The sequence below is a fragment of the Pituophis catenifer genome, unplaced genomic scaffold, assembly GCF_029215685.1.
Source record: "Pituophis catenifer annectens isolate HBS135680 unplaced genomic scaffold, rPitCat1.0.hap2 SCAF_13, whole genome shotgun sequence".
In the NCBI taxonomy this organism is placed as follows: domain Eukaryota; kingdom Metazoa; phylum Chordata; class Lepidosauria; order Squamata; family Colubridae; genus Pituophis; species Pituophis catenifer.
The window spans coordinates 23,412,836-23,484,090 of record NW_027256893.1 but is presented as its reverse complement, the minus strand read 5'-3'; the positions used below and the strand labels follow the sequence as shown (position 1 = coordinate 23,484,090).

At 41.6% G+C, this 71,255-nt stretch overlaps 3 protein-coding genes across 7 annotated transcripts in view; all 3 read right to left on the bottom strand.

Annotated features, from left to right (window-relative positions):
• Positions 1-24,956, bottom strand: part of CRISPLD2 (cysteine rich secretory protein LCCL domain containing 2) — a 32,718-nt gene extending 7,762 nt beyond the window's left edge. The window contains exons 1-11 of the mRNA XM_070952779.1: positions 24,921-24,956; positions 15,155-15,477; positions 11,321-11,439; positions 10,317-10,449; positions 10,035-10,150; positions 7,932-8,032; positions 6,358-6,486; positions 5,606-5,666; positions 4,347-4,413; positions 3,450-3,580; positions 2,732-2,775 (exon numbers count right to left, since the gene is read on the bottom strand). Coding sequence (XP_070808880.1) covers positions 2,732-2,775; positions 3,450-3,580; positions 4,347-4,413; positions 5,606-5,666; positions 6,358-6,486; positions 7,932-8,032; positions 10,035-10,150; positions 10,317-10,449; positions 11,321-11,439; positions 15,155-15,403 — 1,150 coding nt within the window. The 5' untranslated portion in view covers positions 15,404-15,477; positions 24,921-24,956. The remainder of the gene's footprint in view (positions 1-2,731; positions 2,776-3,449; positions 3,581-4,346; positions 4,414-5,605; positions 5,667-6,357; positions 6,487-7,931; positions 8,033-10,034; positions 10,151-10,316; positions 10,450-11,320; positions 11,440-15,154; positions 15,478-24,920) is intronic.
• Positions 24,957-31,891: 6,935 nt separating this feature from the next.
• USP10 (ubiquitin specific peptidase 10) lies at positions 31,892-59,905 on the bottom strand. 5 transcript variants are annotated; one of them, XM_070952825.1, is made up of 14 exons: positions 59,738-59,905; positions 50,371-50,439; positions 49,824-49,947; positions 47,043-48,047; positions 44,305-44,396; positions 43,959-44,068; positions 43,405-43,460; positions 42,596-42,714; positions 40,781-40,880; positions 39,843-40,014; positions 36,922-37,087; positions 34,852-34,996; positions 33,841-33,906; positions 31,892-33,070 (listed from the first exon to the last, which is right to left on the bottom strand). In XM_070952825.1, exons 1-14 carry the CDS (start codon positions 59,756-59,758, stop codon positions 32,883-32,885), a joined length of 2,433 nt encoding a protein of 810 aa, XP_070808926.1. In that variant the 5' UTR covers positions 59,759-59,905; the 3' UTR covers positions 31,892-32,882. The 5 variants fall into 5 exon arrangements, with proteins under 5 accessions (XP_070808926.1, XP_070808927.1, XP_070808930.1 ...); XM_070952826.1 differs by having other exon boundaries at positions 42,611-42,714; XM_070952829.1 differs by having other exon boundaries at positions 47,625-48,047.
• A 1,304-nt stretch (positions 59,906-61,209) lies between these two features.
• On the bottom strand, positions 61,210-71,035 carry KLHL36 (kelch like family member 36). The gene is made up of 4 exons (XM_070952756.1): positions 70,973-71,035; positions 67,436-68,509; positions 66,183-66,340; positions 61,210-63,545 (listed from the first exon to the last, which is right to left on the bottom strand). Exons 1-4 carry the CDS (start codon positions 71,030-71,032, stop codon positions 62,990-62,992), a joined length of 1,848 nt encoding a protein of 615 aa, XP_070808857.1. The 5' UTR covers positions 71,033-71,035; the 3' UTR covers positions 61,210-62,989.
• Positions 71,036-71,255: the final 220 nt, after the last annotated feature.

The following is a 71,255-nucleotide window of genomic DNA, read 5'->3' as shown; positions in this document are numbered from 1 at the left end:
AGAGGACTCGCAAAATAAACTAAAAACAAAACAAAAGAAGAAATGTTTCTCTATTTGAGCATGCAAGAAAGGACAGGAAAGGAGAAAGGGGAAGACAAAGAAAAAGAAAGAAAGATGGGAAGGAAGGAAGAAGAAAGGAGAAGGAAGAGGGAGGGAGGGAGGGAGGGAGGGAGGGAGGGAGGGAAGGAAGGAAGGAAGGAAGGAAGGAAGGAAGGAAGGAAGGAAGGAAGGAAGGAAGGAAGGAAGGAAGGAAGGAAGGAAGGAAGATTATAATGAGAGTGAGGGAGAGTCTGAGGCAGTGGTGAAATCCAATTTTTTTTTTTACTACCGGTTCTGTGGGCATAGCTTGGTGGGTGTGGTGTGGCTTGGTGGCCGTGGCTTGGTGGGCATGGCAGGGGAAGGATACTGCAAAATCTCCATTCCCACCCCACTTCTGGGAGAAGGATACTGCAAAATCCCCATTCCCTCCCCACTCCAGGGGAAGGATACTGCAAAATCTCCATTCCCTCCCCACTCCTGGGGGAAGGATACTGCAAAATCTCCATTCCCACCCCACTCTGGGGCCAGCCAGAGGTGGCATTTGCCAGTTCTCTGAACTAGTCAAAATTTCTGCTACTGGTTCTCCTGAACCTGTCAGAACCTGCTGGATTTCACCCCTGGTCTGAGGGAAGTTCTGCCTTAGCACTTGGCCACCACAGGTACCCCCAACACGAGTGATGTTGAGCTGGCCACATCCACCCTGGCCCCACACACACACACACACACACACACACACACACACACACACACACACCCAAGGTCAAACACAACCCTGATGTGGTCCTCAATGAAATCGAGTTGGAGCTTAGAAGGCAGGGAAAGAGTTAAGGAATTTTCAGGGAAGGCATCAACCAGTGGATCCTATAAAAATATTGAGTGCGGAGACATTTCTTTTGCTTTTTCTTTAATCCTGGAGACCTGCCAAAATTACAGGAAAGTGGGAGGGTGTGTGAGTTTAAATCAACAGCTGTTTGAAGTAGCCTCATTTGTCATGTAAAGCTGCAGGGTCCTGGCTGAATTTAAGTCAACTCCAAACTTGATGGCACTGCTTCTGAAATGTCTTGGGTTTTTTTATTATTATTATTCTAATGCCTTTGTTCGGACAAACAGAAGCCTGCTGGCCCCAAAACAAATCGAAGTTGGGCTGTGTTTTGCCTGGATCATAACCATAACTGGGTGGAAAATTATTGCATTTGGGGAATAAGATATATTTATTCCTGGGAGATTTCTTGCTTGATATTTCTTGCTGTTCTTAGGACTTTCCTGTGTTTGTCCAAACAAACATCTCGACGATGGAAGAGAAGGAAGACAAACGCAAGAGGAAGAGATCGCTTGACTTCAAAGCAAATTGTTCATTAGGCTGCCTGGTGTGTTGCATTTATGACTACTCTCCTTTTCTTAACACGTCATTTTTTAGCGGATCATTTGAACGTACAAAACCCTGCAGGAATGTCAGGGAGGGATTCGCTTCGGCAAAGGTTCACATCATGAAGCTTTCTCTTCAAGCAACTTTGCAAAAATACTTTTCCATCTAGGGTTGCAGAGAACCTCTTTGGATTACAGAAACTTCTCCAACACCCCCACCCCCCCTTTCCTTCCTTTCTTTTCCCTTTGGTTTTTTTTTTTCCCTGAAGAGGTGTGCAAAACACCTTGAGATGAAGCTATCACGAGCTCTTCCCAAAGGTCCTTTTTCAAGAGGCAACTGGACTCACTTGGTTTTTCTTGAAGACGTTTCGCTTCTCGACTGAAGAGGCTTCTAAGTAGGATGAGAAGCAAAACGTCTTCAGGAAAAATAAGGAAAGTCCAGTTGCCTCCTGAAAAAGCACCTTTGGAACAAACATAATGTGGATGACTGAGAATCTCCAGGGATTGTTGCAGTGGTTACAGTGGTGAAATTCTTCACGGGTTGCCTGCGCATGTGAAGTACACACCAAACATGTGCTTTGCATGGAAAAAAGAGCTGTTTTAAGGTAAGTAGTAAGCTGTGCTATGCGATTTAGATTCACTTGAAAGCAGGAGGTGAAGAAGGCAAAGAAGAGGCTGTACTTCCTGAGAATGCTCAGGAAGATAAATCTATCTCAGCATCTACTTCTGTCCTACTATCGTAGCACCATCGAGAGTGTCCTGACATACGGCATTCTTGCATGGTATGGGAGCAGCTTTGTAGCGGACAAAAAAGCTCTACAGAGAATCATTAAAACTGCCCAGAATATCATCGGGCTCCAGCTACCAGCCCTGGATGACATCTTCGAATCTCGCTGTTTGAGGAAATTGCATAACTTTCTCAGAGACTCTTCCCATCCTGCTTACAATCTTTTTGAGTTGTTGCCTTCTGGCAGAAGATACAGAACAATTCAAACTCGGGCTGCACGTTTTCTGAATAGTTTTTATCCCAGAGCTATAATTGCACTCAACCATGAACTAAAGGGCCACCATCAGTGAGCTGTTGGACAGCATTACTTGGGTCTTATTGTTCTATATATCCCTTCCTCTCATTATCTTAACCCTTTTATTTTCTCCCTTGTTTTCTTTTTCTCTGCCTTTCTCTCTTTCTTTCATGACGATATCTCCCCATTTATCTTCTTACTTCCGTCTCCTCATTTAATAGACTAACTACTAGAACAGGATTTAATCCATGGGGATTCTGGAGGAATTGACACCAATTCTTTCTTCTCCATGAAGAAAAGCTTACCTGTGACTTTCGACACAGCAAAACCGTTGGAAGGTTTGTATTTGCTGGCAAAGGGGGAAAAAAAAAACTGGCATGAATTCAATGTTTAAGAGGTCATTCCAAAATTAAGTTTCTAGATAACATTACAAGAGATAGAGAGTAACAGTGTCTGCCACTTAAGCAAGACTTCAACTCTTATTCATTGGCAAGCAGAACCAAAGACGCAGCAAAGTTGCAAAAAAGTGCGGAGAAGAGCAACAAAGGGGACTGGAGGCTAAAACATATGAAGAATGGTTGCTGGAATTGGGTATGTCTACTTTAATGAAAAGAAGGACATGGGGGTGACATGATAGAAGTGTTCCTATATCTCTGGGGCTGCCACAAAGAAGAAGGAGTCAAGCTATTCTCCAGAGCACCTGAGGGTAGGACAAGAAGCAATGGGTGGAAACTAACCAAGGAGAGAAGCTGCTTAGAACTAAGGAGGAATTTCCTGACAGTCAGAACAATTAATCAGTGGAACGACTTTCCTCCAGAAGTTGTGAATGCTCCAACACTGGAAGTTTTTAAGAAGAGATTGGACAACCATTTGTCTGAAGTGGTGTAGGGTTTCCTGCCTAAGAAGGGGGTTGGACTAGAAGACCTCCAAGGACCCTGTTTATTCTATTTCTATTTCTATTTCAAATCACGGCTAGAGACTTGATGTAACTAGATTATTTTTGCACATAGAAAATGGGATTACCTGAGTGTCTGAACTCCGTTTCTTACAGACATTACGAAGAAGTCTGATCTTCCTTTCCTAGTAATATCTACTAGGCCTCCTCTGTTATCTAATACTCCAGAATGAATAGCTGCTCGACATATGCTGGATGCCTGGAAGAAAGGAAGAAACCACTTATGAAATTGCACAAGGCTGATATTTTTTTTAAAGCAAAGATAGTGAAACATTTCTGGACATTTTAGGTGTGATGTGTTTTTTAGCTATTGTGTCAAAAGCCTGCAATGTCACCCAAGGAGAAAGCTTGGCACAACAATTAATTAAATGTAGAGAACATAAAGCTATGGATGATTTATCCAATGATATTCCTCAATTTTTGAGATACCTATACAGTTCATACCATGTTTCCCCCAAAATAAGACCCTGTCTTATATTTTTTTTAACCCCGAAATAAGTGCTTGGCCTTATTTTCAGGGAGGTCTTATTATTTTGGGGTGCATGGAGCAAGATGGGGCTCCTCTTGCCGTCTTACCTGATTTCCAGCTCTGTCTCCCTAACTGTAACCAGAGGAAATGGCGAGGACTGGCTGTGCATGCATTTAAATATTTTGGGGGAGGGATTATTTTCATTGGGGATTATTTTAGCACATGCGCTCAAAAACCCAATTGGGCTTATTATCAGGGAATGTCTTATTTTCGGGAAAACAGGGTAGTAGTGTACTGATGTTATAGCTTTGTGTCGCTAATAATAATTTCCAGTTATTTTTCCATAGTTTATAGGCTGGACTGGAAGGATTGTAAATGTTATAGTTCTAAATGTTTATTTTTTAAAAATCTGTCAATCACCAAAGTAAAGATTTCGACTTTGAAAACCATAACTCTGAAATATGTGGGGTTTTTTTTCTTTTTTAAAAAAACTTACACTTTCATATTTGGGGAATCCAAATACTTTAGCCTTACTGTTCAAGCAACCAGCTGGGCACAGATACCTAGCCAAAGGAATAAAAATAAAAAGGGAACCATTAAGGAATTTTGGAATCTGCCTTCTGTCCAGTGCAAACATTCTCCACCTGGTGCTCACCAAATGTTATGGACCTCAGCATCATTTTAAAGGCCAGACTGAGGAGGATATATCATTCCTGGTGTAGATTTTACCAGCTCTTCCCTTAAGCATTCTCAGCTAATATTTGAATTGGATTCGGTTCATTCAACTGTACTGTAATTAAAAGCATTACGCAGAGGAAGGATGGATGATCCATCTGAGAGAGACAAACATTTGTCAGAGGAGAATGGTGAAAGACTGAAGCTAATATAAGGATGGGTATCCCAAAGGTTTTTTTTTTTCCCCAAAGGCAACTGGACTTTCTTTGTTTTCCTTGAAGACATTTCGCTTCTCACCCAAGAAGCTTCTTCAGTTCTGACTGAATGGTGGAGAATGGAAGGATTTATATTCCTTGCAGTCATCTTCCTTCCATTCTCGGCCATTCAGTCAGAAATGAAGAATCTTCTTCTATGACACGGGTGTCAAACTCAAGGCCCAGGGCCCAGATCCGCTCCACGGAGTGCTTAGATCCAGCCTGTGGTGCCTTTGCCAGCAAAAACGGAGCTTGGGAAAGCCGCATGCTGCCCTCGCGAGCTCCGTTTTCACTGGCAGAGGGTTGCAGAAGGCCGTTGCAGCTGAAAACGGAGCTCAGGAGCCCGTTTTCGCTGGCAGAGCGTTCGGGCCATCACAGCCCCCCCCTCTCCCCAACACGAGTGACATCGAGCTGGCCATGCCAATCCTGACCACACATCCCCCAGCGCCCCCCCCAAGTCAAACACAATCCTGATATGGCCCTCAATGAAATCGAGTTTGACGCCCCTGTTCTATGAGAAGCGAAACATCTTCAAGAAAAACAACGGAAAGTCCAGTTTCCTTTGGGATAACCATGACTTGGATGACTGAGAATCTCCATAGACATAAGGATGGGTAGCTAGAACGGGCAAGGAATCATTTCTAGGTCCTTGTTGGAGACAGTCTGAAGCTCCTCTTTTTCTTCAAGAGTTGGAGCTTACGTGAAAAGACTCGAATGGACTGGTTTCTACATGATTTTTGGATTTATAGGCCATCAGAAGGGAACGTTGTGTTTGAACATCGCCACAGGTCAAAGGGTAAAAAGAAAGAAAATAAATGTGGAGCACCTGTTACATGTGGATCCTCGACACGTGTCCCTCATTTTGGTGTCACACTTGATCACTTGAGCTAGAATAATGAGAAGATACACAGCTATGAGAGAAACACTATAACCAACAGGATCAGCCCTTAAGTAACATTGAGTACAAGCCTGTAATGTCACCCAAGGAGAAAGCGTGGTACAACGAATAATTAAATGTAGAGAACATAAAGCTATGGATGATTTATCCAAAGATATTCCCCAATTTTTGAGATACCTATAAAGCTCATAGTAATATAGTGACATTATAGCTTTGTGACGGTAATTATAACTTCCAGTTATTTTTCTGTTTAGAAAATTCAGATCTTGGAATATAGGGTGAGATCTTCCTTCCTTCCTTAGAAGTTTCCAGATTGATATCAAATCCATCCAGATGAATTTCTGGCATTTTCTACAACGTGTGTTTACACTAGTAAACTGAGTTGGCCTATCAATTTATCTAACCCATGTTTATCTCCTCAGCAACTTTAAGATGGGTGGACTTCCACTCCCAGAATTGGCTGGGGAATTCTGGGAATTGAAGTCCACCCGTCTTAAAAGTTGCCAAACTTAAAACACACTTGATCTAAGGCATGCATTTAACCACGGAAATCCCCAACCCAATTTTTACCAAATAGTCCAATGCTTGCTGCATTTTCTCCTACTTAGCCAAGCAGCGAGGTATCCCCGAATTATCATCTGCAAACTCCCAAATGCTGGAAAATAGAAATACTTTCTTACTCATGTAGGTCAGCTCCGTCGGTTTCTTTTCCTTTGTAGGTTTTACAGTTTTGGGCTGTATTCTGTCAGGAACCTTTTGTAACTCCACTTCATTTGCCCCATCCGTCTCAGGTTTTTCGACTACTTTCTCTTTGGTTAGCGAGGGAAAAAGAGCTGTGTGTTACTACTATTCAACGCCATTAGCAAAGAAGACAGGTACTAGGAGTTAAGAATCATTCTTGGGATTTTTGTTTAAACCAGGGGTCTCCAAACTTGGCAACTTTAAGACTTGTGGACTTCAGCTCCCAGAATTCCTCAGCCATCAAAGCAAAGCTGGCTGAGGAATTCTGGGAGTTGAAGTCCACAAGTCTTAAAGTTGCCAAGGTTGGAGACTCCTGGTTTAAGGAGATTCAGTGATTTTGTCCCCTAATTTCATTTATAGTTGAAACCTGCTCATCCCAAATAAATAAGTGTGAAACAAAGGCATCCATGTGGGCAGAGAAGGGAGGAAGATGTGTCAAAAAAAAAGTCAAGATGGCACCCTACTCATAAGGTTGCAACTGCTATCTTGAGTTTTTAGTCACCTATCGACGCCTTAGACAAATCAGGAAACGTTCAATTTGGGTTTTCAGGAAGAAGGACTCTAAAAACTGAACGTATTGTGGAGAATTAGCATGGTAGATCTATCTTGATCAGCATTTGAGCAGGAGGTTTACATTAAGCTAACATGAATCTTAACTAGGAAGAGATGAAATGGCTTTCTAATAGAATATGCCACCCAAATTTATACTGGGGCAAATTGTTCCTTTCCTATCTTAACAACTTTCTTCTTTTCTTCTGCAAAAGAGGCTCCAGACCCTACTTTCTACCCTACTTTCAGCCTGCTGTATAATTTCTTGGGAATTTCAGGAATTCGCATTGGGCTGCCTTGATTGCTGGAAGAAGCAGAAAATGCTACTCCTGGTGTTTGCTGTGAGATCTATATTTCTATTAATTTGCAATCAACTAAAATGCCCATATCTTAGTCTGGAAAGCTCCAGAGAAGGAGTTTCCTCTTCTGTCCTCCTGTGATGCAAACCTTCTTCAGGTGGTCCATCTATACAGCTAGGGATGTCCACCGAATCCAACCATTTACTCAGAATGACTCAACAAGCATTGCATCATCACAACACAAGATGCACCCATGCAAGGTTGCAACCCAACTCAAAACAAGCAGAACAAAGGTAAAGGTTCCCCTCGCACATATGTGCTAATCGTTCCTGACTCTCGGGGGCAGTGCTCATCTCCGTTTCAAAGCCAAAGAGCCAACACTGTCCAAAAACATCTCCGTGGTCATGTGGCCAGCATGGCTAAATGCCAAAGGCGCACAGAACGCTGTTACCTTCCCATCAAAGTGGTCCCTATTTTTCTACTGGCATTTTTATGTGCTTTCGGACTGCTAGGTTGGCAGAAGCTGGGACAAATAATGGGAGCTCACTCCGTTACACGGCACTAGAGATTTGAACTGCCGAACTGCCAACCTTTCTGATCAACAAGCTCAGCATCTTAGCCACTGAGCACCAGGGTCAATGTTTGCCCACTACTAGATCACATACCTTTATGACAGAGGTTAGCCTGACACCCTCCTCCATAGCTAGGTGGGCATTCAGAACAGGATCTGCCATTTTTATAGGGGGCTTCTCCAATCCAGTTGCCTCTGAAAAATTAACACAGAACATTCCTTGTTATCTTCTTTCATCCTGTGTTAGGCTCGCAGCCTACAAAATCATCTCTGGGGACTGTTTTAGGCCTGGTGCCTGACTTGTTATGTTCTCAAGACCTCTGATCCATGAAAAAAAATATAACGTTCGCACTGTGGCTATGCTTTGATAGATTACTGTTAATATGGGAACATTCTGCCTCAAAAGTATAGGTCAGGGGCATTCTGATGAGAACTTTGGCAGATGAAAGCACCAAAGTTATGCCTCAAAACCAACCAGGCATTAGCCTTCACACCAGTTCCCCAAAACCATTATTCAAGGCCGCTCCGATTTCTTTCTCCCAAATCCCTTTGGGTGGGTAGGACACCCATCTGAATGCTCAAAGTTCTTTTTTGGTCAATGACTTCTTCCAGCTGAGAGTGACTCCCAGGTGTCTTCCAAGAGATGAATAAATATTAGCTCTTGTGTATGACTGAGAAACTTTGGCAGCATCTGGGAACATTAGCTTCACGTAGTGCTTGCCACATGCTAAGCTCTCATCTTTAACAGGCAGAAGTCACTCGACACTTCATCTGTCTTTTCAAGATTGAAAGGAACTTTGTCCCTGACCCATCAGGGACCCGTCTGTTGTCCAAACATCTCAACCAGGAAAAGCAACCATTTTGATACAAGCATTCAAAATACCAGTGGTTAAGCAAAACTGGCTAAAATTTTAAATCCAAAGAACCTAGAAATATGCTTTGTCGTGTTGGAATTTCTCCAACCAGTCTTGATATTCTAATATTTTGGGCACATCCCATGATCTAAACTTTAAGGTTGTGGTCATCCAACACGTGAAGCTAGGATAAAAAGGGTTTGTGGTGCAATGTGTCGTGGGAACCTAACTAATGTCTTAACAAGACATTATTGCTTAGTGCATTGTAAGCTGCCCTGAGTCTCCGGAGAAGGGCGGCATATAAATCAAATTAAAAAAAAAACAAAACAAGTCATGTGAATATCTTAAACTACCATGTTAAACCACACCATGGAATCTTGGCTTGGGTTTGCATATTATGGTACGCAACAGTTGTGCTGGGTGCATCAAGAAGAGGTCTTGGGAAATGTTGACTCACCAGACATCTTCTTCATGACCAGTTTTTCTTGTTACCTTCTGGAAGGAGGCTTTGTGGTATCCAAAGCACAACATCCAGATTTAGTCACAGTTTTGTTCCATATAGCCAAGGTGGTGCAGTGGTTAGAGTGCTGTACTGTATGGGTAGATATATACCTTCTTTTGAAGGTATTTCTTTTGAAAGAAATTAGAACTGCAGAAAAAACAATGGCTACCAACCTGCCTTCCATTGATGACCTCTTTACTCCATGAGTCAAAAAGAGGGCTGTGAAAATATCTACAGACCCCTCGCATCCTGGACATAAATTTGTTTCAACTTCTACCCTCAAAACGACGCTATAGAGCACTGCACATCAGAACAACTAGACACAAGGACAGTTTCTTCCCAAACGCTATCACTCTGCTAAACAAATAATTCCCTCAACACTGTCAAATAATTTACTAAGACCGTATTACTATTATTCTTCTCTTCCTTACTAGTATCTATCTATCTCTTCCCACTTATTACTATAACCATGCTGCTTGTATCTTTCAATTTATATTGTTTTTATTTGTTTTCTAGTACGACTTGATAGTTTATTAGTAGCCTTGACTATCACTAAGTGTTGTATCTTTTTATTCTTGATGAATGTATTTTATTCTCCTTATGTACACTGAGAATATATGCACCAAAGACAAATTCCTCTGTGTGTCTGATCACACTTGGCCAATAAAGAATTCTATTCTATTGAGAGCAGGCAACAGAATTTCACTTGTAATGGGTGCCAGTGTGCTCCCAGCAAAAGAAAATGACAATAAAGGTTATCTTATCTATCTCATTATTTGGCTACACTTTTAACACAAAGCCACAGAGACTGTTCTCCTGTCTCCCCACCCTGTAGCCTTACTTGGGGGAATAGTTGCAGACCAAATACACCGCATTTTCCCACACTTCTCCCCACACGTCCATCCTCTTGCAGACATTAATGGCGCAGCCGATTTTGTTGGTTGTAGCCCAGACCAGCTGGAAAGAAACACAAGAAGCAAATCGGTTGAAAGAAATTACCCGGGCTCAATTCGTCTTGCGCTTCAACATATTTTCATAGCTCTGCCCGCCTGAGTGGCAAGCTTGAGGTGGGAGAGGAAAGCCATCAGTTCTAAGACTCCATTTCAGCCGCTGGAGGCCTTACCTGTGTGTAATGTGTACACATGGGTCCTGTACATCTGTCGGGACACCAAGGGTTGCATTCGTGGGGATATGGGTAGGTGTAATCTTTTACTTCGTCGTACCAAGACTGGACGTGGAAACTCGGAGAACGATACCTAAGGAAAAAAAATGGGAAGAGGTTCTAGTGTAACAAAGAAGACCATCAACCAGCTCTTTGCCCAGGGTGCCTAGCCAGCTATAAACCAGGGGTGGGCTGCTCGGGGTTCGTAGGGGTTTGGGAGAACCTCTAGTTAGATTCTGTGCAGTTCGGAGAGCCCCCAAATCCCACTCCTGGCTGGCCCTGCCCACCCCTCCCCTCCCCTCCCAGGAGTCCCCATGTGGCCCATTTTGGATGCAGGTAAGTGCAGGGTGCACACAGAGGCTTGGGGAGGGTGAAAAACAGGCCTACCAGAAGTTTGGGAAATGGACCTGTTTCTGGCCTCCAGAGAGCTTCTGGAGCCTGAAGAGGCTGTTTTTGCTCTCCTGGTGGCTCAAGGAAAGCCTTCAGAGCCCAGGGAGGGCAAAAACACCTCCCCCATCATGGTGCAGGAGGCCGACTAAGCCACACCCACCATGACCAGGCTCACTCAGAAACTGGGCAGAGAACCCCTTACTAAAATTTTTGAAGCCCACCCCTGCTACAAACACATAAGCTTCTGTATAAATGAGTATGTGTGTATGTGTGAAGGTGCATACCCAGATGCATTGTTTGTGTTTCAACATCAAGATGAATGTGGAAGTCATAAAAATGGACTGAAAACAGGTACTGAAACCAAGCCAAACATTCAGCTAAGACCAGGTTGCCAGCCAGTTCTTCCCATTAGGAACTAGCAAAAACACACGACTGCATAAAAGAAAGCATACATTCTTATGATTACAGCAGGGCAGGCTGAAATGTTCAACCAGGATTATGTCAAGTACATTCCACTGGTCAAACATACACATACCATCTCAAGATTTGTAGCTTGCTGGAGCCTGCAGGCTTACCTTCCCCAGTGAACAGCCAAATTCTGGCCGATGGATGGGAGGAGGCTGGCAGGTCCATGATCCCAGATGCATTGGTGAGCCCAAGATTCAGCTGATCTCTCCAGTTCTTCGTCCCATCTCTAAAGAAGACAACAGTAGGAAAAACACTAGTAGGTCAACATATCTAACGTCAACATATCTAACGTCAAAGTATGAAGGCTATTGCTTAACGCATTGTAAGCCGCCCTGAGTCTCCGGAGAAGGGCGGCATATAAATCAAATTAAAAAAAAAAAAAAACATCTCAGATGTGTGGACTTCAACTCCCAGAATTCTCCAACCAGCCTATGCAGACTGAGGGATTTGGGGAGTTGAAGTTTCCACATCTTAGAGTTCCCTGGGGAATTCTGGGAGTTGAAGCCTGCACATTTTAAAGTTGCCAAGGTTGAGAAACATTGCTCCCACATGTACATAAAATTAGTAATAAAACGTGCAACTCCGTGTTTAGCAGGGTGTTAAATTTAAAACAGGCCTTGCTGGATCAAAGTTGTTGACTTGTTTCTTGGCAGACTTTGAACTCAACATGGCTTTTCTTATCCAGAGCATGACAGTGAAAGATTTTTCTCGCACATTCTTTAAATTAGCTGAAATTCAGACTGGAAATATGGGGGCTATAATTAGCCAATTTTCTGCAAAGAGCAGTTCTTGGGGCTTACAGCCTTCAAAGGAGTGGCGAATCCCCCCAACACTTTGAAACAGAAAAGACTTAAAACTTTCTGCAGGCTGGGATTGCTAAACTCTGCTAGATAGATATGAACGCACTTATTTTATTTATTTGTGAGTTGATTAGGCTCATATGCTGTTCCAATTGCTGACAACTTTTATGAAGGGGGGATTATGAACCAGCCGCAGGACAGTCTACGTACAGCTGGTTTTTCAGCTAAATCTTTAGGAGTTCTTTTTATATTCTGTAGGATCTCCAGCAGAAGGAAAGAAAAACCACACACATGAGGTCAGGCTACCGAGCAAAGCCAAACACGAAGAACTAACTAGGCGGGACAAGTAAATAGACACTAACCTGAAGAGTCCTTGGCTGTAGAGCAGAGCTGGAGGGGTCACAAATGCCAAGAAAAATACATTTATTTGGCCTCCACACTCATGTTGACTTTCCTAAAAGCAGCGAGATTGTTCCTGGTCTTACAAAAGATGGAACAAGCGCTGCTCAGGAGGGAAATGGGTGCCGTCGGCCTACACAGGGGTTGTAAGAAGGGGTAGTTTTGGAATTCTTGTCTCAGGAGATGGAGGCACCAAGCGGACTTTCAAAACACAAGGACATACATTTTTGCTCACTTCTTTTCCTAGTATCAGAAGGTTGAGTGGGGAAGCTGGGTCTTCCTGGACAATAATCCTAGCTCATCAAGGATTATGTCGTAACTCATTAAAAAAAACAATCGAGGAATCCCCAACGATTAAGAACCATCAACCCAATGTTAAGACATATTAGACTGCAATAAAGAACGGCATCACTCTGAATTGGCTTTGCACTACTGTAAGTATTGTATTGTAAAGCCAATTCAGAGTGAGGTCATTCTTTTTTCTGGAGTCCTTGTGAATAAGTAAACTTGTTCCTTCTGTAAAAAAAAAAATCCCTCCCCGATCAACTTCTGAAAGTACTTTTGCTACTACAGTGAAAGCTTCTACATATGCTAGGTGAGGAATTCTGGGAGTTGAAGTCCATGCAACTTCAAGTTACCAAGGTTGAGAATACTGGCCTAAATTCATTTAAGGTCCTACATCCCAAAGATAGACTATCAACTTCACTTCTTTGGTTCAGCCCTTGGATAGCTATAAAGTTCCTTGCTTAAGATTTTGAATTACTAGAATAATTGGATCCAATCGTTTGACTCATAGCAAGCCATATATCAATGCAGGCGGGTATAATCAATCTTAGCTCTGTGGGATCCTGCCTTTATATTTAGAATGGATCTGGTATCTTGTACAGGCAGAGAAAACATTCTGTTCTTTCCTTATACACACATACACACCCGCTCAATCTCACATTTAATGGACAGTTGGCTTTGCATGAAATCATCTTTAATTCATATTTATTGGCGTCTGGAGAAGTGGGCCTACGTCAGAAGAATGTTCCATCAAAAGCCTTTGCATGGTCACATAAACATGTGAAAATCTTTGTTTTTCTTTTAAAAAAAAAGTCACTAGGAACAACACACACACAAACTTCTGAGAAAGGGTTCCTGCATTCTTCTCTTGCTGACAAACCTAGAATGATAAATAGCAAATGACTGGGAATACTTTGAAGCTAGAAATGTGTGATTTATTTATTTATTTTCTCTCTCCCTCTGTCTCTCTCTCTCTCTTTCTCTCTCTCTCTCTCTCTCTCAGCCTCTAGATTTTTAAGTTGCTATTTGTAAAGAAAGGAGCTCTTTTTATAGTAAAATGTTCTCCGTACGTTTGCCATTTTTCCATTCCCAATTCTCACAAGAGAAGCCTGAGAAAGAGGGGTCAGCATCATCTCACAGGGTTGGTTAACTGGACGAGGATGAAGAAATGAAAAATAGAAACGTATAATACTGCAGAAGCCATGTTTCTCAACTTTAGCAACTTTTAAGATGGGTGGACTTCAACTCCCAGAATGCAACTGTGAACAAAATATAGACATTAGGGTTCTTTTCCTAAGGAGCAACGTTGAGCGTTTAAGCCTAGAAAGGGCTGTTTTTGGATTGACCCTTCCAACAGATGATTCCTTTCTCATTGAAACGACTCAAGAAACTACCATCTGAGTTTAGGATTTTAGGCAAGGCTTAGAGGAAAGATTTCTTGCTCTGGAATTTGGGATGAGTAAGTGTCCTCAAAGGAGGGTGGAACAAGGTTAAAGTCTAGGCTACGTTGATAGATGGAATGGCATGGCATGATTCACAAGTGCCTCTTCTTGAGAATTCTCTTCTTCTCACAGATGGAAGGACCCAGAATGCTATATGGGGCTGTCCTAAAAGAGTTACTCACCAGAAACTAACTAACTGTCTGTCTGTCTGTCTGTCTGTCTGTCTGTCTGTCTGTCTGTCTGTCATCCATCCATCCATCCATATCTATCTATCTATCTATCTATCTATCTATCTATCTATCTATCTATCTATCTATCTATCTATCTATCTATCTATCTATCCAGTGGTGGGATTTAACAACCGGTTCTCTGCCCTAATGATTTCTTCCAACAACCAGTTTGCCAAACTGCTCAGAAACTTAACAACCGGTTCTCCCGAAGTGGTGCGAACTGGCTGAATCCCACCACTGTATCTATCTATCTATCTATCTATCTATCTATCTATCTATCTATCTATCTATCTATCATCTACAGTATCTATCATCTATCTATCATCTATCTCTCTACCTTCCTTTCACACTCTCTCTCTTTCTCACACACACACACACCTATTTATTTATCATCTACTTCTCTACCTTCCTCTCTCTCTACCTAATCTATCTAGTCTGTCTGTCTATCATCTATCAATCTATATTTATCTATCTGCTCTCCATCTGTGTGCTGTCTTGCTGTCTATTTTCCACCTAATTTATTATACTGTTAGCTGTTGAGGTGTTCTGTTAGTTTACAATAAAATTAAACAAAAAACAGAGATATTGAAACCAAATAGATAGAATGATTAGAAAAGAATAAAAATCTATGATTAAAGCTTGGGTGCTCTCATCCCCAATACAGCATGCTAACTTCATCTGCATTTCTCTTTCTTGTTCCATCCAATTTTACCAAAATGCTGCACAGAATCAGTATATCACCGATTGGCTATGGATTGATGCACATTCTTCAATTTTGAACTCACCATGTATTCCATGTTGGATGCTGAAGGATAGACTTCCCCTCTCAATTTATTATGAAGCATCAGGATTTCGTTTTGGTCATTTTTGGAAATTGATCTCTTGGCCCTTGAGTGCGGTTGCCCATCTTGGTATCGATTAAGGAGGTTTTCCAAGTGGGTGGCATTGGGCAAGAAGAAACAGTGGATGCCATGAGTTAGGAAGAGGAGGAGGGATGGCGTGATGAGCCAAGGAACGGTAGGACTCTTAGCCATTTTCTGCTTGGTGGGAATGAGAGGTGTGCAAACAATACTCTTCCAAGGGAACACTTCAGCAGTATTCTATAGACCTATAATACAAAAATGGGGGGAAATATTATTTTGAGTCCAACAATGAGCAAGCTTTCCAACTTATGAATCAGGGGTGAAATTCAGCAGGTTCTGACAGATTCTGGAGAACCAGTAGCGGAAATTTTGAGCAGTTCGGAGAACTGGTAGCAGATATTTTGAGTAGTTAGGAGAACCAGCAAATACCACCTCTGGCTGGCCCCAAAGTGGGGTGGGAATGGAGATTTTGCAATATACTTCCCCCAGGAGTGGGGAGGGAATGGGGATTTTGCAGTATCCTTTCCCTGGAATGGGGTGGAAATGGGGATTTTGCAGTATGCTTCCCCTGCCATGCCCACCAAGCCACGCCCACAGAACCAATAGTAAAAAAAAAATTGGATTTCACCACTGCTATGAATGGTGTTCCTTCAAGTTGTTTGTTTCCTGTTCTCTACTCATTCAAACAAAAAGCTTAGGACAGGGACAGGGACTTACCTTTACTACCAGTTCGCAATGGGGCCGTGCACATGCTCTTCTGTACATGCGCAGAAGTGTCTGGTCCGAACTGGGGGCAACCCACCACTGAACAGGGGGGTCTAATTTTAAGACTTGTGGACTTCAACTCCTAGAATTCCTCAGCTAGGAATTCTGGAGGCTGAAGTCCACAAGTCTTAAAGTTGCCAAGTTTGAAGAACCTTCTCTTAGAATACTGTATTTCAGGAAGATGAACCTGTTGCTCTATGTCTCTGGGCCAGTAAGACAAGAGATAGGTAGAAGATTCCTTCTTGAACAAAAATGAAACGTTTACCTGCATAATACATTTCACAGGTGAGTGGGGAAGAAAGAACAGAATGGTCTAATACAGAGCTTCCTAAACTAAGGTAAATTATACCCCAAACTGGATAAAAAGTAGTTAGCAACAACCCAACCCAATTTCAACAGGGGCATTTAAATTGATACAAAAGGGATTTACCTACATTGGGTAAAAAGGACTTTCTGATAAGCGATTTGAGGTAATGTTTGGGAAGCACCCGAAAGGAGGAGGACAAGTTAGGTCTATATACTCAGTTTAAGATCTTGAATAATCTTAATCTCAAGATTGTTGGTTTGCAAGCAGCCACCCACTGGAGGACGAGCTTGCTAAATACTACCGTGTCCCCAGAATCTAATTAATGGCACCTTGGACCTTTCCAAATAGAAGTTAGAAGAGGTCAACTATGAGCTGTGAGCTGTGTCTTTTTGGCAGCAAAGGAGAACAGAAGTTTTGCCAGTTCCCGGGGATCTCCGGCTGCATAAGCAAGATGTCACCAGAAATTTCAAAATTGGTGAGAGTCCCATCCGAAGAGGGTGCGTCACAGCTCTCTGCACAAGTTTATTTATAGGCTCCTTTGTCTAAGAAAAGGAAAGGAAAGGAAAAGAGAAAAGAAAAGAAAAGAAAAGAAAAGAAAAGAAAAGAAAAGAAAAGAAAAGAAAAGAAAAGAAAAGAAAAGAAAAGAAAAGAAAAGAAAAGAAAAGAAGAAAACTCTGCCTTCTGGGCTAAAGTGATGTTGCAGCCCATTTTCCCCTATCTTGTCCCTCTAGGAAGAGCAGAATGGTCTCTAGCCATTCATGGCCATCCAGATGTTTGGCATTTGATTGAAGATGATGGGAGATGAGGTTCCATTTGTCCCCAGTGCAATGGGTGGAACTCATGGAAAATCAGTGGAGATAACACAGAAGTTCTAGCTCAAACATCTTCAAAGCATTCATCCTAGCTCCATTCTTGATGAGGGCTCTACAGTTTTCAGTCCCAAGTCATTCAGCATCCAAAACTATCTCTGATTTCTCCAAAGATTTTCTTCCTCTTCTGCAGAGTGTTCCAGATGTTAGAGATTTCGGGGGTGGCATCTCTGAGCTAATAATTTTTTTTTTTTTTTGAGATATGGTCTAGATTTCTGGTTGGGTTTGGGTTTTCAGACTCATTGCTCTTCAAGAATCAAGCACTAAGGACTCCAAAATTCAACCCTGAGTGACCAGTATCCGCTTCTCTTGGTACCTTGATCTTCATCACTCTACAGCAGATACAGTGGACGCAAAGGGGTGGGGCTCCATTCACATAGACGTGGCCCTCATCTCAGTTTCTTTCTTTCTTTTTTTATAAAGACTCCTTGCCTGCTATCATTCCCCCACCCCCACCCCCTCCAGCCATCAATGCCTCTGCAGCCTTTTCACGTCCTACTTGGAAAAGATGTCTTGGGAATAATTTCATCCTCTTTTAATGAAAGCATGGTTAGTCACTTGGAATGTGGGTGTAAAGGAATATTTTCTAAATCAAGACATGATCAGTCAAGAAAGATGCAGGAGAATGCCAGGAGAATGTGGTCTGGAAGACCAGACTTTCATATTCTCCTCTCAGTGGCCATTTTCCAATGAACATCAGAAACTAACTCCCATCTAGCATTTATGTGCAGTTCATTGAACGTTCTTGGGAAGAGGGGGAAATAAATCGTATTTTCCATCAAGTTGAGTGAGGTGAGTAGAAAACAGCTGTGAAACACTTTGCAGCAGGGTGTTAGTCTCTGTGTTGGGTCCAAGCCAGGAGAAAGATCTACCAAGGATTATAGAAACCAAGTTTAACGGAGAAGATCAACCAATGAATGATCTCATGGAAGGGACTTCCTTTAGAACCATGAATCTCAACCTTGGCCACTTTTAAGACTTGTGGACCTCAAGTCCCAGAATTCCTCAGCCAGTAATGCTTTAGAAGAGGAATGTCCAAGCTTGGCCACTTTTAAGACTTGTGGACTTCAAGACTTCAAGTCCCAGAATTCCCCAACCAGCCAAGACCAAGGATAGACACCCCTACTTTAGAGAAAGATGGCACTTCCCAACCCCTGTTCATGTTCGTAAGAAAACTTCTTAGATTTTGGCTAAGACTCATAAATGTTGTGGTAAACACCCCATCCTTTTGTTGAATCTTCTTTCCTGAACAGAGAATTCAACTTACTTCTACTGTGCAGCAATGAAATGGTGTTTCCTTTCCCTCTCTGCTGGCTGAGAATATTTTGAATATGAAGATAGTTTTGTTTTAAATCTGAGCCTTTCCCAGCTGGCTGGCTATGATCAAGGCTGGCATTTTTGTACATTCAAAGCAAACATTAGCAAGAAACATTTCGTACTAAGCGACGCATTTAAAACAGCAGGAGTTTTTTTTAAAAAAAGAGAGAGAGAGAGAAAAGAAGGTGGAATATTACTCCCGCCCCCCTCCAAGCCCCATTGAGTAAACCTCTTTAAAACTGGTTCCCTTCAAGGGCCTCCTAGCTTCTACACGCTGTGTGGCGACTTTCAGCGTGATTTCCATGGATTGTCTCCAAAATCCAAAAAGTACAGATAAATCGAGGCAGCTGACATTTGATCTTCCCCCAAATTATCCAGCCTGGTTTCTCAAATGATGAATCTTGGGGGCAACTACTGTCTTAATTTTGTTTTTAAAAAGAAAATCTCTCTCTCTCTCTCCCTCTCTCTCTTTTTCCTCCCTCCCTCCCTCCTCCCTCCCCCTCTCCCTCTCTTTTGTTCTTGTAAACTCTCCTCCTCTTGATCTCTTCAGCCCTTCCCACCCACTCAGCTCCTGCCCAGCAAGAGGCAAATTTGCTGCGGCTAACCTCAAGCCGCTCCATTGGTAGACAGTCTGACCCACTTTGGGGAACAATTCTGACTTTCAGAGTTAGGGGGCTTATAAATAGATGCTCTTCTGCCAGGCACCCACAAGGCTGCCCTGTAGTCTAATCTGCTCACAAGCGTCCTGCTTTTACAGCGTTTACACATACACACACACAATATATATATATATATGTCTATGCACAAGCACGTACGTATGCACACACTATATATGTGTATGTGTGTATGTAAATGTATATGTATGATTCAGTGGTGGGTTTCACTTATCTTTGCTACCGGTTCGCACGCGAGTGCACACACCACTTCTGCACATGTGCAGAGCGTATTTGATGACATCCGGGCAGGGGGGCAGAGCCTCCCGCTACCGCTGCTACTGTTTCGCCCAAACCGGGGCAAACTGATAGCAACCCACCTCTGGTATGTATGTACACACACTATACATATACTCTACACACAGACACACACATACATACATACATACATACATACATACATACATACACTATATATGCAATGTATAAAATCATACATATCATACACAAACACTATATGCATATATACACAAAACATATATTAGCTCTTTCTGTCTTTCTCCTTCTTGTGCTTTCTCTCTCTTTTCTCCCCCTCTCTCTGTTTCTCTCTCTCTAAGGTACACGTGCCTTTGGAAATCAAGTCCTTCATGATTTCTGAGAAGCCCAGAGGGTCCAGAGCCCCCGATATATCAGGGGCAGGTCAGCTGTGTATCTAATGGAGCAAATCCCCAGCAGAGAATTATTTTCCTCTCTCTTTCCCAGTTCAGAGATATTTCCCATCAATGATCCTATCCACTCTGGTGAACGAATGCAAGGACGGAAGAGATCGTCTTAATTTCCCACAATGCTTCAGTGTGATGATAGTGCTATCCTGACAAGGCAGCCCACTGAAACTGCTGGCTAAACCTGTTGGAGATCTGCTAAGGAAGAAACAGTTGAAACTCTTTGGAAAAGAAAACCTTTGGAAAATTGGAAGCCAAATTTTAATTCTTTTCCCTTCCCAGAGGCAGGATCAGTCCCTTTTTGGCATCAAACTCAGGAGAAGGAAAGGTCTCTGACTGAGTGGAAATGCGCTTCCTTCCACCTGCGGATGCCTGCCAGGTGGCCCAATTTCAAGCAACCTTGAAATGGAAACCATTCCAAGTCAAAGCAGAAGACAACCTGCTCTCCACAAATGAGCACTCAGTGGCTAATTTACACAATGCACCAGATGCCGTGTTGAGCAAGGGAGCCATTTGGGCTCCACTAATAAAAATCAGTAGAAGAGGAGTTGTAAACACTGGGGTCAGCCAGGATGACTGCAAGCTTTGTTCTCATCCAGGACCCTGTCACTGTCAGTGGTCAGAACCAGATGTTTTGACCACAAGATGATTTAAATGAAAGGGTGAGATTACTTGCCAAGCAAAGGGTGCTTCGTCAGCCAGGCCCACATTCCTTGGCATAGCCAAGAGTCCAAAGGATCAGAGGATCAAACTGAGGTCACTCTGTGGACTTTTTCATTGTTAGAACCGAAGTATGGGATTCGTTTTGCCTTCGGTCCAGGCAAATTCCTCCCCTGTTGACCTATAGCTCCACTCCTTTCTTATGGTTTGCCCAATCTCCTAGATCAGTGTTCCTCAACCTTGGCAACTTGAAGATATGTAGACTTCAACTCCCAGAATTCTCCAACCACCAAAGTCGAAGTTGAAGAATCTCGAAAACCTGAAGATATGTGGACTTCAACTCCCAGAACTCTCCAGCCAGCCAGAGTTGAAGTCCACACATCTTCAAGTTGCTGAGACTGGGATACACTGCCCTATGTCTTAACAGATTGGCCAACACTTATATTCATCCTCATGTCCAGTTGCTGAATTGGTAATGATGGATGGAATAGTCTTATAAACCATGGCACCTCCAAAGAGGAAGACGACTACCATAGGGTTTGAAGAACTGCAAAAGGTCTTATCTAGCAAAATTTCTCCTGAGCCACACTCCTTAGTTCTCTCTGTCAAGAAAGACTTTGATTTATTGAAACTAAATCTCCTGCCACTGAACTTCATAAGTGAGGCCTTAAGAAGCACGCAGACATATCTGCCTGCCAACTTATTTCAACCTGGCATGGAAGGAACCACTTGCTCTCTTGGCAGCTTATGATAACACCACTAACTAGCTTCAAACTGGGATTTGGAGCACCGCCTTGTATCTCATGATAAAAGAGAGCAGGCACTGAGTGCTGTTGGCTCTCAGATTTGCAGGAATGTCTGTTGTAGAGAAGCTGGAGATTCCAAAGATGCTCTTAGTTTCTGGGTCACTGAGCCCCAGCAGGGTTTCTGTTTTGCCAAATATGTAGCACAATACGGGGTCAGACACCCAATGTATCCAAATGGAGTCCCTATTTGCTGCATCATGTCAAATGCCCTGAATCATAGACAGGGTTGGCTCTAGCATTACAGACATAGTGGGAAGGACGATCTCAAAATCCAGTCATCAGGAGAATGACGTCCCCAGCTTGGCTGTGCTGCTTTCTTTCTTGCCAAGACAGTTCATGACCGTCCAGAAATTCAGGAGATTTGATTGTACCAAATCAGACTGTTGACCCATCGCCCTCAACTCAATCTACTCCAGTCTGTTGGCAGTCCTTCAGATGCATAGGACTGTCGGTTTTATCCCCTTAGATGACATTCTTCTACTCCCATGTGGGACGATTTAGATGGTTCAGTGCACACTAATCTTGAGTCCCAGACAAGGCCAATATTGGTGAATGGAATTGTTGGGTCTTCTGACAAAATCCCTGTTTTGTTTTAGTGAGGGCCCTTGCTGGTAATTCTGCCCCCTGCCAGATTTTTTTCCCCCATTTTCTTCTGCAAGGAAGAACATTCAGAAATGAAGAGAAAGTCCTTACTTTCCTCCATTAGGCCCAGAAAAAAGAGGTCAAATGGACAGTGACCATAACCAAAGACAAGGTAGGAATCTCATGTTCAATAGTACTGGAAAACCTACGGCCAGAAAGTTCTCTTGATTTTGCACAGATTGTTTGCAGATTTAAAGATCTCTTTAAAAAAAAAAAAAACTCCAATGAAAGTTTGTTTGATTTGGAATTGGGAAAGATGGACCTTAAGTTCCTTCTGAAGGAACATGCTGCCATCTAGTCCAGCTGCATAAACTTTGTATTTGTTTTGAAGCAGGAGAACGCATTTGCCTCCATCCGGCTCCTGCTACAGATGCTCTCTTAACATCTGGGATTGATCAGCAATCCATGAATTGACAAGGGGGGGGAGCCAAACATGGAGCTCAAGTGGAAAACTAATCAAGAAGGTCAGGACAAAGGGGAAATCCTTGCAGTGGCCAATCAGCGTTGAAGCTCTTTTCCATTCGGAAATCAAAGGAAATCTTGCTTGGAAATGTCATGGTTTGGCCTTCTCTATTTCTCCCGCTCCTCCCCCATGGCAGTAAGTAGGTAACAAGCCTCAAACAACATTTGGGGGTTGGATGGGAGGGATAGAAAATATTTCAGAGAGATTTATTAGCAGATGTGATCATCATTCTTGGTTAGGACAGGCAGAGGAGACAGAACATGCTAAGAAACATAGGATGGGCTCCTTACTCGTGACTCACCAGCAGAGGAAGGGAAAGTGCTCAAGGACACGGCCTGAAGTTGGCCTTCCAAAGGATTCCCACTGAGTTGGCAAAGCCAAAAGGAGATTTTTCTGAAGATTTGTCCACAGTGACTGCAGACAGCAGCAAGTTTGGATGGACAAGAACCTGTCCATCCAAATTTCATTTGTAAGGCTTTCTCCTGACTCTAATCTCATCTAAGCAGGTCAATCTGTTGTCATTAAAGCAATGTACATTTTGGGTCTACGTTGTCCTGAAAATGTTGTGTTTGTGTGTGTGACAGAGATAGAGAAATATTAATTTTGGGAGTTCTAAACTTCTACGTAAAGAGATTGTTAGTTTCCACAGGCTGATAAATATGAAACACTAACGCCGATTTGTCTTCAGTGGTTGTATAACATTGACCCCTTTTTCTAACGTTGGGCTAAATTGTTGGATAAATTGCTCTCAATTTTGAAATTGGTACACAAAGCAAACAACATAGATCCAAAATGTACATTCCTTTAATGACCAACTGATTGACCCTAACCCTAGCCCTTAGATGATCAGGGAGAGAAGAAGATTTTACAAAGGAAATCAGGTTCTTTACCCATCCAAACTCAAGGAGGAATCTACTTGGGGTTGTAGCTTCAGTTTTCCATTAAAATATTTAAATTCTTGGGCAACCTTCTTCTACTTTTCCTTCGCTTCAGATTCTCTCCAACCATAAAATACTTACAAAGGAAAATATTTGTGGCTCACTGTTGATGTTACCTACATCTGCAAGAAAGCAATCAAGCTCAGAGAGCACCAAGGACCTCTCATAAAGTACTCCAACCACTATTTGATGTAAATTGCAATTACTGAGCATATTTGAATCCTATTGAATGGAATAGGCTTTCTATAATAAGTACCTTAGTCTAGGATTAGGCCGATGCAATGAAGAGACAAAGCAAGCAGTGTTTTCCCTAGTTAAAGGAGGAAGATTGGAGAAATTAAAATGATCACGAAGACTGGCAATTCTATATTATGCTCTACAGTCCACTGGGTAAAAATGGCTCCATTCAAAGCAGGCAAAGATCTGGTTCTTGTTCTGTTCTAACTTGATACTTGTGAATAAAACCACCACACTCTTTCTGACTGGCTCAAGATAGATCCACAAAAGATGCTTCACCCGTTGACTCAATTCACCTATTTTCTGGGTGTGCCCTGCTAATCAGAAAGTAAGCAAACACATCGGCTTTGCACCCGCCAAGCCCAATGAAAACAACCTGAAGCAAAGCTGAAATAAACTGGAAGTTGTGTGGATGCAGAGCCTGGCTTTGTACTGGACCTCATTAAGCAAGCTGCAGTTCAGCTATAGAGCTGCTGCCCCGGGGAAAGAGAAGTTCTGCATCCTGTCGACATCCTCCTTTAAAGCAAGTAGTATGCTCCTGAATCTTTGGTATGATTTTAAAATGTGAAATTTGGTCAGGTGGCTTCTATCCACAAACCTTGCCTTGTCTGCTTTGTCTCCTAAGAGAAAGAGAAAGAAAGGAAGGAAGGAAGGAAGGAAGGAAGGAAGGAAGGAAGAAAGAAAGAAAGAAAGAAAGAAAGAAAGAAAGAAAGAAAGAAAGAAAGAAAGAAAGAAAGAAAGAAAGAAAGAAAGAAAGAGTAAGGGAGGGAGGGAGGGAGGGAGGGAAGGAAGGAAGGAAGGAAAAGAAAGGATATGAGGAGGGAGGGAGAGAAGGAAAAGGAGTAGGCAAGTAAATAAGGAAAAGGAAAGGAGGGAGGGAGGAGAGAGAAAAAGAAAGGAAGGAAAGATAGAAAGAGAGAGAGAGAGAGAGAGAGAGAAAGGGGAGAGAGTGAAGGAAGGAAGGAAAAGAAAGGATAGGGAGAGAGAGAAGGAAAAGAAATTTGTAAGTAAATAAGGAAAAGGAAAGGAGTGGAGAGAGAGAGAGAGAAGGAAGGAAGGAAGGAAGAAAGAAAGAAAGAAAGAAAGAAAGAAAGAAAGAAAGAAAGAAAGAAAGAAAGAAAGAAAGAAAGAAAGAAAGAAAGAAAGAAAGAAAGAAAGAAAGAAAGAAAGAAAGAAAGAATCTAAAAGCATTCCCCCCAAAGGTTCATCTTTTGCATGTTTATAGGTTAGGAAAAGGCAAATCTTGTTCCAGATAAGTAGCTCCACTGAACTACTACATCCGGCCAGAGGAATCAAACGGTGCGCTCACCTCTGCAAAGAAAGGAAAAACTTGCTTTGATCGGATCCTCGGAATTCTGCTCAGGGCGAAAGAAATGCGCGTCTGCTACTCTGGTCAGCCGGAGAGAAGAGATGGGCGACGGGCGAAAAACCTCCCGGCCGAAGACTGCAGGAGATCGCCGACTCTTCCGCCTTTATATAATCCTCTTTCTTCCCACCCCTTTTTTCATCAGATATCCCTCGAGGCAAGCCAAAGGGGTCGAGGATGCCGAGATGGCCTGGAGAGAAGTTTCTTTAACCCTTCCGCTCCCTTCCCCTCCCAAAAGTCTGCCAGGATAAAGAAAAGAGAGAGGGAGGGAGGAAGGGAGAAGAGAGAGAAAGAGAGTGAGAGAAAGAGAGAGAGAAGGGGAGAGAGGAAAAAGAAAGAGGAGGGAGAGAGAGGGAGGGAGAAAGGGGGAAAGAGAGAGAGAAAGAGAGAGATTAAACAAAGAGACCAAGCAGATGAGACAAATCCAATCTTTATTTCTTAATTTATTTACTTCTGCCACCATAGCTTTTCTTTTCTTCTCCTCCCAAGTTGCAAGCCAAGACAGCAAATGTCTTGTAATTGACAAACCTGGCAGGGAATTGGCAGGAGTGCTGTTGAGCAAGCAGGAAAAAAGAAGTGGGGGTGGAGGTGGGGAGATTTTCTGGAGTGTGGGGTTGTCCTGCATTCAAGGATTTCTTCAGTGGCTTCCATTGTTGGCAGTTCCAGAGTGTCAGTGTCAGCCCTTTGAGGTAGACCAGACTTGAACACCAAAGTCATGAATATTAAAACTGTTTTTACGATGGAGGTATAGTAACAAGGGTCAATTCTGAGATGCTTTCTCATATTATATTCCTGTTTTGGACTCTGATTTCTCTTATCCAACCATTGCCTAGGCTGTGGCTATTCCTCCTGTCCCTCAAGGTTATTTTCAGTCCACTACACACTAAATTTCTCTCTGCCCCCCCCCCCTCCCCAAATCCAGATTTAAGGATGGGACTTTCTTCCACACGAGGTGAAATCCTTTTTCTTCTGTCTGCGGATGCATCCTGAAGAATAATTGTGGAGAAAAATCGTAAGAGCTCAATTCAACTGAAGTCCATTAAATGGTTCAAAAAGAGGGAGCTGAAGATTCAAGGAAGGACATTATGGGAAGTTCTTCAATTACCCGGAAGAGGTAATAATGAAACAATTCCTACGTTCGTTTTCCTGAATTGAGAAAGTGACTCTGGATCAACTATCTTTTGCCTTTTAAGAGTTATGGTCCAAGGCTCAGAAGCGGTCGGAGTAAAGCCAGCTCTTTTGAACTACTCTAAACTCAAACTCATGGAGGTCATCCAAGTCAGACGTCCAGTATTCCATTCTTTAGTTCTCACATCAAAAACATTTCGTAAAATAAATGGGAAAATTTAAGTCTGGTTAAACTCTCGTCCACAAGAGCTTCCCAGCCAATCTAGTTAAAGTTCTAACACTATTAGGAAAAAAAGGCCTTCCTGTAAGTGATGGGTTTGAATTACAGTCCATAAAGCTAAGAAAGATTTTAGAAGGAGTGCCAGTTTAGTAGCCCTAAGGACATGTGAGTGATTAAGATTCCTTCAATTGGATGGCAACCTTGAGTTGAGTATGTGGAGGAAAGGATCCCGCTGCTTCATAGGAGTTGCTTCACTTATAGAGTGAGCATCTTTGCTTGGATAAGGTCAGAGTTTTAATTTTGGCCTCTGCTGATAGATCAGAAAACATACTGCTTGAGATTTACATCAATTGCTGATAGTCAGTGCCAGTTATACAAAATTGAGTAGGTCAACAGTTGGACCTCTTTCTATGCTTCTTGGCATCTGAAGGTTTTGGGTTCAGTTCTTAGCATTTCAAAATGAGCTTGGAAAGCTTCCTGATTTTCCAATTGCTTGTGCTGTCCAAAGTAGGGCTAATTAGTAAGTGTGTGGATGGATTACAGGGGTAAAAGAAAAAAAGAGAAAGACATCTGAAGGATGACTGTGTTGTAGAGACTGACTCCACTTAGTCCAGCATCTTTTCACAAAGGGGTCAGGTTTTAGGAGACACATACAAGCAGAGCCTTGAAGTCAATTTCCTATGCCAAATTTTTTTAATGCCATTCGACACGCTTGCTTTGAAGGTTCCATAAATCTTTCATGTTTCTAAGTAGCCAGAGATACAACCATTTTGGAAGGAACCCAAGCCAGATCCCATGGAGTTTAACTACAATGATGCTTCATAAATTTTTAAACTAGATTGCTTTACCTAAAGATGCTAAGTCTGAAGTTGGTTGTCCCTGAAAGGAACATTTTACCTGACAATTTTAAAATGAAGACGAGAGTAAAATTTGAGATTAAAATTGAAATTGAATGAGGAGGGAAGGAAGTCTTCATTTTAAATGCATATTCAAATGCTTGTATGTAAGGATCAATTAAGCTAGAGATTTTCAAGTGAAACTCAGTTCAAGAATATTTGTTAATATCAAGTTATCCACAGATAGTTACCGAGATGTACTTTTTGGACAACACTGTTTGTTCCATGACAAAGAATGCAGAACCACGAAGCCCCATGTGCAAAAACCAACGTTGTGGTTAGGTGATAACAGTGTGAATTGCTCAACAGTATTAACCAATTCTGAATTTTTTTTAGTTGGCATTATTGTTGGCATCATTGCATGATTCTTGGGGCAAGGTTTTTAAAACAAGTTCCCCCCCATCCCCCCCCCCCCCAAATCCCTCCAGTTCTGATAGTTTCAACAAATCAGGATTAAATGAGAGCAGCCCATTATGCCCTTTTCAAAGAGTATCTTTCTCCTGTACTAGCAGTCTCCTGTTATAGGACACGTGGCCGTGGTACATTTGAAAAAGACTAAGTTTCCTTTAATTAGCAAGCATCAATGCAGGAAAAAAAATGTTGTCCAGCTTTCACTTCAGGCAGGATGTTTCATTTGTAAATGCGTAAGTCTGTCCTCTTTCGCAATTTCCTTCCAGTCTAACACATCATAAAAGAATCTCCTTCGAATAAAGTTCTTTTTTGCAGCCTGCTTCAGAGATGCTTATTAAAAACAAAGATAGCAAATGAACTTGCAAAGAGGTAATTGAGAACATACTTTTCTATTAGCAGATATTGCAAAATGAAACACGTCGGACTTGTTTCCTAATGTGCATGTTTCTCTGGAGAATAAAAAAAAAAAAAAAAATTGGAAACATAAAAACTTCAGGACAATGGTTAACCTGGGCTTTGCCGGTATCTCAATCTTTTAAAAAGCAATTTTAGCAAGAGCACAAAAAACGGGGAAAAAATGCTAGAAGTTTGCTTTGATGGGATCTGAGTTAAGGTGAAGGGGCTATGGTGGACACACCATAAAAAGGACTGCCTTGGGTGGAAAAAATTTGAAGAGTCTAAAAACAAATGTGCGATTCCTTTCTACAAAATGAAACCATGGATGCAGCTTAATATACAATAGTTCTCATCTTACCATGACGTCCACACGAAGATTAATACCGAGGTTTGTTTTAGAACAATAAAACCAGTTTAAAACCATGTTGTGCGATTGTCTGCCACTGAGGTTAGAGTGACTTGCAACTGGAGACATGCAGCCAGTGGTTTTCTGGCTTATGCTTGGTTTCATTTTTATTTCCTTTTCCTTCTTTGCAACATATCATTCCAGATATAGAGGTTTTTTTTTTCTGGAAGTCTTTCCAAAGTGGTTGGAAAGACCACTTACCTCTTTATTTTCCCTGTCCAAGACTTTCTAGACAACTCCCAGAAATTCAAGGGAAGAGGGGACATTTATCACGTCAACCATGGAATTGTTTCTGGAATAGCCCATAATTGGCTGGATTTAGAGCACACTAAGCCATGCTTGACATTGGATTTATGGTTATCACACAGGATTCCAAACTTTGGTAGAGTTGGTGAACGTGACATGGCACTTGGCCTTCTTCTGGCACAAGGAAGGACACCAGCATTGCCACATCAGTTTGGGAACCCAGTTTTAAGACACTAAACAGCCAGTGGCAGGAGTCCAAACAAGATGTTCTGTTTTCACACAAATCTGCCTTCATCTGGCAAGATCATCAGATTATCTTCAACAGTCTGGCACCTGTTCTTTTGCAGATCCTCCATCCGGATGCTTTTAAGCATCGATTCCTACAACAGGGCACGTATCTCACCAGATCCTGGGTTAAACCTGGGAATTTCTCCTTGGACATTCTTGAACGCAAATCAGAATACATACTCAGGATACGGAAAATTCTGAAGGGATGCTGTCTTGCCAAAGGATTGCAAGATGTCCCCCAACCAAAACAGACAGGTCTCTTTAGTTACTCCCGGTCTACAGCCCACTCAAACACTTTTAATAGCAAAAAGAGGCTTTCTCTACAAGATTTATTGATGTATGGAAGTCTCTTCTGATGTCCGCAGTGCAACTCATGGGAAGGGCCACTTGAGGTGGTGAGATGCCACCTTGATAAGCCGAGCTGAGTGTTCTCCATGCCAATGGAAGATGACTGGTGCTCACACTCTTCCCCAACATAGTACATAACACAACATACAATACTTAGTAGTGTCACTGCCCCAAAGCTTCTTTCTGGAAACAGGTTCAAGATGGAAGGACTTCCTCTTCTCCTAATGAACATGACCACTAGGTAAGACCAGTTATGGAAGATCTCCTTGGATATCCACCAACTCCAATGGGCCTTTGAAACAAGGAAGCTTCTCCTTTCCCACATATGCTTTTTGTCTGCTTTTTCGGCACTAGGCAAAAATTCTATTTGTCCAAGCTTTTTCAGGGGGGAAAGTCTGGTTTATATTACATTTTATGGCTCTGTGATTCTTGTTTATTGCAAGTGTTATGACCAAATCTTTTAAAAGGGCACTTATTTTATTCTAAACTGCTCAAAAGCCATTAAAGTCTTAAAGAAACAGATCCCATTGCCAAGGCATCCTGCAGCCAGCTCTCCAGCTGCAGTATCTGTCCATCGACTGTACAATATCTTTCAACACAGGCCATGGAGCAAGGGAAACTTCTCTCTGACGTGATGCCCATTGAAACCCCAACCTTTTTATATGGCCAAATTAGCTGAAGTCAGGACAATTAGGTGCCAACTGTCTCCAGTATAGGCATATCTACTGATCTTTATGGCCCACCAAAAGGGTCTTACATTTGGTGAACTTGAAAGCCAAAAGACACATTTCAGACAGGGGGAACCTCTCGTTCATGTCCAACCAAGATTCAGTAGTACAGGCAAGTCAGCTTTCTCATCCATGGTTAAACTGTGGATGAGATAAGCTTTATTACATACGGACCTAACATTTGGCAGCAGCAGCTGCTAGAGTCCAGAGACACAAAACCTCTAGAGATGAGGTTCTGAGGTGGGCACAGGAGACTAGAACATGATATTGGACTTGAGCACTGATGCTGCCTTCTGTGAGAACCACCTGCCCAATCTCTCTATATTCATCACAATGCCTTCTCCAGTCTTCTTCTCCCTCCCTCTCATCTTCCTCCCCACAGCAAAGGAACCCATCTTAACATTTACCCATAAACGAGGGTAGAGACACAGACCTGGTCAGAGATGCTTCTGCCTAGCTTTTAGTGCCCCTGTCCCTTCACATCTTTGAAGGCAGAAATACTAAAAATCACAAGGCATCAGGGCTGAATTCTCCAAAATCCCATTTTGCAGTTTCTCCCAGCAGGGAGTTCTTAACCAGTCCAGAGGACCCACTGCATACTCAAAGATGTTCTGGCAGTTGGGTTTCCAATTTCCAAAAAAAGACCAACGCAATTCAATTGCATAAGAAAATCTGAAACCCTCATGCCTCTTCTAAAGATCCAATGGGCCTGGTAAGTCTTCTGGTCACTCACTCAAGTAATCCTCACTAAAAGCAGGACATGGAATGGAAAAGATACTTGCCTTTTGGCAAAGTGTCTCCTGGACTTGCAATTGTTCTCCCATCCTTCCCCCCAAATGATAAACCCAGCCTAGTGGCTAGAAGTTCTACTTGGTATTGTTAAAAATGTACCCGTGTGGACTAGATAGCAAGTCTCCTTGGCAAAAGCCTCATGTTCTTAGAACAAGGGTGGCCAACCTTGGACACTTTAAAGACCTGTAGACTTCAATTCCCAGAATTCCCCTGCCTGAATAGCTGGCTGGGGATTTCTAGGAGTTGAAGTCCAGAGCTTTTAAAGTGGCCAAATTTGGGCAACCCTGCTCTACAAGATGTGTTCCTTGGAAATTCATTCAGCCCTTCCCTGCTTGCATTTCCTCCTATTCTTACTCCACCATGCCTTTGGTTCCAGTTGTATTGCATTTGTAATCAATTCGACATTGTTGTTCCTTTTCATTTATCCTTTGGGGTTCACTGTCGCAAGTCTTGATTGAGAGAGTCTAGAATTTAAGTAAACCGATTTAGACCATTTGCGGGGAGTGAAGATGGGAAGGAGAGGAAACCTTTAGAACATGTCAACTTTATGAAAGGAAATACCAGTTTATAGCCTTGCTTATGTACAGTATTTTTTCCCAGCGTACCTACTCTGACCACTTGCACCAATCATGCAATCTCAAAGCAGAATACGACCCATTACATTTATCATTAAGAACCCAGGATTCTGACATCTTCATCCAAATGGATGAGGTGAAAGGTCTGTCTGGATTATTTCCACATATAGGCATTTGTGACATCTACAAGACAGATCCCATCTAGCTTGCTCATGAACATCCCTTTCAATTATGAGGGCCACCTCAACAGAAAAAAAAAATGGGTGGTTCTTCAATTCCATTCTCTTATTTTTATCACACCCTTTGGAGCAACTAGTATGTCCGAATGACTTTTCTCAAGATATTTACCTCAAGTGAGGGGGAACTAAACTGCATTTCTTTGTGTCTACTTAGTTTACAAACTGCCAGCATTCAATTCAGCTTCCTCCTCCCCTTTTAGCTGAATCCCCTTCCCCAAAGAACACTCTTAAAAGCTTTAAACCAACTTTGTGACTTTTTTTTTATTGATGGGCGACAACTTTATACTCCTAGATATCACTACACTGTGTACACTTAGGAACTCAACATTATAGGAGAGCAGACAGCAAAATTAAACAAAGCAGACTAAAAGAAAATATCAACCTTCATTATTTTGCCCATTTTTTTTGTTTTAAAATCCCATGTACACAGAAGCATAAATGCAGTTTTGAAATCTCTTAATAGCAATAAAGTTACAATCACCCATCTATATAGACTAACATTTTTAACTCCAAGTATTTTGATCTGCAATGTGTACTTAAGCAGTTTTCCATCACACAATTATTAAAATGAGTATTTTTTTCCCATATCAGAAACCAGCAACTCTGTATATTGTAATTTTTTAAAGAGTATTTCTTTTTTTTTTTTTTTTTAAAGGAGAAACTTTTTTCCTTGATAGACACTGGCTCATTTTTTATCATTTATCAAAAAAACTAATGGGAGAGGATGTAGAAGGGCAGGTCTCTTTTTTTTTTAATTTTTTTTTAAGTAAAGATAAAACATTTTCACAGAAATCTACAAGTTTTGTTGCTGGTGCAAGGCTGTTCCTATTATGCATTTAGAAAGTGGGAATCCATTGCAAATCCCATTTTAATCTCTTAGGACTTAGCGTTAGCGCCAAAAAAGAAAAACGAAAAGAAAGGAAAAGAAAGGAAAAGAAAGAAAACCCCACAACCTCCATGTGATTCACAAAATGTGAGTCGTTTAAGCCCATTCTGCCAAGTCAATAGCAACACCAACTAGGTTGTGTTTGCAAACTTCTGGAAAGGAATGTTTCTCCTTCCCTCTATTCAACAGTTGCAAAAGGGGAGGAGAGGAGAAGAGAGGAGAGGAGAGGAGAAGAGAAAGAGGGCCTCTGAAGAGCGCTGAAAAAGAAAGGGGAAGGAGAAAGGAGAAAAGAGTTGGCGTTCTAGAAAGCGGATAATCTGGCAAACACAGCAGAAGATTGGAGGTTTCAAAGCAGGTCAACTCGGCGATAGTACAGGAGGTAGGCTGTGCGCTCGGCTGACGGTTTTACCACCTGGTGTTGAGTAATTACTTTGACAGCTTGGTCATCTATGCGCAGCCAGCCATTAAGACCAATCTGAAAGACATCTGTAGTATAGTGTCCACCAGTTGCGCTGTTTCCATGATGGTAGACAACTGCCAAGAAATTAAAAAAAAAAATTTTAAATCGTTAATGGGAAATGGGCAGACAAAACTGGACCAACAAGTTGCAAAATAGCCGGTTTGTCTAGAGGAGGGGTGGGCAGCTATGGCAACTTGATGGCCTTGTGGACTTCAACTCCCAGAATTCCTGAGCCAGGATTCTGGGAGTTGAAGTCCACAGGCTGTAAAATTACCTAGTTGCTCATCTCTGCCGTCACTTCAGTATGTTTATATCTCCCTGAAGCTTTGTGTTTGCTACAGGATTACTGAAAATCACGGTGATTTCTTTAACATTTGGTGATTTTACAGAGTGTTAGAGGCAGAGGGGGGTAAAAAATCTTCTTATCACTCTACCCCTTGGAGCGTTTGAGAGATAAGATAGGGGTTTTTTGTAGCAGCTGTGCAATCCCCCAATTTGTGCAACTAAGAAATGATTACAAATTTAAGAAATATCCTCCTCCCCAAACCATAATCCAAGCAACTATCTCTTGCAATCCATAGCTATGCCTCTCTTGACAGAAGTTCAAAGTTCCAACTGCTAAACGTTACATTTTTGCCCTCACAAATGGGAAGCCTAGAACAATTTAATTCATTTCTTTGATTTACAGAATAGGAATATTATTAGGTTCTTGACTTCAGGTCCTGCAATTTCACAATTCTAAACTTTTGCTTGTACTATTATCAACTACTTTAAATTTAAGAGCAAAAGAAGCCAAAATGATTTTTTCCAAAATTCTTGACTTTAAGGAGGTAAGACTACATACCTGCAAAGAGCCGGTAGGTTCTTTGGCCTTTAAAAATCTTACTTTTCACTCCTGGCGACAGCAGCTCTGAAACAGCACACAGAATGTGTGGTGAATTAGCACCTCTGGAAGACTCAAAAAACTTCTGGCTGTTTTTTTTTCACATGCAATCAAGCAAGGAACGGGAGTGAACCCAATAAAGTCTCAAGGAGACAGCTGACACAGTCTGCTGGCGTTAGCGCCTCTATTCAGCTGCAATGGCCCAAGAAATGCAGGGATTCTTCCAGGGAGTTTTATTTCAGCTGTTTTGAACTTGACAGGACGGATAATGAGCAAACCTACCTTGCCACATTTGCCTCATGACAGAGGTCTCTAACCTTGGCAACTTTATGACTTGCAGACTTCAACTCCCAGAATTCCCCAGCCAGCATGGTTGGCTGAGGAATTCTGGGAGTTGAAATCCACAAGTCATAAAGATGCCAAGGCTGGAGACCCCTGCCTCATAAAATTACTCCAGAAGGGCTTGATTCCAGCAAAACCATAAAGGATTTATTTCAATGCAAAACAATTTGGCATACAGGATGGTTGTCTCGGGTCTGAAATGATATGTTTTTGTTTCGGGCACATCTTTAGAAACCACCTAATTTGTGATGCCGGTGTGTAGGAGTTACACTTTAGTAATATAAAAGTGACTTGGGAAGCACAGAGAGAGTTTGTTTGCTCACCTTCAGCTAGGATCCACCTCTCACATCCACACAAACACTAATAATTTAAAAGGCGAGTAAAGTTTAAAGCCGATTTATAAGTCAAACAATTCAGGGAGAAATACTAAAGATTACGCTTGTCAAAATGGTACAATTAAAATGTTGCAAGACTTTTATCCTGCCAAGAAAGAATGTCTGAGGCATGATAACTGTGGAACTTCTACAAGGAAAATGTTTTACGAGAAACATTTAGAGATAGAGAAGAATAATCGTTAAAAAGCTACACCAAAGCAGTAAACGAAACAGTTGCTCTGCTCACAAAATTCACCTTTACTTATTTCCAGGTCAACAGGATATTCAATGTTTTTAATGAGCTTCTGGCACCCGCCTGTTTTTTCATAGACGAATCGCTTGAGGTGCAGAACCAGGACAGGAGGCAGCTCTTCCAAAGTTACTCTTCGACTAATCTCTACCTGGCAGAGAAAAAGCAGAATTTTAACTGAATCTCCCATTTCCGCTAATACAATTGTCATAATCAACCCAACTGGCAATCCATACTTTGAAGTGTTACAGTTGTTACAGATGGATTATAGTTTTTTTGTTTGTTTGTAGCCTTGTTGATCCTCATGTTGCTGTGTACTGTCCTTAAAGATTGGGATGGAGTACAAATATGGCAAAATAAATAAGTACGGGAGCAAGGTTGGTTTGTCATTTTCATACAACCTTCCAAAGGAGAAAGGCAGAGAAGCAAAATGTCACTTTCCTCCAAAATGTCACTTTCCTCCGCACAACTAAATTTGAAGCTTCTTCATTAAAAACAAAACAAAAAACCAGTGTGCACTCTTTTCAAATGTTTCAAGTTCCTTAACTAGAGTCATCTTTGTAGTTTAGGACATTTGGGTAAAAACGGCCAAAGAAAATTAAGGATAAAATTATGGATTACTCCCTTGAGATTTCATCCAAGACTTGTCAAAAAGGAAACAAAAAAGTTTATAGATATGCTGGAACTCAGCTGAGTTCAGAATTTGAGGTCAGCTGGGAAATTTCCAAATCAGGAAAGTGAGTTGTTTTCTAGATTAACCAGAAACAGTATTTAAAATCTGCAATTAAGCCTAATTTTCAGATAGTCACTCTTCCTTCCTGGCTCTGGCTAAAAATTAATCACTGAGTCAAGGTTAAAGAGATTGTTTCTGTCTTATAGCCAGGAAACTACAAGCGTAATTAGTGCATGTACACTTTTGTTTTAAAATCTTAATTTTAATAATAGTGTATGTTTTGAACAGTAAGCTGCCCAGAGTCATTTACTGAGATGGGTAGTTATAGAAATCAATCAAACAAACGTTAAGAAATGCTACGAAGTGCAATACTTAAAAGGCATAACATTCATGGTCATTTTAAGAGGTGTTTTTTTTTTTAATTGATTGTGAGACTTGTCCGCTCCTCTCAGACAGGACACTAACACATAAATCAGACTAGACCAGCACCTTAAAGCGAACATCCTCTTTTCTAGAAACCATAATTGAAACGTTTTGAGTTTACAAATAAATGAGAAGACTAAAACCACGTACGCTACAAACTCCAAAAGCCAGGTCCAGGCCAAGCAAAATGTAGGTGGTAAATTCAGAAGAGGTGGAGGATTTCTCCCTGCACAAGGAAGCCTCTCAGGCAACCAGGGAAATGTTCTCCCACCACCCCTCCCACCAGTGTCAGACATCAAATCCAGACAGGCCGCATATGCCCACACATCATTTTGCAAGGCAACACGTTCTCATTCTTGGTTTTTCCAGGCAGGCGGCCTCTCCCCCAACTCCTGAATGCTTAAACAGTGTGGAAATGCCAACTCTTTTCTAGCGTGTGGCGCATCAATGTTTGCAAAGATTTCTTGAGCTTCCTGCATTAAGGCCTTTTTTTTTTTTAATGATTATGTTAATATGCCAACCTGCTGCAGTGGAAAAATACCATGAGGCGTAGGACAGTTCTATTAACTGTGCGTTAATTTGGACAAGCAATACAAGAAAGCAGCAGGACGCTCAATTTGCTGGTGGCTGAGGTTTTTGCTTATGTGCAAGAGGTTTCAGACACACACACACACACACAAAAGGGACTTATGACCGTTTTTCACACTTACGACTGTTGCAGCAGCCTCATGGTCACATGATTGTCCAACAAGTGAAGTCCAGGGGGAAACCAGATTCACTTAACAACCGTGTTGCTAAAAAGGGCAGTGATTCACTTAACTCCTGTGGCAGGAAAGGTCGTAAAATGGGGCAAAACCACTTAGCCAATGTCTTGCTTTAGCCAACAGTATTTTTGGGTTCAATTGTGGTTGTAGGTCGAGGACTCTGTGTACAATACCAAGCAGCATAAGCACGTATTTTACTATCCGGAAAACACCTACCTCTTGCTTGGTTTTCGTAGTGTAGCCCTGGACAGACTCTCTTGCCACCAAGCTCTCTAGGGCATCCTGAACAGTACGTATCCTATCGGACTGGATATCCAATTGCAGAGTGAAAAATGGCTGCAGAGTTGCAGATTCTTTCGAACTCTGCTGATAAACCACAGACCTAAAGAAATGAGGAAGAGTGCAGAAGAGTTTCTGAAAAATTATTTAATTACTGAACCCTGGAAAGACTGGTAACCATGTCGAGCACTGGGGAAATCAGGATATCCAGGCAGTTCAAATGGGTATAAAGATTTATGGTAAGCTTACGCTCTCCACAAGAATCTGAACTACTAACGGTCAAGGGAAATTAGCAGGAGTTAAAAAGAGAAATGAATTCAAGGTGTGCTCTTGTGGGTGTGCAGGGACTCATGGCTGATGATGTGTTTGACCCCTCCATCAGGCTCAGCCTGATCATCTTCTACACTAAATTTACTCATATTTTTCTAAAAAATACAGTGTGATGAGCATTAAAATGAAGATACCCCAAAGCCTTTGAATGATACAAGCACCACACCTGGAAAGATGAAGTCAGACTTAATGAGCCTGCTACAAGAAATGGGATGAAAAAAAATGGGAAGTTCGTCACTTGCTGATTACCCTTTGAAGACTGTTGCTGACCTGCCTCTCCCTTTCTTTAGAACTGCAAAAGAAATTAGCTACATTCACAGATCTCTCATCTTCAACCTAACTGATTCAGTCTATACAAGATTTCAGTATCCTCATGCTGAACATGCTTAAGTTCATGCATTACATACAGAACGTGACATTTCTGAATAAAGCCAAGGTAATCCAATTGAATAAAACTCTGTCCCTTTAATACTCCTACACGGCCACCTTTTCGCACAGTAGCATCTTTATTTCCTCGTGAAAAGAAAATCTTCCTTGGTCCACGTTAAGCCCTCATAATAGCACAGCTACTGTTTTTAAGGGGCAACTTGCTCCCTCTATTCAGTTACTTTAGTGTCCTCTTTGTGACACTGTATGAACTGTCGGGTTATTTATTCAGGCAGAATAGGGTTCATTAGCCTTGAATAGCAGGGAAGCTGTCGCTGTTTCAAATTAGACTGTGTTCGCCCTTATGAGGGCTCATGTTTTAAATTAGCATTTCAAGAGATGTTTTCACAAAGCATGCAGAAGGGGTCATAAAAACCTACAGCGCCTGTGATGAGTAATGCAGGTGGAAATCACTTCAATGTTTTATTTTAAATTTGATATATTACAAACAAAGCCTAGCCCCCATTTCACAAAACTGGAATCCCTGTTTTTGCTTTATCTGGAGCTAAACCTTAAAAAAAAAAGAAAATAAGTAAGTCACCCCTACCAACCTATTTCCATGTCTCTCTTTTAAAAAATGGCAAATTTGTGGACTTGCCCTGACAAATGTACAAAAGCTGCAACTGGTGTAGACCGAGGCTATCATTACGGTGTTTGCAGGGGTTTCTTATTCAGAGGGTATTACTCCAATATTGCTTCTACTTTCTACTTAAAATGATGTTCATTTCTCTGCATGAAAAGAGTTTGGGCCTCAAAGGTCTATGCAATCAATTTTGAATCCTACAAGTTTCTACCTGTTCTCTAAGATCACACCAAGCTACCTTTGCTCCATACTCTACTGTCGTTTAAAGCAGGAGTCTCCAACCTTGGCAACTTTAAGACTTGTGAACTTCAACTCCCAGAATTCTGGAAGTTGAAATCCACAAGTCTTAAAGTTGCCAAGCTTGGAGACCCTTGATCTAAAGTATGGCTGATGGCAAAAGGCTTAACCAATTCTTGAGTTTCCTCCTTTAAGAAGTCAATCTGGAAACTTAATTTTGCTTTTAAGCAATTAGTAAAGACAGCCTTATGTTGTGTGACCTTTATTTTGTGAGACCTTTATTTTGTGAGTGTTCTTACATAAGCTCAATATGACTTTAATTCTGTTATAGATTTGTCATTCGAAATGTATTCTATGAAAAATGCTTTTCAGTGTTACAAAATCATACAAATCTGAACCTCCATTTAAGAGTACAACTTCCAATTGAAAAAATTGCTTTTCCCACAATTTTCGTAAGAAAAAAAAATCTAAAGAGACCAAAAATTATGCAGGAAGAGAAAGATGCTAATTCATCATTTCTGAGAAAGACGTGAAAAATGCCACAATTTCTAAGGTTTTAAAAAAGTAAATAATTCCTATCTCCACCACTAGCCCCACATTAAAAAAAAAAAAAAACCCTTTCCAATATCCTTATGAGAGATCCTATTTCTGTGGTGACCTATTTTGTACAGTGAGTAGGATGGGTGCGGCAGAAGCAGACAACACACGCGGGATTAGAATTTTGTGGCTCTCACATTTGACAAGACATTCTTTTAAAAAAAGAAAACAGGAATCCCTGTGTTTCATCTTAATTGCTTTGGATGTAAAAATAGGACAGCATGCTTACCCGTAAGAAGTACTGTCAGTTTAAATGGACGAAAGGCACTTTGAAAGTACACAAATCTAGTTTTTCAAATGTCATTTATTGTAAATGGCAATGGGGAAGCCACTGTGCTGTTTCATTCTATTTCATTTCATCTTTCAACTTGATTTTTCATTTTTACGTATATACTTCTAATTGATGGGCCTCCTCTGCAGTGGTATTCCCAATCTAGAATGCTCCCCTGTCTAAAAGGTTCCCCTCCTATACAGTTCTGAGGTTCTTGCTGAAGGCCTTTCCTTTATGCATGTTGATTGCTTGAGATTCTCCCCATACCTTTTCAATCATTTTTAATTATCTCATACTGCTGTTCATACTATTGAATTCAGAAATGTCAACATACATCACACCCTGATATATCGGAAGCAATACAGAATTCTATCCAGTTGAGGATAATAATGACACAATTAGAATACTATGTACCTGATGTGACCACCAAATATGTCTGTGATTGGTGTCTGGACAAAATCAGCCTGTCGAGTGACAGAAGATTTGTTACGTGGGCCGACTTGTTCCCATTCGTCCTCACTGCCTTCACCTTGTTCTTCCTGTTCCTCCTCTTCGTTTACAAGCTGGGTCTCTGGGCCATTGGAAACTGTTTTTCACACACAGAGGACAAAGAGGGTGATGGTCATCCCTGCCCAGGTTCACCACATAATGAAAGGGGATGGATCATTTTGTTTTGAAATGGGCTGACACCAAAAAAAACTTTCTGTGCAAAACAAAGCATGGCTTTCTCTAAACAAATGGTTTATTCAAGGGCTGCATTTCCTCAGGGACAAATGATGGGGTGTCATACAGGTGAGACTGAAGCAGTGGCTAGGGACAGAGACAAATGCACAATCACACAACTCCAACCCTCATCCCGAAGCCACAGAAAAAAAGAAAAGATTATTCTTAGCAGAGACCGAGTTATATTTTGGGAAGCGGGTAGATGTTGAAAAAGGGTTAAAGGTGATTGATGGCTGCATATCTCTGCCCTTGAATAGGGTTACACTTCTGGCTAAATACGTCCTTTAAATCTATTTTAAGAGGTAAGTTTCTTACACTAACTACCGTTAAAACTTCATGCCAAGAGGGCGGAACAATGAGGAATTACAAGAAAATGATTTTGCAAAGAGATTGGGGAAGAAAGGAACCTGTCTTGACTATGACTGGCAGTGCTGATGCAATACTTAATCTGAATTCCTGTTTTTAACAATTACTTCATACTAGAGTTAAAGGGGAAATCATTAACCACCATTCACATGGTGGAAGAAAAATACTGGTGACTCATGATAACACATCTTTTATGCAGCAGATATAAAAGAGTTATATGTAAAGAAGACTCATGCATGTTAATTGGCTATTTGAAAACGTACTTTCACTATGTGGAGATAGCAATTTCTTCAGAATCAGCATTTCCTCATGTAGGCCATTTAGAATAAATCCTAGGTACTCTTCGGCATCTTCTTGTCTACCCTGCATAAATGATTTCTGTGTTAGGTTACTCACAGTCACTCATTGTTCAATACCAAGAGCTGCCTAGATTTGCTTAGGATCTCACTAATGAAGACAAGGCCGTACACCCACCTCCATTATTCTCCCAAATTCTATTTTAAAATGGGTAGTGCTTTTTTGCATTCCAATTCCAGAATATATTGCTAAGACAACCCTAACCTGTTCCTCCACTGAATGCATATGGGGGTTTAAACCAAGGAGGAGGAAACACAGAAATCACATGCTACTTCCTCCTTGGACACTCAAAGAGTTAAAACTCTGTTCAGATATTTATACTAAAGGTAATAAACTGAACAAAGTTAGCATCCATTCCATCGAGAATTTTTAATATGATAAGGCCTCCATCACAGAGAAATTACAGGTAGTCCTTGACTCACAAGTGTTTTTTTAGAGATTGTTCAAAAGTTACAACGGCACTGAAAAAAAGGTGACTTATGGTGGTTTTTCACATTTATGACCAAAATTCGGATGCTTGGCAACTGGTTCATACTTATGATGGTTGCAGTGTCCCGGAGTCACATAATCCCCTTTTGCGATCTTCTGATTAGCAAAGTCAATGAGGAAGCCAGATTCACTTAACAACTGGGTTGCTAACTTAACTGCAGTGATTCACTTAGCAAGTGTGCAATCAAATTCATAAAATGGGGTAAAATTCATCTCACTTAGCAACAGAACTGTTGGGCTCAATTGTGGTCGTAAGTCAAGGACTATGTAGCATTTGGGGCTATTGTTTGTGTGTACCAATTGCTAAAGATTTGGATGGGTAAGTATACATAACTCTCTTCGGATCTTCTGACTGTAATAAACATTGCAATACATAACCCACTTCTTCCCTTCTATGTGTGCATTTCAAAGGAACTCCAGTATAGAATCTTTATTTATCGGTCTAGGGACTCTGTCTCCTGCAGCTTAATTCTAAAGTAGTTTTTTTTTTTCTGACAGTGACATAGTTTCAAATTTTATTTATAGTCACAGAAATAAATGAGAAAATGTAACAATAAATACAAATAAGTTTAAAATAAAAGAAGTGAAAAAACTAATAAAGAGAACTATTTTTCTGAAATATCTAGAAACTGTGGGCAAGAAACATGCACATCGTAGAGTGGTTTGGTGGCCTAGAGGTGGAGCTCTCGCCTCACAATCAGGAGGCTGTGGGTTCAATCCTAGGTAGAGGCATATATTTCTCTCTCTGGCCGCATACTGAGAATATATCTGCTATACAAAGCTTTACTGTACAAAGACAGGAAAGGCATCCAGCCATTAAACCACTCTGCTAGCTCCATTCAGTTGCCCAGACTCCACCCCGCAAGGGATTATGGGGTCATTAAAAGATGATGATGAAACATGCACATTGTCAGTCATCTGTTTGTGTAAACATTAATAAAGCAATCAGTCTTGCAACTTATGTTAATCAACCCTCTTCATTCTAAACTCATGAAGTCTGACATGCTGAAATTAAATCACCGTTTCCTAAAATTGGCAGACAAAGTAGTACCTTGTATTTGACACAATATTGATTATGGCTGATGTGCTCTGAATCTTATCAGCAATTAAAACATTATTCCTGTAACCGTTTCTTTCAGTCTGATACTACCTGGATATTCTAGACACAGGTGGATAATAAAACAAAACACATTAAAACACAATTCAAATTTTGCTCCTGCAGCATTACTTACGTGGGGAATCCTCACCTTTTCTGACAGGCTGGATTTAATAACGGTCAACAATCTATAAATGTACGTGGGTTCAAAGGCAGCTCCAGGTCTGATATCTCGTGCAATTTTATCACTTAAAGCTGTAACCAAAAATTAGGGAAAGTTTCTAACGGTCAGCTGCTTGAGACGACACAAACACACTGATACATCTCCAGTCAATCCATTGTTCTTAAACATTTTACTAAATGAATACTGTGGTGTGTTACTTAAAGTCATTACCATCAAAAGAGGAGAATAATTATGGATCTATGAAAAACAAGGAAGACTAACTTCTTTGGTCATTACTGCCACCATATTATAGTGACATTATACAAGACTTTCCATAATGGCAATTCCTATACCAACAAGCTGGGTAGAAGATATGAGACAGGAGATCAGTACGGAACTACAAATACCAATGTTTAAAATATTGTTTTTGTTAAGTTTTTGCTGGAATAACTGCTTCTTAATCCAAATTTTCGTTGACAACTGCCTTTTTTAGAAGAAAGGCAGAAGACTATCAATTCAGCAGAATAACTGATATAAGAATGTAACAGAACACACCATGTTCAACAGGCTATCTTCCACCCAGTTTTGCAATGTATACAAAGAATATTAAAAATACAGAAGCAGCAGATCATCATCATATTTTCTTCACAAGTAAGACTGGATTTGTGCTGCTCTAATCTAAGACATGTTTCTTGGTGCTAGTTCAGACCAATGGTTACATTTTCCAAAGATTCCTCCACTTTTGTAATAAGTTAGACAGAAGCTGGTATTTTATTACCTACCTTGTTTTGCCTTAGGAGGGACTGGCATGTTTGTAAACTCGTTCATTAGGCGAACACTAAACAGAAAAGAAAACTGATTTCAGAAACAGTAAGTCTGACTTTATCTACAGAGATACCTGTGCAACAATCCAATGATGTGTGAAAAAGGTAAGTATCAAATATTCTTGTAACATTCGGTGTCTGCCTGCTTCATTAAAATCTCAATTCCGAATGCCATTCTGTATGAATTTCATATCTTTTCCTCGGGCAAGAAAATTAAAAGCCTATGTTTTCTTTGCCAGAATATGGCCAATATTTTATATTTCTTCATGGTAGCTGGGCAAAAGTATTATGGAAACATACTGCTTCTTTCTTCTCACATATTGCTAAATCACAAGAAGGAAAAAAAGACAAACAAGACGAGCCTTTTACAGTTGCATGTGGAGATCACAACGATTGTGATAACATTGTTTAAATTTAAGATAACATTTCTAACTTTAGAATGTTCTATTTTTTTAAAAAGGGGAGGTGATCAGTTTATAACCCCCCAGCACCAACTGATGGGATATACGTACAAGCTGTCGATCATTGGCGTAGAAGTACATGGCCTCTGTGTTTTAGAAAACATCGGAATGGACTTCATCAGATGATACATAGGAGGGCAAGCTACCAAAGCCTGCAGTGTCTAAAGAATTGCATTAAGGAGTCATAAAAACAAATAGCTAGATCCATTTATCCCAAACATCGGACAGCCTTTGGAATAAAATACACATTACTTTTTATAGTGCAAGGGAGCCACTGAATAGCTATTATAATAGCTACTGGCTAATGCCTATGTGTAATAAAATCCACTCATCCTTAGTACTTCAGAAACGTAAGATATTAACAAACGTGGTTGACGTATTTTCAAGGTAAGGATACAGCATTGATATAACACCAGTTTCCTTTATTGATCAGCCCTCGTGGTTGCAAGGATACTGGTTTATGTATTAGCTTTACATTTTCCAGTAATTCTGTCAGATGAAAAACAAATTCAAAGGCATCAACAAAAGCCTGCCACTAAACACAGCTCGAAGCTATCACAAATCAAGTGGGGAAAGTGAAAAACAGAATTTCAGCATCCCCTTGTGGTCAAAGAAAGCAATTTATCACAGTGTTTCTTGCCTTCTACGGCATTGCTTCATCACAAAATTCACTGGTATGGAGTGTACAAATAAGGGAAACGGTATCACGCATATAGCGTATAACTTTGCCAGCAGTGGCTCATCAGAGCGTGCAAGCATAACTGTTTATCATTTAACAATTAATTGATATTAATTCTAAATATTCCCATTAGAACTGGTCTAAGAGTCCTTGGAAGAAAAGGATTAGATACTGTCATTTCTTTCTAATTACATACATGTTCAAGAGTATGAAAACATTATTTCCCAACTAATACAATAATAACCATTAAACAAATTCAAGGAGAGTTCAAGACCAGACTGTATCACAACTGTATTGATCTGTTCCAATATTCAGTCTTGTCATGAAACGTTTGACTGAAGCTTCACTAGAAATTAAGCAAGACTAAGCAACCTTCCTTAAAGTTCGAATGATTCTTTACTGACCTCAAAACCTTTCTAACCAGCACTAGCAGTTAAGAGTCTCAATAATACATATTTAATAAAATCAAAAAGACTTAATATGTAGAAGTAATTTTCATTATAGACATAATCCTTCGCGACTGAATAGCAGGAAACAAACCTAACAGTACTATTTTTAAAATGCTGTATTATATATATATTTTTGGGGGGTTATCCAATTAGTACAATATCACTGCTAGGTTATAACTATATAAAGAATATGCAATTAAAATTGGCCAAATTTTAAAGCGGCAAACAGTTAAATTTAAAACAAGAGAACATGTTGCAGATAACTGTGCCATCACGAGTGTGTTGTGTGCATTTACTGTTGGATGTTCTACTCAAGATGAAGAAAATCAGCCTGAGAACAAAATGTGATTAAGTACTATTATTTTTATGGATCTGAAGCACAGATGATTTTATTTTTCCCAGTATGGAATGGATATTAAATTCAGGACAAATATATGTTAGGCAATTCAGTTAACACTGGCAAATCCATAGTTTGTGGTTAAGATTCTATCATTTTCTGCACCAGGCACGGTTAACTTATTTAAGAAGATTGTCCAGGATGATATAATTTTTTTATTGTACTTTAGTTATCAATCTTACTTTATGAAGACTTAGCTACAAGTAGCCCTTGGCTTACAAACAACAATTCCACCTGGAATTTTGGTTATAAGTCATGGTTGTTAAGCAAGACTCCCACACGATTGCCTTGCTCAACAACCACAATCCCAGCCCGCCCCATTGCAGTCCTTAAATGACCATGCATGTCATTAAGCAAATGTGCTGGGTAGCTTCAGGGTGTGGGCCAGTCCTTAGGAAGCCTAATGCCCATCAGGGTGTGGAAATATGTCACAGGTCACGAAGTCTTGCCCGGCTAGGCCTGGCAGTAGGTGGGCCTCCTCTCTTTCGCACTCCCACTCCCAAGAGGCCTGGGTCTTCTCCCTGCCCCAACAAGACTGGATCCACTCCATGGACTGGTTGGCTGGGAATTCTGAGCTGCAATTTTATCCAATCTGGAAGATGCCACCTCTAGGTGAGATGAGTGGTATATAATTTAAACAAACAAACAAACAAACAAACAAACATCAGATTTGGGGAAGCTAAGCCAATGCCTTTGAGTCGCCTTTACTCATTTGACTGAAGGGAAGAGGAAATTAAGACCAGTAGCATCTACTACCACTCATTCATAATATGCCAGTTGGGTCAAGCAAGCTTTTAGCGTGGTTTTATGCAAATGGCACCTAGGTTGAGTTTCCAACTTAGTGTTTCATGGTTTTCTATTACCAAATGGTTCAATCGGTTTTCTTAAGGGAATTAGAGAGACTTGAGCAAGTTCTATTCAACCAATTTTCCGAACAGTCCCTTCAGGACAGAAAGGGGCTAGATTTCAATCAGGAGAGTGGGTGGAGAGGATGGGAATTTTACAGTTCTGATATTGGGACCTGAAGGAAGTTAAAACCTGTAAGTGTACTTATCAACTCAAAACAATATTAAAAATTTAACAATGTAGCATCATAGAAACCCTCAATTACATGTCATCCTCATTTAGGAACTACGGTTGAGGGTAGAAAACTGTCACTAAGCAGAAAATCATGTGAACACAATGGGCATATGGCAGCAAATCACTGCATTAGTTGAGACATTACACCACTGCAACTTGCAATTTTACTTTCGCATTCTCCACTAACCCCTACTTGTAAAAAGATTGTAGAGCACGTGAATGGTGGTCACGTGACTGCAGGACAATGCAAACGTAAATATGAGGACTGGATGTAAACCTGGGCTTCCCCTCTCATTCCACCATTCGGTCAGAACTGAAGAAGCTTCGTGGATGAGAAGCAAAATATCTTCCAGGAAAAAACGTAAAGTCTAGCTGCCTTTTTTTTTTTTTTGGGGGGGGGGGGGGGAGCACTTTTAGGATTTTTAAAAATATATACTTTCTTTTCAACCCAATACCGTGTCCTCTCACCACACAATTTTCCTCCTATTTCAACCTCACTTATCTTCGGCTCAACCCTGAGTGAGTGATACCTGCAATCTTTATGGCTACGGGATCTTCAGAAACTGGAACGGGCCCCTCTTTGACGTCAACCTGTTTCTCAGGGACCACAGGAGATACGGCAGGAGGGACATACTTAGTCTCCACATAAGCCATAGGCGTGGAAACAGAGGGCTTTGAGTTGTGAAACAGACTTGCCCATGATTTTGCAGGCTGATTAACCACCATTGATCCTGGAACAGGGGTGACCGCCTCTGTCGAAGGGGGGGAGGCCTCCTCCAGCTTAGCTTGGTCTGAGTCAGTGTTTTCCGCAGTTTGCAAGTCCACCCCGTTGGCAGTTGTGCCCTCGCTAGAGCATTCAAGTGTTTGCCCATTGGTAACGCCAAGGTTTTCAGTAGTTTCAGCACAAGGCTGCACGACAGCTGTCCTTAACGGGCTGTCTCTCTCATGATCAGAGGAGACACAAGACTGTTCCAAATTAGTAACACTGCATACTTCTGGCTGCCCTGCAGTTCTGGTAGTATCTAGAGCGCTAGAAACCAAATCCTCTGATACAGCTTCACTACTGAAGTCCACAGAATTGTCAGGGCTATTACAAGTCCTTGGCACATCACCTGCAAAATCTACATCGTCTATGCTGATGCTATTAAGTCTGGGCGAACTGGCATGTCCGTTGATCAAAGCCTCAGCAGGAACACCGTCGCTTACATCTTCCAAATAACTGTAATATCCGGGGGGCCTTTTCTTTTTCTTTTTGCGTTCCCGCTGTCCAAGGCTCCCAGAGAAACTGTCGTTTTCAGCATTAGAACCATTATCCAAAGCAAGGGAAGCGTCATTGAACTGGCAGTCAATGGAGTTATGGTTGGTTTCGCCAAGGACATCGCTGGGTGTCTTGGGGGTTGGTGCACAACCGAGAATGAATTCCGGTGCCTGAGGATTCAGGGTACTTGAAATACTGTAGTCGCTGTTGTTCAGCACAGATGAACCTGCCTCAATCACTTCGTTAACACCAAATTCAATTCTCTGATATTCCTCTCCTAGGAGAGAGGAAAAAACGTTACAATACACAGCAATTAAGGAAAGTGTGGAAAAATGAATAAGAAAAAAAGCTTAGATTTCATGTATGCAAAAAAGCTGGGCGAATGCAAATCATTAGCTCAAATCAGATCTTTAGAAAATCTCAGGAAAAAGTAAGTATAATCTAGTGTCAATTATGTTACTTCCTTAATATAAATATCTTAACTGGGATGATACACACACACACGCACGCACGCACACAGTGTGTGCATGAGATGGGGGGGAGGGGAGGAAGGCAGGAATGTGTACTTTGGAGTAACTGCACAGGACTGCTCTATGCTGTTGTACCAAGTGTGAATTCTGCCCAGTGAGAAATTGGGCAGAATATATTTTCATCATCATAGTGATGAGCAAAATATATTACTTCTAATACAGTAGAATCACGACCCCTACAAATTGTATATAAATATTGCTTTTTTAAGATTTTTAAGCACAAAAATAGTTATGCCATAGAACTCACCGTGTACTATAATAGTAAAATGTAAAATCCTTTAATAACACTGAGAAAACCTACTTTTCTTGCCCTGCATGCGAAGCGGAGAACAAAGCTGGAAAGCAGGCAAGCTGAGAGACTGTGGGATGAGTGGGCAGCATGTTCGGATCACCTCTGCCTTCCCCATGCCTCTGCCTCAGTGCAGAATTACTTTGCCTTTTTCCAGAGGCATGGGGGGAGGCAGAGTGATCCTAACGCGCCACCCACTCCATCCCACTGTGCCACCGCGCAAGCTTCCTGCGAGCCGCCCATGAGGAAACAGAGATGGCCAAAGTCATGCGGTCAGCTGTGCGCAGTTTGCTTCATCGCCCTTCAGCTGTGGAGCCCGGCCAGGAAGGCGGAGGGCGGAATCGTGCGCAGCACCCACGAGACCTTTCCCATCTCCTGCCGGGTTAACGTGCTCTCCATCTTAAGGCGGCTACGCTTGAGGAGCGTAGGCAGTACCCCCCCTCCAGCCAGGCTCGTGCACCAGGCAAGCTGACACCCCACCCCCAATTTGCAGAAGCAGCACTTTTCAATTCCTCAGAAACTGCATTTTTGGCACATGGCAGGATTCTGAGGATCTTCCTCCTCTTCTGCACAGAGAGCTTATTACTGGTAGTGAGGGCTTACAGAGGGTGGAGACACACACACCAGTTTCCTTTTCAAGGCAACTGGCTTAAGAGCGCCGGGTGTGGGAGAAGAGAGAAAGCCTCTTGATTCCTGTGCATGTCTTTTCACTAAGTTTAAACGTGTGGGTGGGTGGGTGGGTGGTGGGGAATGGAGCTCTTCCCGAGTGTTTGATCGCCACTCCAGTATGTGTTCGTGACCAGATTCAAAAATTTTGTGAATTTTTTGGTAGGAACCTGATTTGGTCATGGTCAAAGCGTTTTTGTTTACTTCCTGTGATAAAACAGTTTAAATATTTTTTTCTTTCAAATATTTCAAGTAATATCCCTTCCGTCTCTCCACAGCAAACAATAATTACATAAAAAACCACTTTTATTTTTCCCCATTTCAAAGATGGATTTCATGACCAAGAATCCAGTAATTTTAAGATTTAGGAGATCCATATATCACAGGCACCAAAAGGGGTTCAAGATTCCTAGTTGATTTAAAATAAAAATATTCAAAGGATCAGTGAGAAGGTAGGATGAACTATTAGTTAAACATGCTATGAAATAGGAATATTTCTGGTAATTGGGTTAGTAAGCTTAAGCTGCAAAGTAATCCAAATCCCCAAAGCTGAACTCAAGTAACGAACCTGCAATACACTGGACTTCAAAAGGGTTGGGAAAACAGTGGTGAAGAAGGAATGGCTTCTTACCATCATGGAGCTCTCCTGTGGACTTAAGACCACATGAAATGGTGTCATTGTAGGGAGGCAGCTGCGTAGAAATAAATGAAGAATTAGTGGGAAATTATTTTAACACCAGCAAGTTATTGGCTTATTAAATGATACAACGCATTTCAAATCTAAAACATGGTTAAGATAGCAGACAACCATGTTACATTCTATCCTCATCTCTTTCCTCTTGAATGTTATGTGCTCCGTCTTCTATACAATAACAACAACAAAAAAAGGGGGGGGGGGGTCTGAATTATCTGAAGTATATACAGTGGCCTTTGTTCCTGAGACTGTTAAAATAAATTTACACATTTGATTTATCAGAGGAAAAATTACTTTTAATAGACAAAACAAACGTAAGACTTAAATTGAAGCAGGCTACAATGGCAGTGCTTAGGATTCATTGTTCTTTATAAGGACTAGAACTTTTTTTCACTTTTTAAATTTTTAAATTTGTTCTTACCTCAACGGAGCAACGGGGAGTCACAAAAAACTGATTAAATTCATCAGGGCTGAATTCCCCAAAGATATACTGTAAAATAGAACACAAAGTAAGTAATTTATGAATTTCAACAGACTCCTGACACGCTGTGGCTCTTCAGCACAGGGTACCATAAAACCTTGCCTTTTGTTAAAAATAACATTACAACCTTCAGCGAGTCCCTTTACCAGAGAATTAAGAGGATCTTGAGAAGCTGATAAGCACCCAGTTCTGTATCCAAAGTCGTAACAGGTTAACTCAAGTTACAATCTTAATATATTAGATTCTGGAAAACCAGGCTGATCTACAGTCTAAAAACCAATACTACAGTCAGCTGGGGCAGTGGAGCATAGGACAGTGGGGATCTGGGCTGGGGTTACTTCCTGGGGCATACCAAGCAGCCCCAGAGCCACGAGGTTCTGGGGCTACTTGCTGCCCTGCAAGGCAGTCAAAACGGCAGAGAAGTGGGTGGGGAAGATAGGCAGTGGGAGGAGGTGGAGACAGCCCCTTATGTAATTGAGGCTCAGGGCTGGGAGGGACCAAGCCTTGAATAGTTTGGCTTGGGGTGGGTCCTCAGCTGGTAAAATTTGCTTAATGACAGCAACAGGGACTGTTGTCACTATGTAATGCAGCCCATGATGTGTCAATTTACAACTGCATCACTTAGTGACTGAAATTCTGGTCCTAATTGGGGACGTAAGTCGAGGATTACCTCTGTTAAAGTAAAATTGGTTTGGAAATCTACTTAAAGCATTTGTTAATCCATTAAGGACTATCTAAGCAGCTGGTAGGTATCAGCTATGCAACAACTCAAAGCAATCTGACAACTTAAGCATGCCAAAAGTCACTCTCATATTTCAATGAATTTTCAACAGTGCTAATCAAACTAATTTCAACTGATACTTTACTCTGGCAACATTTCAAATTACAGCAACTAGCACAACTTGCTGAACTGTAACCTGAGATGTGTTAGATGAAGTTATGCAACAGAACCAACATTTAAAATGCTGTTTTAACAACTTATTCCTATATATACACATTCCTCTTAAAGGCTTAAATTACCACTTTGCTGAAGTTGTGCCTCAAAATACAAACTGATTATCCCTCTCCCCCCATCTTAGCTTATATTTATGGTGCAACATTTATCCTTGCACAATTATTCCTTCACAATGAGACAAAGCACGAAAACCATCTTTCCAACAGTTCAAATCATTTATCTTTTGCTGATCTGCTTGAGAATGGGCTCCTTGTTATTCAATCACAAAGACACCACACAAAACCCACAATAAGGGTCAGGAAAGCATGGAGAAATAGCTCCGCAAACTTCATTTAAATAGCCTGTGCAGGTAGCCCTCCACCACAATAGGGATTGTCGTTAAGCAGCATGATCATTAAGTGAGGTATCATGTGACTGCACTGATTTTACTATCTTTCCTGCCATGGTCATTAAGCAAATGACCATCAGCTAACCATGATTTGCAACCTCTTGCTAGCTTCCCCACTGACTCTGCTTGTCAGAAGCTGACAGGGAAAGTTGCAAATGGTGATCACGTAACTGCAGGATGCTGTAACAGTCGTAAAATGTGCAAATGGTTGCCAAACGCTCGAATCGTGATCAGGGACGCTGTAACAGTCATGTGAGAACCAATCGTAAGTCATTTTTTTCCAGTGCTGACATAACTTTGAACAATCATTAAGTGGTTGTTAAGCAAGGAATACCTGTAGTAATGTCAGATATCCTAAAAAGTGTTGCCTTACACAGCTACAGAAGATTGTGTTAACATCCCGTGCCCTCTTCTCCGTTTGTCTATTTTACATGCGCAGCAGAATGTAGTAAAATCCTGACATGACAAATTGACTGCACCACTCCACAAGCCACCTCTACTATTCACTGCAGAGTAATTCCAGGACTGAAAAAGAATCCCTTTTCTGGGGTGCTTAGATGTTATCTGAAGTTTACAGCATGAGTTTTACTTTCAATACACTACTACAATAGACAACTTTTCTGAACCTTCCAGTCCAATTTACCATTCCTTTATTCCAGCCTATGTATATGGTCAGCTACTTACATCAATGTTAGTTTATTGTAATAAACTAATTTATTTCCTTTGCTATTTCTCCCAGTAAGTCTTTATATGCATCTCTGCTGGACAGGCAGCAATCATTTGTTATTTCTAAATGAAAATATACTAAATTTTTGTTCTGGCTTTGGGAAACTGTAACGCTGTGTATTACGTGCTCACCTTTTGCAACTATTTGTAATTCATGTCTTCCAATTACAAAAGGTTTTTTTCCCTGCAGAAAAGGGGGAAATCCACTGATATTCTCTTATCAGGCTATTCAAATAAGTCATATAGGAAGCTGCTTGACTCCCTACCTGAGCGCATCCATACTATAAGAACTTTTTTTTAAATGCCTTTTGTTCCAGCATAACAATCCAAACAGGATGATGGGAGGATGGAAAGACAAAGACAAGGAGTGGGAGGAATTTAGTTCTTGAATGAAACTGTACTCCAGGCAGATAGTATCTTACAAGATTGCACTAATGTCTTCCAAAACCTGCAAATCCTGCTGGAGAAGTGGCAACGAATGATGGGAGGGTTGGTGTCAGCTGTTAAACAAGAAGTCTAAATATTTGTGGCCTATTTCATCTGACAATTGCCTAAGGACAGAACTGCAGGTTTTAGTGTTTTCTGGGGAATAATAAAAGACATCCTACAAAATACTTCTAAACTAAAATAATCTTCAGCCAAAATAGCCCATTTAAAATTGAGTGTCTTGTATCAGCCTACACTAAGGCAAAAGCCGAGACCCAATCGTTTTGAAACTGTGGCATTCATTGAAACCTTTGTTTTAACCCAATGGTCGCACTTTATGGTGGGAGACAACGGGTTTGGATTCTGACAATTGACAGTCAGACATCTTATTCAGTTTCTCCATTCATTCATTCTTCTTTTTTTTTTTTGCCTTGATCAGTCCAGGCCACCTTCAACTTAATCAGATAGCAAGCGATTAAAGCCTCTTATCAACTCACCAATGAAATAGGAGTACCTGATGTGCATTTAACAACCTCTCTGCCTTCACCTTGGACAAACACACTTCACAATTTATTAAGTACGAGGCGGAATGAGAACATCTCTTTCCAAGTCCTAAATAAACTGCTTCAGAGAAAGGAATACAATGACTTTAATTACATTAGTCCGCCCATCTATAATGGGGAATGGGGAGATGACACTGTCAGAGGAAAGCACTTTTACTGCTAGTTGTACATTAAATATTTAGAACAAATTCCCATTGCCACATGCTGCTGAAACCGAGAACAATGGTACTTGTCAAAGGGTGCCTTAACTGTTGCATTTATGATTTAAAGAATGTTGAAAGGATTTTTGTTTTCGGCTCCTGCAAAGCTAACCAGTTCCACAACTGCCACAAAATTACAGAAAGTTTTTCTTTTGAGGAATACAAATTATGCAAAGGGAAATGAAAACATTCTGGTTCTAATTACAGAAGTGTTTGAAAACTGAGAAAACTTCTCATGCGGTGAAACACCGCTATTTAAATGCTGAGTGCTACGCTAAATGGTCATATATAAAGCATTATATACAGCCATATACCAACTATTTCAACTGGACAGGAAAAAAACTGCATGTCTAGCAATCCAGGTCTTTCAAACTGACCATCTACTTTGCTGAAACAGCATTAAAGTGACAAATGATTATAATCCAGTGGCTCAAAGCCTGAAAGTTCTCAATACAATGATCTGTTAAAAAGAAAAACAAAACCCTGACAACAATAAGCAAAAAGTAATATTATAGTATAAGCTGAAACTTAAGATGTATGGATTATCTATAGAAGCTCATAACAGATAATTTTGCAGAAAGCATGTTCCATAAATTCATATTTTAAAATGTTAATTCTAAAGTAAGGCTGAACAAGGGAAGATTGTCAAACTTATCTGGAGGAATCATAGCAAGCCAATGATTCCACACACTTTTTATTTTTACACGAAGGCTAAGTCAGAATGTTTAGTCATGGTTTGTTGAACAAGCCATGGTGATTTGAGACAGGCATCATATCTTGACATACTACAGGTAGTCCTCAATTTATGACAATTGAGCCCAAAATTTATGTTGCTAAGTGAGAAATTTGTTAAATGAGTTTTGCCCCATTTTACCACCTTTTTTGCCACATTTGTTAAGTGAATCACTGCAGTTCTTAAATCAGTACGCACTTCTTGTTAAGGGAACCTGGATTTCCCATTGATTTTGCTTGTCAGAAGGTCGCAAAAAAAAAAAAAAAACATGACTCCGGGACATTGCAACCGTCATAAATGTGAGTTGGTTGTCAAGCGTCCAAATGTAAATCACGTGACCACGCGGATGCTACAACGGTCATAAGTGTGAAAGATGGTCAGAAGTCAATTTTTTTAGTGCCGTTGCAACTTTGAACAGTCACTAAATGAACTGTTGTTAATTAAGGACTACCTGTACATGAGTTTCTGTGTCATGATAAGCCTATATTACAGTACAGTTTAGCACTGAGGTTGACAACATTGCCTAGAGATACCAGAGTAACTGCTTATTTCCAAAAAAAGATATACTGACTCTCTCCCAAATTGCAGAAATCACATTTCAAATCTTGCAAAGCTGCAGCATTTTGTGAGAAGCTCAGCCATTTTTTATATGTACAACGAGACTGTCATAGAACGAAGCCCGGGGCTGAAAGAATTTGGCTGAAAATTATGTGAGAAACAACCTCTTCTACGGTTGCATTCTAAATCAAAATGTTGCTCTGTAGATTGCGATTGACATATATATATATATATATATATATATATATATATATATATATATATATATATATATTGCAAAAACATTTAAGTCACCACAATTCCAATTTCAAGAAAGTAACCTAAATTCCAAGCAAATTGTATTCTAGACATTCTATTTAAACAGCCTGTCAAAAAAAAAAAAAAATCTTCAGGACTGCAGATAGCAGAGATTGTAATAAGAATATTTTCAATAAAAAAACAGTTTAGTACTTTGCTTCCATTAAAATAATTGGGTTATTATTACTGGTTGGTTGTGTGCTTTCAACTAAGTCTTGACTTTTAGAGAGACTACTATGACAAGTCCATGCAGTTTTTTTGATAGGCTTTCAGAAGTCATTAGTCAGTGCCTACTTCCTAGGTTTGAGAGAGTCTCTCTGTCCCAGTTGGATTTATACCTGTGGAAGGACTGGAACCCATAGCTTCCAAGATTGTTTTCTGGTGCCTTAATCACTATATCAAACTGGCTCCCAATCTTGTTTTATAATTCTTTTTTTAAAAAACTCGATATGCTATTTAATTATTATCAAGGTGGAATAAGGAGGTTAACTTGTAGTACAAGAGAACTGCCAGAAGCTTCAAGTTCAGGCACATCTTAATGTGCAGAAATGTTAAAATCCAGACTGTTAGAGATTTATAATAGCAAGATGAGAACACCCTACAGATATAATTTAGTTAAAATGGTGTAAGAATTCAAGCCAATTTTAACAGAGTTATTTTTTTTCTCATTTGAATAAAATGCATACATACAATCTTTGTGCATATGCACAAATACTCATGCCATGAGTATACAGCAATTTTAAGGCAGGTATCTGCATCAAAAACAAAGCTTTAAAATTTAACAAACAGGTAGTCCAGCAGATATTACTCATTTCAGAGGAAGCAACAAATGACATGAATTTAATATATGATCATATTTCAACAGCATTTGAAAATATGATTGTAGTCCAATACATCCCAAAAGAACCAGGACAGGAAAGGCATCACAAGCTTTACTACAAATAATGTAGTGCCTATTAAAAGGTAATTTTCATAATAATATATAGTAAATAGTCATTTACAAACTGCTAATTTTGAATTTCAAAACTCCACCCTCCACTATTACTGACAAGACCAACCAAAAGTTAAAAAACAAAAGTTCTGGAGAATTGAAAAGATTGCACACTTTCCTGGAAAAAAATTATCCATCAGGCTGGGTCTTAAATGAAATGCAGGAAAAGCAGATTAGAAATGAATTCTTTTAGGTGCTATGATGCTACTTTTTTTTTTTTAATCCAATACAGGTAATGTATCTTTTTTGAAGCAATTTACAAGATAATTTTAAGGAACAGAACACCAGCCCTAAGGCTCCAGATACAAAATAGCCTTACTACAAATGTGTGTGTGGGGGGGGAGAGAGAGTGGGTTTCTTGGTGCTTTCTGAGCTTAGTTGTTTTCACTGGTTATTCCTACTACTTCCATATACTAGGACTAGAAGTTAAAAACCATAACAATGCCTAAAACTGTATCCCTATGAAATGGATTAGACTGTTGTCCAAGGCTATATAGTGAACTTTATTACAGAAAAGTACTGTGAACTTTGCCTTCTCCTATTAAAATCTAACACTGCAGAAAATTGGGTCGGTATTGAAAAACAACTTTTTAAGATTACTTTGATTTAAAAAGCCAGACAACTTGCACTGGAGAAGTTAAATGCATCTTGCTTCATAATGAAATTTACAATCATTACTGAAACATATTTAACTGAATGAGGATCTAATCAATGGTGTAGTAGTGTCTTCCTTTTGGCTTAAGAATTAGAGAAGCAAGCCATTCTGAGTTCCTACAAAGGGGATGTCAAAAGTTAGTTTTGCCTCATTTACAATGCAGAACAGCACATGGTAGAGATATAAAGCACAATTCAGATTCCTGCCCACATAGAGGTAATATATAAAGTTGGGGCTTATATGGCTAGCAGTTATTGCTATTTCAATTACAACACCAAAAAGGAAGTTTAAGTACAGGATATATGGTATTTGTGTATACAAATATAGGCATCAAAGATCAATTCAGCAAGTGACACCAAGAAAATGCAATTATCTACATAGATTTGCAAGAGCTATGTGTAATTGCGTGTCTCCCAGAGCCAGACTCCTTGCCTTTCAAGAAGTCATTCAACTTTAGCTTCCTATGCAAAAACTGGTTAGCTACTGAAGGAACAAAACCTAAGGAGAAAGTATGCAACCTATGTTGAAATGCTAAACAATAAATCAAGCAGAAACCATGAGAATACCACTTCAAAACGTCTGCACTCCTTTTTGGTTTTTAAATGCACTGATGTAGAGCTTTATATTAAAAAACAAAACTTTGATGACATCAACAAAATAACAAGGAAGAATCCTGAAAGTTTTACTCCAAACCGAAATGGCCAGCTAATATTCTATAAAGTATTGCTTTTAAATATGCATATACAAATAAATATAAAGACAGTTCTATTTGTTAAACTGAGTAGACAGAATTCATGACTAGAGGTGTGATACACAATAAAAGTTGTAAACCTCCTAGAGTTCCATAAATTAAGATAGCACAGCCCCCATTTTTTTTTACAACTATGTATTTCCTGACTATTATAAATAGGAATGTAACCAAATTGCTTTTTGGATTAAGTTTTACATCTCATCCTGCAGGTAAAAATGCCACATAAAAATCAAAAGGAAATGAGAAGCTTTCATGACACCCACATCAAGATGTAAAAACCCTCTTTGCTACCTAAACAGCATACCATCACTTTAAAATACAGCATTCCAGTAACTTTTCCAGCTGCATTCCTAACAGCATGTTTGAAAACCTACAACTGTGAGCAGAGAAAACAAGTATCTAAGAGCCAGCGAAAGAAGGAAACCTTTCCCCCCCCCACAATACAGGCGTCAGCAAATGCTAAAAAGTTCTGCTCAATAAAAAGGGAAGATGCCAAAAATCTGTCTTACCTCTATTCATACCCAAAAATTATTATTCTCCTTTGCCTTTAATCTGCTGTTACAAAAACACGTAAATTCATTACCAGCTCTCCTCCCAAAACCAAAGCTATTTATCATTTTTTCCTGTATGTATGCATGTATGTGTGTGTGCATATAGGCGAGTACTGAATTAGTCGAGTATGATTGTGTATGTATACATACATACATACATATATATATAACATACATGTATGGGTGCATATAGACAAGTATTGGATTAGAATTGAGTGTGCTTATATGTATACATAATATAGCTCACATGTATGCATTTGTGTGTGCATATAGGCAAGTATTAGTGTGTGATTGTGTGTACATACATACATATAACATGCATGTATGCATGCATATAGGCAAGTATTGGATTAGAGTTGAGTGTGGTTTGTGTATACATAACATACATGTATGTATGCAGGTGTGCGTGCATATAGGCAAGTATTGGATTAGTGTGGTTGGGTGCGCATACATACATACAGCACACATGCATGTATGCATGCATAAAGGCAAGTATTGGATTAGTGTGCTTGTGTGTATATGTACATATAACACATATATGTATGCATATGCATGTATAGGTGAGTATTGGATTATACCCCAATATACTCCAGTGTGTGTGTGTGTGTGTGTGCGCGCGCACCCAGACATACATTCCGTGTTTCCCCGAAAAGAAGACCCTATTTTTTTGAACCCTAAAATAAGACTTGGCCTTATTGCCATGCGCTCAAAAGCCAGATTGGGCTTATTATCAGGGGATGTCTTATTTTGGGGAAAACAGGGGATTCACACATCTACGTGTGTGTGTATAGGGGAACACTGAATTTATGTGTATGTGTATGTGCGTATACACACACACACACAATCTACCTGCCCCCAACTCCAATCCAATCCTCTCCCCCTTACCTGGACTTTCAACTCAACACAGCCCAGCCTAAGCAAGGCAACCTTCAAGCCCCAAGGAGAACGAGGCCTCCTTTTTCCTTCCAGCTGGGAAACGAGCCCACTCCCCCACTAAAGACAAAGGGCAGCCCACCCATTTTCCCTGGAGAGGAAAATCCTCCCCGCCACCCCCAAGGCCTCAAACCCCAACCCCACACGCAGCCAGCCAGTCCTGGAAGGAAGACGCCCCTGGCCCTGCCCCAAACGCCCCGGGCGAAGAAGGTGGGAAAGAAGCGGTGGAGAGAGCGAGCCAGGCCGCCCGACTGGAGCCTGCAGGGAAGCCTCTCCACGAGGCCGGCGCCTCAGCCTCCAGCGGGGCCTTCGCCCGCCGTCCCCGTCCCCCCATGACCGCCATGCGGCCGCCGAGCAGGCCCGCCTCGCCCTGGCCCTGCAGCGAACGAACGGCCGCCCCACTGAAAGCGCTCCGTGGGGAAGGGGAGGCCCAGCACCACAGAGCCCATCATCCCCGGCTCCCTTTCCCGCCCGAGAGCGTCGCCGGGCCTCGAAAGGCGCCCGCCAGGCTGCAGGCGCGGGTGAGGCCCGGCCCAACAGCGTGTTCCCGCCCCGGCGGGAGGGCCCTCGGCGGTTTTACCTGAGCGCCGTGGACCGCCATGGCGCCCCGGCCCCTCGCTGAGGGAGAAGGCGGCTGTGGCGGCGGGGCTCAGCCGTCTCCCTCAGCGCCTCACGCGGCGGGCGCCGCCGCCGCCGCCATCTTCTCGCTCGTTCGCTCGCTGCTGGCAAAGGCGTACGGCCGCCACCACACACGGCGGGCGGGCGGGCGGGCAGGGGAGGGGCGGCCGCGGCGCCTGCGCAATAGCGGCCCGCGCGCTCGCGGCACGCGCTTTGCGCTCCCACAGGCGGGCTCGCCGGCTCGGGGTGAGCCACTCCCCCCCCTCGCCCCGTCGCTCTGCGCATGAGCCTTCCAAACAGATGAGGCCGAGAAAAGAGGCCAACTGCTGGCTGCGCAGGCGCGCGGAGAAGCGTCGGGACGATACGGTTTGAAGGTGGGGGGAGGGAGAGTGTGAGGCGACTTGCGCAAGCGCGGTTCGCCTCCGGAGGCGTTTCCTAGCGTCGGTCATGGATCGGTGAGGGGCCCCGGTTTGGGCATCGTGGTGGGAGTTCTTATCTCACGATACCCTGGCCGGAGAGTTGATTTTATTCGTTACGGAAATGAACGTGCGAACGAATGCGAGGGAAAGGATTGGCAGGCATCTCCTCAAGGTGGTGGGGAACGGGTGTCCATACACGCGAGAGGGATGGGACGACGGAGACATGCTCGCGCACGCGCATTTCGGCCATCGCGAGGGGAGAGAGCCGTCTGCGCATGAGCGCTTATTTGAATACATTTTTGTGCTTGATCCGGAGTGGTGAGAGGGGTGTGGCTCCTTGCGCAGGCGCGACGGGGAGATTGATTGGCATTGCGCAGGCGCCGGGCTTTACCCAGAGCACGTGTTGGATGGAGTGATTCCAGGGAAAAGGGTGTTGTCGGAATAGGCCGCCTGAATCGAGAGGCTGGCTACCTTTTTTTTTTTTTTTTTTTTTTTTGCTAAAACAACTTTTAGGGTTGAAATGAGGGGTTGGTTGTTTTCTTGCAGACATTTCATGACCCAACTGGGTAACATCATCAGTGCTAGTAAGGAGTGAGGTTTGCTTTGGAATTATTTAAATTTCCTACGACATGGCATTACTTTCCTGCAATATTTTATCTCTGGCTTTTCTCTCTACAGCAGGGGAAAATTGCAGTCCCGTTTTGGGACAGCTGAAGAAAACAGGTACTTGGATGTAATCCAGCTGGACCCTTCATATGAAGCCTGGACAATCTTACTCACTTTTACAAAATTACACTTTACATAATTCTTCACTCCCTCCTTTTCAGAACCCTGGTGATGGAAAGCAGCATCCCTGGCCGATCAGCGTGGAACAAAGCCAACTCTTCTTTGGAAACAGTTTATTGTTTGAAATCCAAATTTGGGATTGAACACACAAAAAAATCTGGAGGAAAGGAGATTACATCATTCCAACTTATTATTTATTGAGCAAACCTTGTAAAAATGATCAGCTCCGTTTACAGGAAAGAATAATGTTTCTATACAAATTAGCTCTCAAAGATTGTTGTTTCCCCAATGTTTTTATTTCTAGAGACTACATTGACAGGTTCCTGCAGTTTTTTAGGCAATATTTTCAAAAGTGGCCTTTATCTCCCTTAGGCAGAGAGAGAAGGACTGGCCAAAGTCACCCAACTGCTTTGTGTCTAAGGCAAGACCAAGATTTTTCCGCTGCTCCTCGTTCAGTGCCTTAACCCTTCAAATAAAACCGCTTCTAAGTGTCCAGCTAAGTATTACCTGAACAGGTTATTATTCTACTAATAAAGGCTTTCCCAAATTCATGAGAAACGTGTGGTGCCTGGAACAGAGGGATAATCTTACACCCAATCATTTAAACTACATCCAAGTGTTGATACAATCTTCAGGCCAAAGCACAACATGCATGTCATTACAGGTAGGAGGGAAAAATAAACCAGATGTTTCAGGAACCTCTTAGCTGCTGAAAGCAGGATATTTCAATGAAGTACACCAGAACAGTTTCAGAAATCTCAATTCAGTCATAAAGGACAGCTGAATGTTACTGCAGCTGACTGCTGGCTGACTGCAATTTGGCAGTTCGAATCTCACCAGGCTCAAAGTTGACTCGGCCTTCAATCCTCCCAAGGTGGATAAAATGAGGAGCCAAATTGTTGGGAGCAAGAGGCTGACTCTGTAAACCGCTTAGAGAGGGCTGTAAAGCACTGTGAAGCGGCATATAAGTCTAAGTGCTATTGTTGGGAAGGAAGGAAGGAAGAAAATGAGGAAAAGGAAAGAAGGAAGCCGTGGTGGCGCAGTGGTTAGAAGGCAGTACTGCAGGCTACTTCTGCTGACTGTCGACTGCCTGCAATTTGGCAGTTCAAATCCCACCAGGCTCAAGGTTGACTCAGCCTTCCATCTTTGCGGGGTGGCTAAAATAAGGAGCCAGATTGTTGGGGGCAAAAGACTGACTCTAAACTGCTTAGAGAGGGCTATAAAAGCACTGTGAAGCGGCATATAAGTCTAAGGGCTGTTGCTATCTCATTCTCACTTCTCCACTTTGGTCAATTTTCCCAAAGTAGGATTTTAATACAGGAAGTGAGTTTTGATGGACAGGCTTTTATTGACACGATTCTACCTTCTAAGAAACCCTGCTTGGCTTTCTCTGAAGATCCCTGACATTCATCTTCCCATTTGTAGGCGCTCTCGTGATTTCTTCTCACAGACTTTGTGCCCTAACGCTGAGGTTACTCCAAAAACAAGTAACGTTTGCTCACCACTCCAAGAAGCAAAGATGGACAACGGAGGAAGTTCTGTAGCCCAAGTCAAGAAGAATAGTTCTGAAGTTTCCAAAACCAATTCTCTGTACAGGTCCTCAACTTACGACAGTGCATTAAGCAACCGTTCCAACATTCAGATGGGGCTGAAAAAAGTGACTCGCAACCAGTTCTCACACGACCATTGCGGCATCCTCATGATCAAAATTCAGGCACTTGGGGGGGGGGATATATATTTAGAAAGGTTGCAGCATCCAAGGATCACATGATCATCATTTACAACCTTCCCAGCCAGCTTCTGACAAAAGTCAATAGGGGAAACTGGATTTGCCTAACCACCATAGTGTTTCACTCAACCACCATGGAAAGAAAGGATGTAAAATCAGGTGCAATTCCGCTTTAAGAACTGCCTCGTTGAGCGATGGAAGTTCCAGTTCCAATTGTGGTTTTAAGTATGAGGGCTGCCTGTATCGGGATAAGGACAGGCTTCGATCCAAGCACAATCCCTCATCTCCCTCGATCCTCGTGGCGTTGCGGCTTGGCCTTTTTCTTTTTGTCGTGCGACCTGGGCCTCAAGACACAGACGCAGGCCGACACGCCGGCGATGGCTTTGGGAAGGTCGCTCCCTTTTTGCCATTGCTTCGTCGTTTTGTCGTAGACCTGAACGTCCCTGGAGAAGACCGTGTTCTCCCAACTGTAGCCGCCCAGGATGTAGATCTTGCCGTCCCAGGTGGCCACGCCGGACTCGCTGTTGGCCTGGAGCAAAGGCGCCACTCTCGTCCACTGATTGCATTTGGGGCTGTAGGATTCCACCTCCAGGATGTCAAAGCGCGTCATGGTCTCCAAGTGGTCGTCGCTTCCCCCGATGGAATAGATGTCATCCTGCAAAGTAGACATGCTGTGCCAGCCACGGGCGGTGATCATGGGCCTCCTCTCCTCCCAGGTATCCGTCCGATAATCATAGCACAGCAGGTTTTTGCGGTAGGGACCGATCTGGTAATCGTGGCCTCCCGAAATGTAGACGAGTTCCTCATGGACGGCACCCGCGTGGCCGTACGTGAACCTGCGGCAGAAGGAAAAACGAAACGAGACTTTTAAGCGGCCCTTTTAGCAGGCGGAGAGGATGCTTTCAAAAGCCTGTTCAAGATTTAACTGTTTATTCTGGTATTAACAGAGCATGCCTGGCTGCGTTGAGTTACTCACATCTGTGAATGAAATCCTAAAAAGGTAGAGATAAGCAGAGCATAGAGTCAAAACACACCCATTCAAATAGACAAGAATAAAGGTTGGCTGTCGTCTAAAAAGGGGCATGGGGTTTGTTTATTTTCGGGATGTGTTTGCTCTTTTGCAACTCTGTTCATTTTTTTATAATTTTAGAATTGTAAGCCAGTCAGAGTCCCTTGGTAGAAATTCATGCTTACGTTATACACTTTTTATTAGTTTATAATATGGCATACAAAGAGAATAGAATAGTAAATAATAGGGAAGGGAAAAGGGAAATGGACAGTGGGGGAAAGGAAGGGAGAAAAAAAAACATTGACTTCCAACTCCCTTTGGTGCAGTAGAATAAGGCATTATCATCTGACTTCAACTTTTTACTTTTACATAATAGTATAAACTAGCCATTTCTATAACAACAAATCTATCTAACTGGTAAAAGAGCCTTGATAGTACAGTGGTTTAATGCACCCTGTTATTAACACAGCTGCCTGCAATTTCTGCTGGTTCGAATCTCGCCAAGGCTCAAGGTTGACTCAGCCTTCCCTCCTTTCTAAGGTAGGTGAAATGAGGACCCAGTTTGGGGGGCAATAAGCTGACTTTGTATAAATATACAAAAAGTATGAAGGCTATTGCTTAATGCATTGTAAGCTGCCCTGAGTCTCTGGAGAAGGGCAGCATATAAATCAAATTAAAAAAATAAAATAAAAAAAAAACCAAAATCAAGGTTTCATTTTTTCCCTCACCTCAAGCACAAAATCTAGAAGCGGGTTTCCAAATAGAAATAAAGGTATTTGTATTTTTTTTTCTTTAATCAAAACAGAAACAGATAGAAATTGAATAAATAAACAAGTGAGTCTACTCAGCTAGGAAATTGGATTTTACTCAACATATTGCCAAGTTCAATGGTTGCCCTCTCTAATTGCAAGACTTATTTATTTATATCCTGTCTTTAATGGATTTACAAATAACTCAAGGCAGCAAAACCTATCTAACACACTTTCTCCTCCTATTTTCAACAACCACGACCCGCTGAAGTCGGTTGGGCTGAGAGAGGGCGGCAGGGTGGACGCTGGCCTAAGGTCAACCAGCTGACTTTCATGGCTAAAATGGAGCTTGGGATTTTTGAATTTTGCCTTACAGTAGCTCTCTGGATCCAAGAACAAAGGAAGATCCTTCCCTGATTCAGTGTGCAAATCCACGCAATCCGCACTATGTGCCCCACACTGAATTATTTTGGACCCCCTGGGCACAAGCTTTGGTTGCCCAAGTGCCTTTGGTGATATTTCAGTCGTGATATATAGGTAAGCAACTGGTAATCTTAAGAGCTGGCGGCAACCTCTGGCCTAGTTTCAAGACTGTTTTGCAAGAAAATACCTCTGGGTTGCTTCATGTTAATGCCTCAGGGAGGGAGGGAGGGAGGGCCGGGATAGAGAATTAAAAATCCAAGAGCAGAAAGGGGGGGGGGAAATGTATGTAGGAAACCAGTGGGGTTTCTGATGGTACCAGGTTTTCCCTGATTTTCTCTCCAGCGGCGGCCTCAATCTGGTACTTTCCAGATGAGTCACAACTATAGTCGCCTGAATTAACAAGAGTTGGAAGGGACCTTGGAGGTCTTCTAGTCCAACCCCCTACTTAAGTATGGACCCCTATGCCATGCCGGATAAGTGCCTGACTCTTTCCAGAATGTCTACCACTTTTTTATAATATGGTGACCAAAATTGGATGCAGTGTGGTCTTACTAAGGCTTTATAAAGCAGTGCTAATACTTCACGTGATCTTGATTCTCTCCCTCTGTAAATGCAACCTAGGATTGTGTTGGCTTTTTTGGCTGCTGCCGCACATTGTTGGCTCAGATTTATGTGATCGTCCACTAGAACTCCAAGATCCTTCTCAGAGTTACTGCTATCGAGCCAGGTTTCATCTAATCTAAATTTAGCTTAGATGTCACCCAATCTAAATTTACGTTTCGTGTAAACGTAAATTTAACGTTCCAAGTGACAGTTTCAAACGTAGACCATTTGTAACCAAGTCAATTTGTAGGTGAGATGGGCACCACAGGAAAGAACGAAGACGGAAAGAAAAGAAAGAAAGAAAGAAAAGAAAGAAAATACAGAAGGAAGGAAGGAAGGAAGGAAAGAAAGAAAAAAGAAAAGAAAGAAAGAAAGAAAAGAAAAAATACCAAAGGAAGGAAGGAAACTGGAAGGAAGGAAGAGAGAAAGAAAATACAGAAGGAAGGAAGGAAGGAAGGAAGGAAGGAAGGAAAAAGAAAGAAAGAAAGAAAAGAAAGAAAGAAAATACCAAAGGAAGGAAGGAAACTGGAAGGAAGGAAGAGAGAAAGAAAATACAGAAGGAAGGAAGGAAAGAAAGAAAGAAAAAGGAAGAGAGAGAGAAGAGAAAGAAAATACAGGTGGAAGGAAGGAAAGGAAGAAAGAAAAAAAGAGAAAGAAATAAAGATTTATCATCATCTGCTCCGTTTCACCTGGGCAAGCCGGCAACGTAGGACCAGGTGTCCTTCTCGGGGCTGTAGGTCTCAACTGATGACAGGGCTCCATTTTCATTCCTGCCACCCACAGCCACCAGCATGTCTCTGATGGCCCCGAGATAAAAGTCCACTCGCTGTTGCCTCATCGAGGCAAGCTGAGAACGGGAGAGAAAAGCCAAAGGGAAAAAAAAAATGTGCCAAGGGTCATCCATCACAGAAACCGACAATTAAAAACAGTATATTTGTCACAACTTAAAAGCAGGCCCGGATGGTTGCTGCAACCAGATATTTGTGCTTTGTTTTTGTTTTTTTAAAAGAGACCGTTTCAGAAAGACCACTTCCCCAGATCCACAAAAACCATATGGATAGAGCAGGGGTCAGCAACCCGTGGCTCTGGAGCCACATGTGGCTCTTTCATCCCTCTGCTGCGGCTCCCTTTTGCTGGTCGGCTCCACAATTGATAGGACTTTCGGTTAGGACAGGTAGAAGAAAAAAGATGCCACCCTAGAAGACTATGGTGAGGGAACCGGACTTCTGGTCAGCAGAGGAAAAAGGATGCCACGCTAGGAGGAGACTATGATGGGGGAACCAGAATTGAACGGGGGCTTCCGGTTAGGACCTTTGTGGCTCTTCGAGTGTTTAAGGTTGCTGACCCTTGGGATAGACAAACTGGGAACGCAGAGAAAACGAGCCCTATATTTATCACTCTTCTTTGGAAACATTAAAAGTCTCTCCTTGACTTGGGTTTTCCCAGAATTCCAAGAGTTGTAGCCCAGGGCATTCTGGGAGCCCAACCTCACAGTTAAGAGAGAACACCAATTTTTATTATTTGGGGTGGCAGAAATCTTGTCCCCTTTGCAGATAGTCTTTGACTTACAACCATTCGTTCAGTGACCATTAAAAAGTTCCAGCGGCACTGGAAAAAGCGACACGGCTGTTTTTCACACGACCGTTGGCAGCATCCCCATGGTCACGTGATCAGAATTCACACACTTGGCAACCGACTCGTATTTATGATGGTCGCAGAGTCCTTGGGTAACGCGATCCCCTTTGGCAGCCTCTGACAAAGCAAAATCAATGGGGATTTTATCTAACAACATGCTACTAAAAGGCCGTAATTGAGGCAAAACTCACTTAACTTTCTTAGCCATGGAAATTTTGGGCTCAGTTGTGGTCGTAAGTCGAGGACTTTCTGTATCTCCAAACACACGGAAAGAAAAAAAAAACATCCACCAGAGCTTGAGCCTCACCTTTATCCACTGTTTACACCGAGGATCATACCTATAGAGAAGATTCGAGGCCGCATCCCCACCATTGTCGCGGGAAAAGCTGCCACCAGCGAGGAAGATAAAGCCTCCAAGAACCGCAACGCAGTGGTGGCTCCGTCTGGCGGGCAGCGGCGTCTCCTTCACCCACTGTCCCGTTTTGGGGTCCAGGAAGCAGGTATCGTCACTCAGCTCCAAGCAATGCTCGGACACTTCTCCTCCGACAAAGAGGAGCTTCTCTTCCTGGGTCCGGAGAACCGTCCTGTTGTTCTGCAGGACAGGCTGAGCAGCCACCTGATTGTGGTAGTTGACCGCCTCTTCGATAAAGTCTTCGCAGCGGGTTTCTTTGGGAAGGAGGGAGCAGACGGCCGGCTTGACCCGGTGCAAGAGATCGCTCTTTGGGATCAGAGGGAAATGGATGTTCTCCAAGACTCGGTAGGCCTCCGTTTCCCGCTCAGGGTGCTGCATCAGCCACCGCAGAGCCGCCTGCAGCAAGTCGTGTTCACACTCCTCTTGCACGCCCGTACTGCCCAGGTAATGGCAGAGTTTCTCAACGGGAAGGTTTTGCAGGAAGTCCGGTGTGAGCGAGAGGGTGCCGAAGTTCTTCATGATGAACGCGTCGATAAAGGAGTCCAGGCGCTTGAGGTTGAAGATGGAAGCCAGTTCTTGGAGGTACAAGTAGTTCTCTTCGTCGACCTCGTTTTCCAAGAACTCGCAACAGAAATCCACCACCTTCCAGATTTGCAGCAGGTGAGCCGTTTCCAAGATAGAATCGATATTTCCGCTGTTGAGGAACAGGTCGCAGCCGTAGAGGAAGTCCAGGATGGCTTTGAGGCCAAGGCAAGTGGCGCCGAAAAGCTCCACTTCTTTCTGATAAGCTTCTCGCATGCCGATCGTGAACATGGTGTGGAAATAGTCACTGCAGACGGCTAGAACGTTCCGGTGAGCGGGGACTTTCTGCTCCTCCACCACTAAAACCACATCGCAGAAGAGGTTGCGACGTCTCTGTTCGTTCAGGCTCTGGAGAACGAGGCTGGGGTGGTCAGCACATTTGTACACCTGAAAGGAGGAGAGATTGGATGAGGAAATACGTCCTGAAAATTAGGGGCGAGTCATATTGCAGCTCATAAATTTACATGGGTCAAAAAAGGTCAACCTATTTTCCAAAGGCCCTGAAGGAGCAACGGATGGAAACTAACCAAGGAGAGATCCAACCTAGACATGAGGAGAGTTTTCCTGACAGTGAGAACAAATAACCAGTGAAACAACTTGCCTCCAGAAGTTGTGAGTGCTCCAACACCGGAGGTTTTAAAGAACCACCTATTTGAAATGGTAAAGGTCTCCTGCTTGAGCAGAGGGTTGGAGTCAGTGGTGGGCAGTGGTGGGATTCAGCCAGTTTGCACCACTTCGGGAGAACCGGTTGTTAACTTTCTGAGCAGTTTGGCAAATTGGTTGTTGGAAGAAATCATTAGGGCAGACAACCGGTTGTTAAATCACTTGAAGCCCACAACTGGTGGTGGGTTTCAAATTTTTTTACTACCAGTTCTGTGAGTGTGGCTTGGTGGGCGTGGCATGGCTTGATGGGCGTGGCAGGGGAAGGATACTGTAAAATCTCCATTCCCTCCCCAGTCCAGGGGAAGGTTACTGCAAAATCCCCATTTCCTCTCAAACAGCTGGGACTTGAGAGGCAGAGAATAGATGGGAGTGGGGCCAGTCAGCATTTTTATTACCGGTTCTCCGAACTACTCAAAATTTCCGCTACCAGTTCTCCAGAACTGGTCAGAACCTGCTGAAACCCACCTCAGGTTGGCGTAGAAGACCTCAAAGTTCCCTTCCAACTCTAGATATTCTAATATCCAGATATTCAAAGACAGAAGTGTGAGACAAGCACTCGGAGAAAAGAAAGCAAGATGCTGAGGGATCTGGCTTGAATGAAGAACAGGTTATCATTTCTAGATCTTGCTGCACTTCAAGATCTAGAAACGGCCAACCGATGCTTATTAGCAGGAACAATGATCTCCTTGGAAACGTTTGATTCCCAAAGAGGCTGACCTTAAGTTTTGCAATGTACGGGTTAGTCCTTGACTTATGACCACTTCAGGTGGTTAAGTGAATCTCACCTGATTTCACATCCTTTTTTTGTCACAGTCATTAAATGAACCACCACATTAATTAGGTGAATGACTGGTCATCAAGCAAATCCAGCTTTCTCAATAGGTTTTTGTGCCACAAAGATGTTATATTAGTTTATCAGAATATAAAATACAAAGAAAATAAAAATAATAGGAAACTAAGGAAGGGAAAAAGAAAAGGTGTGGGGTGGGGGGAAAGGCTTGGACTTCCAACTCTCTTTGGCTCAGTAGAAGATAACAACACTACATCCTCAATTTAATTTTTACACAATAATCTATACTAGCTTTTTATTTTTACACAATATATACTTATGTATGTATGTATATATTGTGTAAAAGTAAAAAGCTAGTACATATTGTGTAAAAGTTTCTTAAAAAGTAAAAAGAATATTCTACTTTTTAAAAAAGACTTTTTGAGAAACTTTTACACAATGTGTATGTGTGTGTGTGTGTATGTGTGTGTGTATATATATATATATATTTCGACTTCGTCGAAACGTCGCCAAGACACTTCCAATTTTACGTGGGAGAAGACCCGAATAACCAAAGACCTACATACAAACACCCGCGAAAACCTGAGAAAACAAATATACATACATACATACATACATACATACATACATACATACATACATACATACATATATATATATATATATATATATATATATATATATATATATATATTTAGCATTTTGAAAATCTTACATAGGAAAATACCCGGCTGAGGAGAAATACACATAAAGGGCCTACGATAAGAGAAGATATTTATATATATATATATATATATATATATATATATATATATATATATATATATATATATATATATATCACACACACACACACACAGTATGTCACAGAAGTGAGTTCGCCCCCTCACATTTTGTAAATATTTAAGTATATCTTTTCATGTGATAACACTGAAGAAATGACACTTGGCTACAATGTAAAGTAGTGAGTATACAGCTTGTATAACAGTGTAAATGTGCTGTCCCCTCAAAATAACACAATAGCACAGCCATTAATGTCTAAACTGATGGCAACTTTTTAATTAACTTACTTTTTAATATATACAATCTTTTTACTTTTTAAAAAACCTTTACACAATCATATGTACTAGCTTTTTACTTTTACTATAAAACTATATATATTGAGAGAGTGTTTACTTTTTAAAAAACTTTTACGCAAAGATATATACTAGCCATAAAAACTATATGAATGCATTACCACCCGGGGCAAAGCGGCAAAGCAAGGGGCAGAAAGAGAGACTGATTAATGGAATAAAAACCCTTAAAATGCCATGATCTCCCCCAACCTGGTGCTCTCAAAACACACTGAGACTGGGACCCCCAAGAAAAGGCGATAAAGGAAATAAAAGTAACCAGACCTTTGAAGATTGGCTGATCTTGGGTGGTCGAGAAAATCTGACTTGCCTGGGGCTCTCCATCAAGGCAGTTCTTCCGAATCTGGGGAGGGTTAAAAAAACAAAATTGGGCGAATGGAAAACAGCCTCAGACTTGCAAAGACCCCAAATTCTTAGCTAAAAGAAACAAGCAAGTTTTAGACATTGGCCCGTGGGCACCAGCCAGCGGAGCTTCTTGTGGTTTTACTTCTGAGTAGATCCACAAAGAATCGCCCTGCAAGCCTTGTTTTGAACAGGGGGAGGATGT

Coding starts and splice junctions, on each gene's coding strand:
- KLHL36 (XM_070952756.1), bottom strand. CDS start 71,032: ATGGAGAGCCCCAGGCAAGTCAGATTTTCTCGACCACCCAAGATCAGC. Junction 68,510..70,972: donor AGATCAGCCAATCTTCAAAG/GTCTGGTTACTT, acceptor TCCTCCTTTCAG/GTGTACAAATGTGCTGACCA. Junction 63,546..66,182: donor TACGTTGCCGGCTTGCCCAG/GTGAAACGGAGC, acceptor CTTCTGCCGCAG/GTTCACGTACGGCCACGCGG.
- USP10 (XM_070952825.1), bottom strand. CDS start 59,758: ATGGCGGTCCACGGCGCTCAG. Junction 34,997..36,921: donor CTACGAAAACCAAGCAAGAG/GTAGGTGTTTTC, acceptor TTTCTCTGCCAG/GTAGAGATTAGTCGAAGAGT. Junction 33,907..34,851: donor TGACCTGGAAATAAGTAAAG/GTGAATTTTGTG, acceptor GTGCTGTTTCAG/AGCTGCTGTCGCCAGGAGTG.